Genomic DNA, 72,089 nt, shown 5'->3' with positions numbered 1-72,089 from the left:
TATCACCGCCTCTTCAATTTTCTGTATTCATCTTTTCTAGTTGCGGAAATTTGGTGATTCATATTTGGGGGTTCATCATGGATAATTCCAGAATTCATAAACAAAATTAAAAAAAAAAAAAAAAAAGGATGAATTATTCGGAAAATTTTACACTTTATTGATTAAAATTACGATTTATAAGGAGGGTACTTTGGCTGCCTTACATTCCCCCAAATTTTATCACCGAAATTCCATATTGTATTTGTGACTCATATTCACTCATATATTTCGCATATTGAAGAGATCTCGTAGCTGCTGCTTGCATGTTCCAATTGTTAATGAATTGGGAAAAGAATCCGACGAGAGCAGTAAGCAAGGTGAGATCTTTTTGTACATTATCCCGTAATGAAAAGTTTGTGATCAATCAAAGCTTATAACAAACGCTACAAAGATAGAGATGTAATAAATTTGTACCAAGTCCACCAAATTGGAAACTAATCTACTAAAAGCTCAACAATTTCCATTTTGGGTGATCCATACTGATTTTGACCTTTTTCCCTGTTTGAAACCTTGATGTGAAAGTTACCCATTTACTTGTTATCTTGTGAATTATTGATGATATTGGCTTTTACGTTTTATCTATGTTGTGATTGGTGAATTGTCTTTTAGACATTTGACCTGTAGTCATGCACTCTAATAAAGTTTAACCACTCAACTTTCATATCTGTTCCATCGTTGTGAAATTTTGTATATCTTTTTTTCTGTTTTTACAAATCTTTGTATATCTTGTTGATGTTGCTCACTAATTGAAACAGTTTCACTAAATACTAATCAGCTTCAGTTTGTTCCTAACTTCCTATGTTGCGAAAATACAATTAGTTTTGTGATTTTTTTTTATAGGGGACAACAGTGAAGACTTAGGAGTCAAAGTGGCATTGTCTATGCTAAGGTTTTACAAAAGTGAGTCTCCAATTCACTCCAAATACAGTCCAACATGATCTGTCATGTTAGTATTAGTAACATGTTTTGTGGTTATCTGAAACAAACAAACAGGGGAAATTTCACCATTAATGCCAAAGAGCTGTCGATATGTTCCAACTTGTAGTGAGTATTCCATGATTGCTTACAAGAAGTATGGTGTTGCTAAAGGCTCCATCTTGACAGCCTGGCGCCTCTGTCGCTGCAATCCCCTAGGTATTTATCTTTTTGTTTTGTATCTATTTCTGGATGATTTATCAAATGCATACTTTTTCTTATCATTATTGTATTTTTTTTTTTTAAAAAAATTAGGTGGATCAGGATTTGATCCTCCAAGATGGTTTGATGAGCCAAGCCCACCAGAACAATGAAATACACTATGTGGTGGTAAAATCAAAGAAAGGCCTCTGTTTATAAAAGTAAATTTGCAGCGAATAGTGATGTCATGGTGGACAATTGCGAAATGTGGCTAGTTTTGTTCTTTTCTCATTATATATGTATTGGCTAGTTTTGTTCTTTTCTCATTATATATGTATTGGATAGTTTGTTAATTACTTGTATGTTTATAGGTTAATGATGAATACATATTTTACTTCATTTTGATACCCTTCGTATATATTTTTTGGTTTAAACAATTATGTTTTTATACTAAAGTGAAAATGGTTACCATAACACACAAAGTGTAATAGTTTATTTACTTAATGAGCAGCCTTGGTATGAAAATCAAAGTATGTTGCTATTATGCAACATACATTATTCTTTTATGAAGAATGGCATTTATTGAAAATTTGGTAAAGGGCGAGGGATATGTTGGATATGGGCACTACTCACTTAAATGGGGGAAAGAAGTTTATTGACTAAACTAATGTCGACACTTAAGTCAAGAAATCAATTTAAAGTTAGAATCCTTAACAAAGTTCAAATACTTGAACAGTTGTGGGATTGGAATTAAAGAAGTTGGCATTTGGGCTAGAAATGGAATCAAGGTAAATAGAGGAAATAAGTGCCTCTATGTGATAAAGGGTGGCATGGTCCACTATGTAGCCTGGAATATGCTATCAGTGATTTTAACATTACAGGACAAAATAAAATCAGAGAGAGTGTCTCGCATCCAAAATTAAGAGAGACTACTTTCTGTATCAAATTTATGAAAGGATATGACAGAAGTTTATCAATGTAATTGGTAGAAAAAATAGTTTAATAGTATTTGGTAGAAAAGACACTTGAATAACCAAAAAGCTACCAAACAAGTTGGAGTTTCAAAAACTTAAAGTTGGTTATTCAACATCCGAAATAAAGGTTTGGATATTTTTATCTAAACTATTGAATAAAATCCAATCTACTAGACTACTACTATAAACTACTCCTTAATTCCACATATGTTCATGACGGGGCTTGAACAAACCTTCAACCTCAAGGAAGAAAACATTATTCTATTTATTTAAATCAAATATAATGTTAATGTATCTCATATTGGTTTGATAAGGCCATATCTATCTCTATATATATTGGAGTTTTCCCTCTCTCCATAAGAACTCTTTTGAATAGTTAATAAAGGATTTCATATATATCTTACATGGTATCAAAGTTGACGTTTGCAACTAATATGGCTTGACATGTTGATGTGTGATTTACTATATATAAAATAATAAGATTTTAAATTTATAAAATGATTTTATCACAACAGTTACATACACTACCCATTATATTTAATCAATGTAATATTATAACTGAGGTAAGACCAGGTATCGAACAATATGGAATATGATATGATTTGCAATAAAAAAATTAAAAACTAGATTAAAACAACATATTTAAAATGCTCTCGCTTAGATTTCTAATTCCTCCTCTGGATTATGGTTGATTGTCCTACAGTACAATAGATTAAGTTTGTTGTTTACAGATTCCTATCATAATTAGTTATCTCGGTCCGATTAATTAATCCTAATAATTATTAACACAATGGTCATGTAGTTAACTATCTAAACAATTAGTGTTAAGTTAGAGACTTGTTTAATTAATTAATATCAATGATCATGATTATTAATTAATGATCATCTAATGCAATCTTACACATTAAAATTCATTAATTATCACCTAACCATAGAATTTTGCCTATCATAAAGTAGTTAAGATACAAGCGCATATATATATATATATATATATATATATATATATATATATATATATATATATATATATATATATATATATATATATAATATTTAAATCGGTCATTTAGATTATATAAAATCAACAATAGTTAAATAAAAAAATAAGAACTTTTGTTAGATAAAAGGGGATGAATAGATTGTTTGGATTCTCCAAAAGTCGTGAATCACTATCAAATTCAAGTATTTCGATGGTACAGATCAAACATTCAATTGGATGAAATTCAGAGATACGAAAACAGTGAATGTATGTGAAATGTTCTTCAAAAGATGTACCACAAAAATGATCAAAACGACTATATGATTTCTGTCTGAAAACTGTCACTAGACAACTACAAACTGTCATAAAAAACTACCAAACCTATCATTAAACGGATATCAGGGAAAAAGGGTTAACTTTCTAAAAATAAGATTTTTGATGCATTTTTTTTTATATAGAAACATAGTCCAAATAAAAGATTTCCCCCAACTAGGGGCTCTGCCCCTTGGACCCCGCGAGGGGCTGCCGCCCCTGGACCCCCGTTCGTTTAGGGGCTTCGTCCCTAAATAACAGTGTACTTTGAATTTTGAAAAACTTGAATAGGTGTGCACTCTTACACCATCCTAACTTGTTCAATACTTCAATATTCAACAAGATCATTTTTGATCAACAAATTTAATCATATTACACTTAATTAATATTGATAAAATCACCAACAACTTTAACACATAAAGATCTTCAAAATAAGCATAAAGAATAAATTAAACAACATGTAAATCGAATCTATTAATCAAACCATAATCTCAAGAGGTTTATCTACATCTAAGCAAAGGTAAAAGAGAATTAGTCCCTAATCATGACTAAAAGGCATAAAGAAATCAATATGAAAGTGCTAAACTTGATATTAAAGCAAACTAAATTGACGTTCCTAATGATTCAAACTCTTGATCTTCAAACGTTTGCTTCAACATTGTTCTTCAGCTTCCAAAAGGGTTGTGGTCTTCAAAAATCGTCTTAAACTTGTTCCACAAGTTGGTATATCTTCTAGGACTGAAGATATGCTCTATTTATAGAATTTGTTTCTAGTAGAACACATCATGTAAGGTAATGGGGCGTGTTGCGTAATATGAGGTTTTCGTGTTTGTATCGACTTTTATAGAGGCACTGGCTATTTGTAGGTGAGGTCGAAGGTTCAATTCTTGCAAGCTCCATTTTCCTTGTATTAAATCAGTTTTATACTTTTATAGATATTATATATAATTACTCATAAACACATACATGAAAACGTTGGTGGTAAAGTGGGGGTAACAAACTAATTGATTTTCTCATCAACATAAGATGGTGACCTAGAAGCCACATCAGCTACACGTCCTAGTCAACCCCACATAGGCGGATGATCTACTTAGAAGGTAAAGGGGCAAATATTAAAATCTTCCTAAATATTAGACATCAGTGCACCAAAAATCATCACATACACAAAACCACAAACCCGACAAATTTTATCAAACTTAAGAACTTTTATGTCAATATCATTATTTTATTTTTATGGGAAAACCTCAGAAAAACCCAATGTATATTCATCAAATGCTTAAAAAAATCACTATATTATTTTTTTAGTGCACTAAAACCCTTACATTTTCTGAAGTTCTTATTTAAGGTTTTATGATCTTAGAAAAACTTAATCTATTTTCATAAAAGAATTAAAAAACTATTATAATATTTTTTAATGCATTTAAACCTTCATTTTTTTTTGAAATTTTTTAATCTAATGAATTGTAACAAAGCAAACATTGAGAATCGATTACATAACATTTTCGGTTATTTAAGATTTACCAAGCTCAATGTCTTAAATGATACATTTAAAAAAATATAAAGGTTTTAACTCACAAAAAAATAACATAATTATTTTTTTAAGACTTTGATGAAAATATATTGGATTTTCTGTAACATTATTTTTTAACTTACAAAAAAATATAAAGGTTTTAACTTACAAAAAAATAACATAAGGTTTATCTTTACAAAATTAATATTTTTAAGGAATTTTTTGTTTATCGCGTGAATAGTTGAATATTCTTATATTCCTGTGACATTATTCCTAAATGAAACAAAGTTTTGGTTGATTGTAAATGCTCGGATTAACCAAATTTAATATCAGATGTTCTGATTCACTTGGAAGTTTAGAATGAAAGATTTGTTTTCTTCTTGTTGGACATTGCTGCTCCTGCTGCTGCTGCATGGAAGAAGAAGTGCCTAAATCTGCGGTATTTGATTCTCTTTCTCTTGGTTTTGCGTTCGAGTGAGTTCGTCTCTTTCTTCGACCACACCGCTTTTATGTGATTGTGCGCCGATTTTCTCATTTTCCCCTATTTCTGTTAATCTAAAGATTGGTACTCGACATGATGCAACTCTGATTAGTATTCCGTTTCCGATTCGTCTGAATTGAGGGTCTTTTTCCGTAACATTTCAGATTAGGAGTTCATATAGGGTTTTTTTTTTTTTGATTAATTACAAAAAGGCGTTTACGAATTGCTACTTTGATTATTGGTATTTGGAGTTTGATTTGTGAGATTAGTAAGATAGTGAGGCGATCCGTGTATGGGGACTCAAACAATGGGATCGAACGGTGGAACACAAAAACCTGTGTTCGATGGATTGTCAAGGCAAGGATCTCTGTATAACCTAACTTTAGATGAGGTTCAGCAGCAATTAGGCGATTTAGGGAAACCTTTCAGTAGTATGAACCTTGATGAGTTTCTGAAGAATGTTTGGAGTGCTGAAGCTAATCAAGGAATCAACAATGGCTCCTCCCCTGATTACTCCGAACTCACCCAACTTGCTTCTGCTTCATCTTTGCCTAGACAATTGAGCCTTACATTCACCAAGGATTTAACCAAGAAGACGGTCGATGAGGTCTGGCAAGATATCCAACAAGATCAGAATAAAAAGAAGACAAATGGTAGTGATAGCAACATTGACAATACTAGTAGTTGTAAGAGACAAGCTACTCTTGGTGAGATGACACTCGAGGACTTTTTAGTCAAGGCAGGGATCGTGTCTGAATCTTCTTCTCCTGGTAAGAAAAACCATGAGCAGAATCTTGATCCACCAGAAGCACAGTGGATGAACTACCAAATCGCTCAGATTCCACAGCAACATGTTGTTATGTCAAGCCATTATCAAGTACCACAACCCCTCCCTCTGAATGTAATAGACACTGGTTATCTGGAGACACGTATGACAATGTCTCCCACCCCTTTGATGGGGAGTGTATCTGAGTTTGGAAGGAAACGAGTTGCTTCTGGAGAAGTGATAGAGAAGACTGTGGAAAGGAGGCAAAAGAGAATGATTAAGAATAGGGAATCTGCTGCACGTTCTCGCGCAAGAAAACAGGTATAATACTAAACTCCTGTCTTCTTTTCTCATTTTACCTCTTGTAATTATGTGATGAGAAAATGCTGTATTGTTTAACAGGCTTACACACATGAGCTGGAGAACAAAATCTCACGATTGGAAGAGGAAAATGAACGACTCAGGAGGCAGAAGGTATGTATATCTGTTTCTCATAGTCCTTTCTCTCTTTTTCATGTTATCCAGTCTCTTCCTTACAGGAAATGTCTTGATGGGAATGTTACTTGTATGTAGTGATAAGATCTGGAAATTATTTGTGTATTTCTTAGTTAATGACCTCAATTTATATACATAGTGGGTTTAGTGTTTTCATCATCTAACCCAAGTAATCTACTCCAATATGGGATTACTACATCTCATACACTCGATGTGTGTAGTTAAGAGCTTACTTCATAATTTGTTTTCATTTCTATGGGTTTAGAACTCATAATTCTCACATTCACATGCATTGAAGTTTCTCTCCACATTTAGCTCAATCACTCAAATTCCCCCAATTTGCAAACCCTGATACAACTACATACAAATCTATGACTATGATTAACTAATCGGAGAACACGATTTAAAGAACTAGCAGCACTAGTACTCTACTTTTTCCAATTAAGGCATTGTACTTTCAAATATAACAAAATCATCTCAATACGTTTACTCAAAATGACTTAAAAGTACAACTTATTACTTATCATTACCACAAGAGTTTATGAAATAATAAGTTCTCAAAAGTTTGGGGTATTATGAAATGGCAGATAAGAAGTGTAGAGAGTAGGATGCCATGTGATGCAATCTTGTAATAGTTGATATAATTAAAGTGACACTGGTTAAATGCTTGCTTATTTATGCAACAATGTTTCACTATTTACCAATTTACGCAACTGACACAAATTTTGCAACTACATTTCAATTGGTTAAACTTGTTACTTGTAAAATGTTGCATTTTTTTTTGGTCCTATGAGGAAACATGGTTGCATATTTCATCTGGAAAACAGTTTTGTTGCATAAATTGGCAAAAGGGTGAAATGTCATGATGTTTTATAAGGTATAAAGCTTATTGTATGTGTATGTGCATGTGCATATTTGCAGGAGGTGGAGACGGTTTTGCCATGTGTACCACCTCCCCAACAACCCAAGTATCAACTCCGAAGAACAACCTCAGCTCCTTTCTAACAATTAATCATCTTCCTTTTCCTTTATCTGAAGACATGTTGGTGGGGTCATGTAGGGGTAGCCTTTTACCTTTTTCTTTTTTAAATTTGTTGCTTAGGTCTTGTGTACATTTATTAAATGTTTGTTCTTACTTAGTTTTGTTGATGCTTCTCTCATTTACAACAATATTTGAATATGAATGTGAACTCTTCAAATAATGATAATGAGCTTACTTTAACATCCACATAAAATTAGTTGTATTCAATATCTTTGCTCACATATGACAAACACTTGGAAAACAGAAAACAATCATACTCCAAATTTACATCCCTTTTTTTGTTTTATAGTTGATGAACAGTTTGGGTCTCATGTGTGATTATTTGTTCATCACATTTCTCACGTTCACTAATGCAATCTTCTTTCATATCAAAAAGAAAAGGAGACGGGTGAAGATCCAAGTCTAGACTCCCTTCCTTTCGTTTTGAGTCACTTTCAAACTCATCATACTGCAAATTCTGTAGAATTTCAGGAAGTGAAATCCCACTCGATTCTGAAAACTTATTCCCCATTTCAATGTCAATCTTTTCCTTTGATGTTTGTATAAGATCCGAACTTGTCTCCTCAATCACCATATTTTCATCTTCATGCACAATCGCCCTAAAATCATTCAATGAAGGAGGAATCTTCGATAGAAAAACTTGTAAAAGATTCCTTGTTGTTCCTTCATGATACGGATTCTCCTTCTTATCATATCTATACCGGAAATTCTCATATGTTGTCTGCATCAAAATCAAAGTTCCATAAGTGTCAAAAAAAAAAAAAAAATCCTCAACTTCGAAGTTTTTAAAGATAAGAATGAAGATCACCTGGTTTGAGCAAATAAGATAAAAATGGAAAACAGAAAGCCCACCAACAAACCACATGGTGATGAAGCAGTAAACGATGAGGACATCAGACAAAATATCCTTTGACATGGCCTTCAAAACGTTGCCTTTTTGGACGAGGTGGACCCATGAAAAGGCAAACACGTATACACACAAGATTGTTGAGGTTGATATAAACATGTAGAAGAATCGATAGTTTCTCTGCAATGAAATGATAAAGGAAACCCAAACCCAAATCCATTATTTATTTATTTTTCGAAAATCAGAATCAAAATTAAGAAAAATCAACTTACTAGTCCGATGCATTGACCAACCCATGGACAATGATGATCAAATTTCTGAACACAGTTGTTGCAGATGGAGCAATGTGAGGCACGTGGAGGACGATATAGCATACACGTGTCACAGTATTTGACTTTAACCGAATGACCATTCACCACAACTTCTTTAGTTTTGGGTAATCTCAAATGAGGAGTTCTGTCATTCAGCCACTCCATCGAAGGGGTGTTCATATCAAAGGCTTCATCACATTCCGGTGGGGTTGAGTTTCGTGGGATTATTCCCGGATCTTTACTCGAAGTCAATAAAAGAAACAATATATCCTAAAAGATATACAAATTTAATTTATCATCAGATTTGTTACAAGTCCTTCCTTCTTTCTTTCTGTATTAACCAAGTCAAACAGCTTACCAGAAAAGTGAGAATGGCTGCTACAAGCAGAATGATGTACCAGTATCCAACGTCTTTTCCATCTTTCTTGTTGACGTTAATGGTGTGGTAGACTTTGAAACAGAAGGCTACAGCAGGGCCTGCAACTAGGAGTATGGTCAAAATCAAGGAAGCCACATCTGGACCAAAGATCAATCGTCCCCCACAAAAGAATCTCTGAAACGGAAACACCCCAATTCAATTCATCGATCATCATCACGAAAATTAAACCTAGCTAAAACTTTAACAAACTCTAGTACGAATGAATAGATGAAGAAGATTAACAACTTACATTGCTTCCTCTCCAGACCTGATATAGTCTTTTTGGCTTTTCATTCCTTTCTGCTATCGACATCGGAGCTGTGATCTGGATTAGAGTATACAAAAGCTTCGGAACTCCTTGCTTCCTCTTCCGATCAACTCAAAACCCATGTCATGTGGAGAACATTCAACAATTCGAATGAATTTTATCGCTTTGATAGTTATATATTCAATCAATTCTTGGAGTTGTGTGATTGGGAAGTGAAAAGCCTTTCAGAAATTAGCTGCTTCGCCTTGTCTGTGTTTGTGTTGATTTTACAGCTATAGGAAGCAACAGCTGCTTCATATCCCTTTCTCTTTCTCTCTGTCTCTGGCGAACAAAGCTAATTCGGCGGATGTTCCAACTTTGTAGCGACATTCCCGCGGTAGCCTTTTCAGGCTTTCTTTATCTTTTGTTCTGCCTAATTTACTCCCCAGATTATAGATCAAACTGCAACTTTAGTCCTTCAACAATATAATTTAATCACATTATAGTTTTCAACCTTATTCATCATCATCAAAGATCAAACTTAACTTTATGAATTTTGTATATTTCTTTCATTTTCCTTCTTGTATTTTGTAAACATACATGCAACTTGTCAATGCCTTATAGTAAGTTTGTTTATATATAAAACTTTCTATCAAGTACTACAATAACTTGTTTTATGTGTGTTAGATTATTTCTTAGAGTGTTTCCTTTATTTATCAATTATCCTTGTTTTGAAAATTTGAGTTTTGAAAGTGTTTTCAAACTGGTATTAACGAAGAAAACAAGTGATTGCCTATGTTAATTTGTGTTTCAGATATCTTCTTTAATCAATATATAAGGTATTATCTTATAAATCATATCAAATGTGTTGAAAAATTGTTAAGTTCTGAGAGTTGAATGGCATTTTGGTATAAATCAAAAGTCCACATGTGACCATATAACAAGAAAAAAGCTTTTATGTACAGAGGCAAGTCGAAGACTAAGGACGTCAATTGCAAAAATTGATTTACAGTTGTAGAAAAAGAAAGGAACATGCATTATGTGCAAATTGAGGTAGTGTCCACAGAATCAGGTCCACACATACGCATATAATTTGGTTGATACTTGCAAAAAATAAAGAATTTGCATATGGGCTATCATGAAATTTTGTCGATCAATATCCATAGATTTAGAATGTCCACGTAATGAATTTTTCAATCAAAACATTGAGTTCATGTAATGGTTGTGTACATGTTTTGAAGATTCATAGATATCGTGATTGAGTATTCTCCTTTTCTTTTTAATTAGTTGGAAAAAAAAATTAATTTTTATATGAACAAGGTGATTTATAGGCAGCTATAATGAAATAATTAATGTTGTAGATTAAAGCTGCAAGTTGATAAATAATCCAAGGACTAAACTTGTACCTTGCTCTTTTATATATTTATTTTAAGAAATAGTATATTCATTGTCTTTTTAATTCCACATTGCGAGAAAAAAAGCATCCGATCGTGAGGGCACAAAGTGTACCAACCAAGTTTAAAGTATCCCCTAAAATCAAGACCTTCGTTAAAAAAATAATCCAATATTATCTATTACCTTTTTCTTTTCTATAAAACAGAATTATGTTAAAAAAAAAATTATAAACTTTATTAATTTACTAATAAGTCATTATTACTGGATGTTGGTTACACCCATTATGAAAAACAGTTTTTTATATCATTTTTGGGCTTACATTATGACTGAAAAGTTGGAATCATTATTATAACAATAGTTTGGATCTTAGTTAAGGTATGGTAAATTTGGTGAAAGGGAATGGTAAATTTGGTGACTGATATACCTAAAAACAGTAAATTAAATAAAATATATATTTTTGAAATCCATAAGTTTCAACCTTAAGATGAGTTATTAAAAAACAATTTAATATATGACTTCAATTAACAACGAGAAAAAGAAACGTATATTCTCAATCATTAATTAAGATAGATATATTTGAAATAATTATAAAACCATAGCTAGGGTCTTGTTTATGTTACGGCCTTATATTTATAACAAATACATGAGCAATAATGTACATTATGTTCCTGAAATAATAATAAAAAAAGTACAAGATTGCGATAAGTTTGAAGGCATACATGCCACAAGTTGAATATTTTATAACACTAAATGATTCTGTCGATTACGATTTACGAGCTAAGATGTATTTTACTATTTTACACAAAAGGATGTCTTTTTATAATTCAGTTTCATTAATATGTATGGGTATTTAAATATTAATAAAGGCAATTCTGTCACCAACAACCAAATAAATAATGGGTTGTTCCATGTATAAACGTGCTGCCACAACATTAATTCAACCCCTTTGAATGATCCAAATGCAGACTGTATTTTTGTAATTTTGTCCAAACCGCCTTTTTCACACTGTATTTTATTTTAAGAACAAATATTTGTTTACAATGAAAACCATATATAAGTGTTTAATAAAGGATTAAATGCACACCAGTGTCAAGCGTGGCAATATTTAGGTGCAAAGATGTTTAAGGCCATGAGATATGGTTCTTTTTTCACGCGTAAAAATCATATGTGGAGCCTATGTGGAGGAGATGTTCACTAATGAACACCGCCCCCATTAAGAGTAATGGTGGTGTGGATTGAAGCCAATTATGAGTTCTCACACCCAATCAAAACTGTTTCTTTCTATTTCTCTCTCTCTCTCTCTCTCTCTCTCTCTCTCTCTTGTTCACTAGTGAACACCAACCCCATGAATAATAAATGAGTTGTGAAGATGTATAGATGATGATGTGGAATGACTTTCACGTATGTTGATACCCCATAGCCTAAGTTTAGGAACAAAAAAGTAAATATTTTAAGTTTACTGATTGAAATGTGGTTGCATAATTTGTGAAAAAAGAAAACATTTTCACATAAATTGATAAAAAAAAAAAGTAAAGTAAAGTAAATTGCAAAATTGGTCAATGTGTTTTTACCAAAAAGTACAGTTTTGAACCATTTTTTTCACACACAGATCGTCCAAAATCGAAACTGTCGTGCAGAATTGGTCCCTCCATTTAACAACCTTCCAAAACTCACGTTAACTCTCTCCATGTGTGACACATGCGATGGGCATTTTTGCCATTTCATATTCTTTACTTCCATTACTGCCAATAGGTTTCCTTTTGCATAATTAATCTCTAAATATCAGTTGTCCCCTCGTTACCCTCATTAAAGAGTTTGACCCGCTAACTCTGTAAAACCCTAATCGACTATAATCACTTCATCGTCTTTGTTGTACACGATCTTCAAAATGTGGCAATTCAAACCTCACAAGCATAGAGTAGACACGAAATCGTTATATAATAAGTAGATGATCACATAGAATTTCTTGATGATCAAGAGAATTTGCTAGATTTCATGAGTAAAGGAGATTTTCTTACGGATCAAAATGTATCAGATCATGAGGATATTATACAGAATAAGGGAAAATGACTTACAAGCCCAACGAAGTTTCCAAACCGTTCAAAAAACCACAATCATGTTTTGTCTGTTCAAAAGATTAAGTTCGTTGGGTTTTTTTGAACAGACAAAACATGATTAAGTTTTTTTGAACGGTTTGGAAACTTCGTTCGTCTAACGAGTCATTTTCCCAATATGGTAATAAGTCATGTCATATGTTTCTCTTATTTGACGTCCATAGAATTGAACCAAAGTGTAACTTGGTTGGGTTTTTTTAAACAAAAGGTCAAGTTCGTTGGGTTTTCTTGAACAAACAAAACATGGATGAGGTTTTTTGAATGGTTTGGAAACTTCGTCGGGCTCGTAAGTCATTTTCCCTACAGAATAATTGCATACATGACCAAGATTTAATGGATGAAGAAGAGATAGAGATTCCTAAACAAGAAAGAGAAATCCTTGCATAAGAACTTGTGATGGAACAACAAGAGTACAATGATCAATAAAAGAGTGGCCAAGAAGAAAGAGAGAATAATGATGGTATTTAGAGTAGTGATGGTAGTGATGTTAGAGAAAACAGTGACTATTGGGAAGATGAGGACGACTATAGCAATGTACTTTCAAAGTACAATGCTATAATACAATTTTTTTAAACTCAAATTGCTATTTATGTGGGTAATGATACATATTATTACATTTTAATGCATGAAGGATGTTATAATACAGTAGGATGTTATACTAAAAGTAAGTCGCTTGTTATTTTAATTATGAAATGAAAGATACTACCTTTAAAATGGCTAAATTTAGAACCACTATGAATGTTAAACCATTCCACTTGTAGCTATCGGATATGTTGGGATAATGTAACATCCCAAATTTTGAGGCCAAAAAATTTCATTTTTAGAATTTAACATGTAATAAAGTGTAACATCCCAAAATTACAGGCCAAAAATTTCGTTTTGATTATGTTATTACATAAAACCATCAGTATAAAAACATTGATAATAACATCTCATGTCAAAACCCAAGTGTCAGTAATCCAAAACATAGTATCATAAAACCATATCAAAACGTAATCCCCAAGGATCTCATGTGCGGAAAACATAGTGTGATGCGCTGTGATCGAGCCGACTCCTTTCCCTTGAAAATGAAGTACCTGAAACCAAAACTGAAAACCGTAAGCACAAAGCTTAGTGAGTTCCCCCATCATTCCTCATACCATACAATCATATAATGAACAGCTAGGAGATACGGGCCTCGCCCACACTCATGGAGATACGGGCCTCGCCCACGCTCCACTAGCTGGGAGATACGGGCCCCGCCTACACTCCACTATCACTGAGATACGGGCCTCGCCCACACTCAGCTACTAATCCATAACATACAAATATATTCAATCATATAATGAACAGCTAGGAGATACGAGCCTCGCCCACACTCATGGAGATACGGGCCTCGCCCACACTCCGCTAGCTGGGAGATACGGGCCTCGCCCACACTCCACTATCTTTGAGATACGTGGCTCGTCCACACTCAGCTACTATCACATATATCATACCACAAACATACTATCAGACATACCTGGGGTGTCCGAACTACCCTTCGGTCCCAACAACCGAACTTGGGGACTATTCCCCTCCTACTACCACTATCACATATAACATATCATGCTTGCATATAAACATATCATCACATACTGTCAGACATATCTGGGGTGTCTGACCTACCCTTCAGTCCTAACAACCGAACTCTATTACTATTACGTATAACATATCATGCCAGCATATAAGATATCAGGTAGTAGCAAACCTAGATGATATCACAAAGACAATCATCTAACATACAACTCCTACTAGTGGGCCGGCAGTGTGGCCGTAGACCCACCGCTACTGGAAGGTAACTCACCTCACATTGCTGAAGTCCCGAAGACACAATCCCACACTTGCTGAAGTCCTGCAGACTCAACCCCAGCTGCTGGCTGACAGATTCCCGAACTGTCGACACCAAAATATCACCCAATTAATAATTGGGTCTTACTACATAACCATAAGTACATTCTTTGGGTAATTACTACATTACCCCTAGCTTGGCTTATTCAATCCCAAGGCCCAATCTATAGGCCCAAAGTCAATTAGGAATCAAAGCCCAACACATGGCCTAATTTTCCAAATTGGGCCTAGGCCTATACATGGTTTCATTCTAAGGCCCAACATCATATAATCATTAAGGCCCAAACTATGGCCCATCTATGGCCCAATTTTCCAAATTTGGCCTAAACCCGTTACATGGGCCTTACCCTAGGCCCATTAAATTATTCTAGTTCAATTGCTTGCTCTTGGATGGTCCATCATTATCTCAATCATTTAGGCCCAATATAAAGGCCTAACGATAAACCCAAGTGAAGTTAGGGTTTCACATAAAATGCCGATTAGGGTTAAGTTTCCTACTTAACCCATTAAGGACTTAATCCATTAAGTCCCTTATTGCTTAGATTAGTCTTTGCCAATGATTATTATTTAATATTTCAAACTATTAAATAATTCTCGTGTGTGTGCCCCGATTAGTTCTCATAATTAGGGTTTTGTGCCCTTAAGGTTTTCCAAACCCAACACTAGCCCATTAGCCCATTGGTTGGGCTTTTAGGTCACTATGGGCCTTATTGGGCCCATTAGGGTCTCTTTGGGTTAACTAGGGTCCATTAGACCCATTAGGGTTTCCTTAAGCCCATCAATCAAATGTGTGGGCTTTTATGTCCATTAAGCTTCTTTGGGCCCATTAAGGTCTATTAGGCCCATTAGGGTTTATGTCCCTTGTCCAAACACCACAAACGAGTCACCATACAACGAGGCACACCACCACCTGACACCGCGGCCGGTGGTGGTGATGGATTTTCTTCACTATTCAGATTTGTTACAATTACAATACCCAACCGATTAACACACGCACACCCTAATCTAATTACAAAACATATACACACAAAAGTACACACACCCGCGGTGGTTCACAACGGCATGAGGCGGCAGCCACCATGGTGACCATGACGGTTTCTCCTTTAGCTTTTCCGATCAGCAAACAAACACACACGCTCCAGGAACACAACACCAAACACATACTCCTACACGGTTCTGACTTCCACATATGATCCAACCATCAATCAAGCAGCGTCCGGCGGCGGTAGCGTACTCACGAGTCGCGGCAGCAGCCACCATGGTCGGCTGCCATGGTGATTCTTCACAGTTACACTCGACCAAAATCCCCACCAGCACCATAGGGCCTTTAACAGCAGCTCCCGAAAACCAACACAAAAAGAATCCCGGAGACGAGGAAGGCGCGCAACCTCCGACAGGAAACCCCAACAGCGACGTCGTGGGATCAATGGCGAAGGAGCAACGACAGTAGGCTCGTCCACACTACGACGGTAACAAAACAGCATCAACGACGGAAGAATGGTGGCAGCGGACTCCGACCGGAGGAGGGGTAGCGATGGCCTTGCTGGGCTTAGTTGGTCGGAGAGACAAGGGAGAAAACCGGCGGTGGGAGGCATAAGGGGGAAAAGGGTGACGGATGCACCTCTTCCTTAGGGTTAAGGTTTGCTTAAACCTTTATACCCGATCCTTACAAACTTGCGGCCATAATGGCACAAATGGTCCCTACCTCCATATAACAATTCGAAATAGACCCCAAATTTACCCTTTAAACCCTCAGCATTAAATCCTTTACAATTCAGGTCCGATTTTTACTAAAACAATCCTCCTCTACAAACTCTTTTCAAATGAAGTCCCAATAATTACCAAGTAATCCCTGCCCTCATAATTCTTTACGGAACCCATCCGAAACTTACACTCTTAACCCTCAACTTCTAAAATATTTACAAGTTGCTCCTCGAAATCACACCTTGCTAAATAATTATTGATTTTAAGGCAATAATACAATCATTGATTAATTGATTTATTTATTAAATAAATGGGTGTTACATAAAGCGTGTTACTAAAACATCGTCAAGTTACATTAATTACAAAACATAAGATCGTGTCTCAAAACGATATCATCGGAAACAAGAAAATCAGAATACGATCCCAGAAAATCCAGTGCGGAAATCATATGTGTGATGCGCCGCTAAGCCGCCGGCTCTTTCCCCTTTGATGAAGAGGTACATGAAACCACAATTAAAACTGTAAGCACGAAGCTTAGTGAGTTCCCCCATCATACCACATACCATACAATGCCATCGGTATCTTTCAACCGGTAATCATCATCGATATCTTTCAACCGATAATCATCATCGGTATCTTACAACCTGTATTCATCATCAGTGTCTTTCAACCGGTAGTCATCATCGGTATCTTTCAACCGGTAACTGGGGTCTATTCCACCCCCTACTACTACTAGCATACAACAACAAGGTATAAGCATACAATCAGGCATATCCGAGTACTGACCTACTCTTCGGTCCTAAATACCACTTTCAGGGGAAAACTATCCCTATCATACACATAACATATCATACATATATATCTCATAACCAAACACGTATCCATACCAAAATAATTATCACAAAGACAATCATCTTCTAAAATACTCCTACTTGGTGAGCCGACATTGTGGCCTTAGACCCACCCTTACTGGAAGGTAACTCACCTCAAAAGGCTGACTGCTGAAAAGCTGATCTGCAAATGTCTGACAGCTGCTCCGGTGATCCCCCGGCTATATTCCCATAAAACACTTAATCAAACATCGATACTAATCCCAGGTTAAAATGACTATTTTACCCCTGACTGATTCCAAACCAAATTCAATTCAAAGTCAACTTCCAAATGACCCAACTCGCCGAGTTAGATTGCCAACTCGTCGAGTCCATATCTAGTCGATTGACCTTACTCCCGTCTCTACTCGTCGAGTTAGGCATTGACTCAACGAGTTCTCTTCCTAACTGAATACACAATGGTCATTCATCCAACTCGCCGAGTTGTATGAACAACTCATCGAGTTAATCTTCATCCGATGAACATATTTTGTCCTTGACTCGCCGAGTTGATGAACAACTCGCCGAGTTCTATGAAGATTGCCTTGGACCCGCCGAGTCAGGGCATTGACTCGCCGAGTCCCTCCATTGATGAGTCTGCCTTCCGACTCACCGATTCCACCTATGGCTCACTGCTCTACTCGCCTACTCGAAAAGGGGAAAAATTGGGGACTCGCGACTCGACTCGCCGAGTTCGAAGAACAACTTGTCGAGTCGCATTCATGCAATCTCTCTACGCTCAATTCTGCTTGAATCTAGTGCATCCATTCATAGATCTGGGTTCCTAGGACTCGGTTAACACGGAAAGTGTCCAACTTTACGTGTATATAATCATCCATGGGGATTCTAAGGCGCAAAACACACAAAAAGGGGTAGATCTAGGGCTTTCATGCAATATGGCCCCATAAAGGTATTATATCTAGGCTTCTGGAACTCGAACATAGCCAAATCTAGCAGCTATTCAGCCCATTATGATCCTTACAACATAACAAGCTTGTAAATGGATCAAAGATAGCTTAATGGTGTTCTAATGGGGATTTGAGCATAAAAACAGAATAGATCCGAATTGTACCTCAATGAACTCTGGATTAAGTCCTAGATTCTTGCTCTTCACCTTCTCTTTTGGTCTCTCCTTCCTTCTCTTCTTCAAACTTCAAGGAATAAGCACAAGAAAACTTCAAATCACAAGGAGAGGGTTAGGGTTCGGTATATGATGCTCTGAGGGTGAAGGAGGCTAACTTGGGGCGCATAAAGGGGGTTTAAATAGGGTGCAAACCCCTGAAATTAGGGTTTCTTCTAGACTGATGGACTCGCCAAGTCACCAACTTAAACGTGCTTAAAATCCCGTCCCTACTCGGCGAATCTAGCCTACGACTCGCCGAGTCCAAGGATAAAAAGGTAAAACACTCAGATAAATCATACATACCAGGAACCAGGTGCTACAAATCTCCCCCGCTTATTTTAGACTTCATCCTCGAAGTCTGTTGCTCGATCCTGAAACAGCTCGGGGTAATGCTCCATCATTTCCTTCACTGGCTCCCAGGTCCACTTCGAACCCTCCCGGTGCTGCCATTTCACCTTCACAAGTTCCACCCTCTTGTTCCTCAGATCCCTCGACTTCCGGTTGAGGATTGCCACTGGTCGCTCGATGTAATTCAGGTTGCCATCGACCTGAATATCCTCCAGGGGTACCACCGTTGAGTCGTCCACCAGACACTTTCGCAACTGAGAAACATGGAAAGTGTTGTGTATCTGACTAAGTTCGCTGGCATATCCAGCCTATACACCACCTTGCCCACCCGGGCCAAAACCCTGAAAGGTCCAATGTATCTGGGGCCCAACTTGCCCCGTTTCCTGAATCGGATGACGCCCTTCCATGGTGACACCTTCAGGAGAACCATATCCCCGACCTGGAATTCCAGGTCTGATCGGCGCTTGTCGGCGTAACTCTTCTGCCGACTCTGAGCAGTCTGAAGCCTGCTCCAAACCTGTTGAATCCTCTCGGTTGTCTTGAGCACCACTTCGGTGCTCCCCATGACCCTTTGTCCTACCTCACCCTAACATATCGGTGTCCTGCACTTCCTTCCATATAACATCTCAAAAGGAGGACGGTCAATACTCGCGTGGTAGCTGTTGTTGTATGAGAACTCCGCCAAAGGAAGATAGGTATCCCAACTACCACTGAAGTCTAGCATGCATGCCCGCAACATATCCTCCAGAGTCTGGATGGTCCTCTCACTCTGACCATCTCTGCGGGTGAAAAGCAGTGCTAAAATGCAGACGAGTACCCAGCTCGTCATGAAACTTCTTCCAGAACTTGGAAGTAAACCGTACATCTCTGTCCGAAATCACCGAAACTGGCACTCCATGTCGCGCCACCACCTCCCTGATATAGATATCGGCCAATTTCTCGGCCGAGATGCTCTCCTGAATCGGGATAAAGTGGGCGCTCTTGGTCAATCGATCGACGATGACCCATATCGAATCCACTCCTCGCGCGGTCCTGGGAAGCTTGGTGATAAAATCCATCATGATGTATTCCCATTTCCACAACGGAATCTCCAAAGGCTGCATCTTGCCGTGGGACCTCTGGTGCTCGGCCTTGACCTTCCTGCAGGTCAAGCACCGTTCCACGTACCAAGCTATATCCCGCTTAATGCAGGGCCACCAATAGTCCAAACGAAGATCCCTATACATCTTCGTCGCCCCGATATGAATGGAGAACCGGGATTTGTGCGCCTCCTCCATCAGAACATGGCGCACGCCTCCATGATAAGGGACCCACACCCTACGGTGAAGAGTCAACAACCCTCGGCTATTATAGTCAAAGGAGGAAACCTGCCCCACAATCCGCTCACTCTTTCGATGTTCCTCCTTCATAGCCTCCTGCTGGGCCTCCCAAATCCGCTCCAAAAGCGGAGTCGCCACTGTCATCCTCAAGCAAATATCTCGGATCGGCGCTGCCTTGCGGCTAAGTACGTCAGCTACCACATTGGCTTTCCCCGGATGGTAGAGGATTTCACAATCATAATCCTTTACCACGTCAAGCCACCGACGTTGCCTCGTGTTCAGATTTGGCTGGTCCATGAGATACCTCAGACTCTTGTGGTCTGTGTAAATGGTACAACGAACCCTATAGAGGTAATGATGCCAAATATTAAGGGCAAACACAACAGCCCCAACTCCAAATCATGCGTCGGGTAGTTTGCCTTGTGAGGCTTCAACTGCCTCGAAGCGTAAGCAATAACGTGCCCTCTCTGCATCAACGTTGCGCCCAAACCCGAGATGGATGCATCACAGTACACAAAAAATTCCTCCATACCCTCTGGCAGGGCTAAGATTGGTGCCTCGCACAATCTCTGTCTCAACGTCTCGAATGTGGCCTGCTGCTCGGGCCCCTAACGAAAAACCACAGCTTTCCATGTCAGCCTGGTCAGAGGTACGACTATCTTGGAGAAGTCCTGAATAAATCCCCGATAGTAGCCCGCCAATCCTAGGAAGCTCCGAATCTCGGATGGAGACCTCGGGACCTCCCATCTCATCACGGCCTCCACCTTGGCCGAATCCACTGATATCCCGTCCTGGTTGACAAGGTGCCCCAGAAACTGCACCTCGTGCAACCAGAACTCACACTTGGAGAACTTAGTATATAAGTTCTCCCTCCTCAAAGTACTCAGAACCTCACACAAGTGCTCCTCATGCTGCTCTCGTATCTTGGAATAAACCAAGATATCGTCAATGAAAACAATCACGGACTGATCCAACATCGGCCGACACACGCGATTCATGAGATCCATGAACGCAGCAGGAGCATTGGTGAGCCTGAAAAGCATCACCACAAACTCGTAATGACCATAGCGTGTACAAAAAGCAGTCTTCTGCACATCATCCTCTCCGACCCTCATCTGATGATACCCTGATCGCAAATCAATCTTGGAGAACCAAGATGTTCCCTGAAGCTGGTCGAAGAGGTCATCGATCCTCAGGAGTGGGTAACGGTTCTTCAACGTTACCTTGTTCAGCTCCCGGTAGTCAATATACATCCGATGCGACCCACCCTTCTTCTTTACAAATAGAATTGGGGCTCCCCAGGGTGAACTGCTCGGTCTAATGAATCCCTTGTCTAACAGCTCCTGCAGCTATGTAGACAACTCATGCATCTCAGGAGGAGCCAAACGATACGACGCCTTGGCTATCGGAGCCGCGCCAGGGACCAGGTCGATCCTAAACTCCACCTGCCTCTCTGGAGGTATCCCAGGCAACTCCTCGGGGAATACATCCATAAACTCCCGCACCACGGGTACATCGCCCACTGTCACCTTACCCGCCTCCCGGGTGTCCATAACATACGCGATATACCCTACGCAACCCTGCTGAAGGTAGCGCCTGGCTCTCGCTGCTGAACATACAGCTGGTCCTCGTTGTGGCCTCTTGCCCTGAACTACCAACTCTCCCCCACTTGGGGTCCTGATCCGTACCAATTGATGTGCACAATCTATCACTGCCCCATTGGGGCTCAACCAATCCATTCCTATAATAATCTTGTTCCCCCGCAATGGTATGGGAACTAGGTCTACCAGGTAACGTTCCTCGAATAGCCTCAAAACACAATCTCGATAGACCTCCGATGCTCGCATTGATCGGTCGTCTGCAATCTCGACCTCTAGAGGGCAGTCCAACATGCCTGAAGACTCAGGAAACTTCTTGCTAAGCGCAAGAGAGACAAATGATCGGGTAGCACCCGAATCAAACAATACCTGAACTGGGATACCATTCACATTGAACGATCCTAAACACATATACAAAGGGCACATATCAATATCATAACATCATACAAATAAATCAGAGGGAAAGAATCATATCCGTCACCACATCAGGTGCAACGCGTGCCTCCTCGGCTGTCAGCTGAAAAACTCAGCTCCGAACCACTGGAGCCTCCGACTTGACCTTCCGGCCATCCATAACCCGTGTTGTCGCTGACGTTGGCGCCACTGTCGACGCTGCTGGTACTGGTGCTGTCAACCTGGGATAATTGGCCTTTTTATGGCCCCTCTAATTGCAATGGAAGCAAATCAGGTCTGATGTCTGAATCGCAGAAGCAGTGGCAGTACAATCTCTGCCAAAATGCCCAACCTTGCCGCACTTATAGTAGCCTGAACCCGGCCCAGTGAAACAACTCCCTCATGTGCCTGACCGTATTTCCCATAACGGTCCCGCCCCGTCTGACCTTTTGGTCTACCATCAGGTCCCTTGGGTTTCTTCCCCGAAGCCCCCATCGTCTGCCCCTTAGCGGCCTTCCTCTTCCGTATGTGCTCCAAATCAATCTCTCTCTCTAGCCCTAGCAATCATGGACTCTAGGGTAGGGCAAGCAGAAAAACTAACATGCTCCCGAATATCAGCCCGAAGCATGTCATGGTATCGGGTCCTCCTCATATCCTCATCCCCTGCATACTGGGGTACCAACAAGGCCCTCTCCCGGAACTTGGCGGTGATCTCCGTCACAGTCTCCGTAGTCTGTTTCATATCCAAAAACTCTCTGGCCAGCTGCTGAAGCTCCACAGCTGGTGCAAACTCAGCCCTAAATCGGGTCACGAAATCTGACCATGTCATAGCCTCAATGGTTGGGGCTCCCAACGTATCGCCAATCAACTCCCACCAATCCCTGGCTCTATCCCTCAAACAACCTGCAGCGAAACGGACCTTCGACCCTTTCGGGCAGAAGCTCGTCAACTGCGCAGACTCGATGTATGCGATCCATCTCCTAGCAGCAATAGGGTCCTTCACCCCATGAAAATCCGGTGCACCACTCCAACATAAGTCCTTAAAGGACAGCGTACGGGTACCCACCTGGCTAGACGCCAGATCACTCCTGAATGCCCGGAGGCGATCCTCCATCAGCTCGATAATCTCTTCCTTGATCGACCCGAAAATGACCGGGTCGCCTCAAGGATACCTCTTGTAATCTTAGACGCGATGAACTCGCGCAACCCATCATCAACATGCTCGGGTCCCGGTCCCGAACCCAATCCCGAACCAGGTCCTGATCCCACTACTCCATGACATGTGACCACCATTCTGAAAAATAATAATGCAATTGTCAGGGTCATATATACCCCCGAAGGGTCTCACACACTTTCCAAGTTTCCTGGTTCCATCTCAACCCTCCTTGAATCGAGTACGGATCCTCTGCTTTCAGTAGTACGGGCCCATACTACCTTCCACATCTATCCGTACTTTCTCCAAGGATTGTCTCGACTTCACCAGGTCCCTTTCACCGATGCTCTTTCCACTAATGACATCCTAGGATTCCCTAGGGCACTCTCAGACCTATTCCCCGTCATCAGCTGCATTAGGAGTCCTTATCACGTCCCCTAACTAGCTTGCAGATACCGTTACATATCCGTTCACTAGTTAGTCGAAATTGGCCAGAACCCCTATAGCACAAAGAAAGCAGCATTCGTGCGTTGAGTAACCAAACCAGGTATAACCTGCACAGGCCATCCTACTGACTAAACAGTCTTAACATACAACTCATACAACAGGCATATAAGGCATCATTCTTAGATCCTTAGCCCTAGCTAGCATGCAATTCTCAAAATCATATATCAGGCACACAAGGCATCCTCCTAGATCCTTAGTCCTATTCTAGCATGCAATTTTCTGAATCAAAACCATACAACATAACATAACAAGTATGGGTATCTTGGGGAAAACTTACTTGAGCCCGGCCGGTCGCACGCATCACACACTTCGTCTTTCTTAAAACTTCCCATTTTAGATTTTAGAAAACCATTTTCCTAAAAAATCTTTTAGTCCCTCGGTTTGAGTCAAGACACCCCCAAGAGTGTGTCCGAATCCCTCAAACCAGGGCTCTGATACCAACTTGACATCCCAAATTTCGAGGCCAAAAAATTTCATTTATAGAATTTAGCATGTAATAAAACGTGTTACTAAAACATCATGAAGTTACATTAATTATAAAACATAAGATCATGTCTCAAAACGATATCATCAGAAACAAGAAAATCAGAATACGATCCCAGAAAATCAAGTGCGGAAATCATGTGTGCGATGCGCCGCTACGCCGCCGACTCTTTCCCTTTTGACGAAGAGGTACCTGAAACCACAATTAAAACTGTAAGCACAAAGCTTAGTGAGTTCCCCCATCATACCACATGCCATACAATGCCATCGATATCTTTCAACCGGTAATCATCATCGGTATCTTTCAACCGATAATCATCATCGGTATCTTACAACCGGTATTCATCATCGGTGTCTTTCAATCGGTAATCATCATCGGTATCTTTCAACCGGTAACTGGGGTCTATTCCACCCCCTACTACTACTAGCATATAACAACAAGGTATAAGCATACAATCAGGCATATCCGAGTACTGACCTACTCTTCGGTCCTAAAGACCACTGTCAGGGGAAAACTATCCCTATCATACACATAACATATCATACATATATATCTCATAACCAAACACGTATCCATACCAAAATAATTATCACAAAGACAATCATCTTCTAAAATACTCCTACTTGGTGGGCCGACATTGTGGCCTTAGACCCACCCTTACTGGAAGGTAACTCGCCTCAAAAGGCCGACTGCTGAAAAGCTGATCCACAAATGTCTGACAGCTGCTCCGGTGATCCCCCGACTATATTCCCATAAAACACTTAATCAAACATCGATACTAATCCCAGGTTAAAATGACTATTTTACCCCTGACCGATTCCAAACCAAATTCAAGTCAAAGTCAACTTCCAGGTGACCCGACTCGCCGAGTTGGATTGCTAACTCGTCGAGTCCATATCCAGTCGATTGACCTTACTCCCGTCTCTACTCGTCGAGTTAGGCATTGACTCGACGAGTTCTCTTCCTAATTGAATACACAATGGTCCTTCATCCAACTCGCCGAGTTGTATGAGCAACTCGTCGAGTTAATCTTCATCTGATGAACACATTCTGTCCTTGACTCGCCGAGTTCTATGAAGATTGCCTTGGACCCGCCGAGTCAGGGCATTGACTCGCCGAGTCCCTCCATTGATGACTCTGGCTTCCGACTCATTTAGTCCGCTTATGGCTCACTGCTCTACTCGCCTACTCGAAAAGGGGAAAAATCGGGGACTCGCGACTCGACTCGCCGAGTTCGAAGAACAACTCGCCGAGTCGCATTCATGCAATTTATCTACACTCAATTCTGCTTGAATCCAGTGCATTCCATTCATAGATCTGGGTTCCTAGGACTCGGTTAACACGTAAAGTTTCCAACTTTACGTGTATATAATCATCTATGGGGATTCTAAGGCGCAAAACACACAAAAAGGGGTAGATCTAGGGCTTTCATGCAATATGGCCCCATAAAGGTATTAGATCTAGGCTTCTGGAACTCGAACATAGCCTGATCTAGCAGCTATTCAGCCCATTATGATCCCTATACCACTAACAAGCTTGTAAATGGATCAAAGATAGCTTAATGGTGTTCTAATGGGGATATGAGCATAAAAACAGAATAGATCCGAATTGTACCTCAATGAACTCTGGATTAAGTCCTAGATTCTTGCTCTTCACCTTCTCTTTTGGTCTTTCCTTCCTTCTCTTCTTCAAACTTCAAGGAACAAGCATAAGAAAACTTCAAATCACATGGAGAGGGTTAGGGTTCGGTATATGATGCTTTGAGGGTGAAGGAGGCTAACTTAGGGCGCATAAAGGGGGTTTAAATAGGGTGCAAATCCCTGAAATTAGGGTTTCTTCCAGACTGATGGACACACCGAGTCCAGAATATGGACTCGCCGGGTCGCCAACTTAAACGTGCTCAAAATCCCGTCCCTACTCGGCGAGTCTAGCTTACAACTCGCCGAGTCCAAGGCTAAAAAGGTAAAATACACAGATAAATCATACATACCAGGAACCAAGTGCTATAGATAAACTAATCCCCCTCAAGGTCAAATATTTTGTTTGGAGGGCTACGTTAGAGAAAATTCCAGTTTACGAGGCACTCTCTCACAGGGGTATATTGGTCCAATCCTCAACCTATTTACTTTGTGGGAATCATAACGAATCAGTAAATCACTTAATTGTGGAATTTGACTTCTCCAAAATAGTATTACATCGGATCAGTAGATGGTGTGGATTACAAAACTTGCAAGTTAACACGGTAAGGGACCTCTTAGATTATGTTGCATCATGGGGTAACTGCCCAAGAAAAAAAAACAAACACTTACGTCGATCATTTATACCACACTATGGAATATTTGGCTTGCAAGAAACGATAAATTCTTAAAAAAACAAGGCGGTCTCCGCTACAAAAATGGCATATATTATCATCTCACAAACTTTTGAATGGAACAAATACAGGGGAAAGAATTGTAGAAGTTGGGTGGAATGGAGCTGCAATCCATTTTGAACTATATTTCAGTTTTTATTTTGTTGTTTTTTTTATTTCTCTGTTTTACTACTTGTTCCACCAAAGTTAGCTCCTTGCTTATGTTTTGGTCTATTATTAATACATATTTGCCTTCTTCAAAAAAAAAAAAAAACTATGTACTCTTGAAAAGGGTTTGTACAACTTGAATGTCAATATTAATGAAATGCATGTACACATTTCACCTAGAAAAAAAATATATAGTAAACCAAACCTTTATCGATAATTGATGAACATGCATCGATGCGGGAAGCAACTTCTAGTTTAATAAGAAATTTTAAAGTTATGAAAAAAATACTTATTAGTTATACTATTGGGCCAAAGCCCATGTCATCACTAAAATGGGCGAATGGGGCATCAAATTTGGCCTATCTATTAATAGTTGTATTTATTTATTTATTTTTATTTTTTGTATTTTGGTTATTGGTCCAAGTAAATGAGTAGGCTGTCAATTGGGTATTTGGGTTTTGCAAATCAATAAGCTAATACTTTGCATTTGAGTTTTTGTAATTGTTAATAGGGTTACAATATTCGATGTTAAAGTATTTCTTTCTTTTTTTTTTTTAAATTATTATTTTTAAATCAATTTTACCGCATTGGCTCTTTGTTTTTTTTTAATAGGATTAGAGTATTTAATTGTGTTGTTTGCTGGAGTTTAGAAGGATTATTTGCAAATCCTTTTACTAATACCAGTCCAACCTCATATTTCTTTTCTATTTGTTAAATTTTTGCTTCATATTTGTAAGTTTTAGTTTGTATGTATATCGATTTTTTACCGAAAAAAATACTGCTATTTTGTTTTATAAATCGAAAAATAAATAATTAAATAAATAAACTTAATGACTTTTTCTCAATTATTCTGACTATATAAATCTACATATGCATTAAGGTTTTCTTTTCCCAATTTACACGACTCCGGTATCCTCAGAAGGGACGTTCCGAAGACACGCTACTCATATATTCTCTCTTCACCTTAAAGATTAAAGAAGCAGATAGAAATATCGATCGATCAAGAATGGCTGAAAGTGCTTCTTCTGCCAAGAGATGGCTTCCTCTCGAAGCAAACCCCGATGTTATGAACCAGGTTCTTTCTCTATATGTATTATGTTTTCAATCGTCCCTTGTTTTTTGTTTCTGCTGAATCTATTAACTCGCCAATAGTTACCAACAGGCATTACTTTTGACGATTTAGTAATTTTGTTATTGAGCAAATCTGTAGCAGATGCTTAGAGAAATTAGGGTTCACTTTGGTTGATATCTTCTGTAAAGACTCATGCATGAACTAAACTAATTTGATCTACCATTGTAAGGTCCCACGCTTTGTACCTAATTCAAATGTATCTTAAGGAATTAATCAGTTCACATAAACGAAAAGCCTTGAATTCCTACATTAAGAGCTTGACTTACTCGGGAGATTCTTTGTAGATAGGCCAAGATAGAGTTTTTTTAAGCTAGGGATATAGAAAAAAGGCATACAGTAATGGTGAAAATTCAAGTAACTAAGTTGTAGGAATATTTTAATCATGACTTTGAAAAGTGATCCTTGAGATGTGTTATGATATTAGTTTAGATCAAAATCTGCAAATTTGTATCGGTTTCTATAGATCACCCATGTGTTTGATTTTTTGATTATGGTTTTTGTATCTGGATAGTTTCTTTGGCGCCTTGGTGTTCCTCCTGGTGAGGCTGAATGCAATGATGTATATGGATTGGATGAAGAACTGTTGGAAATGGTCCCAAAGCCAGTTCTTGCTGTGTTGTTTCTTTACCCTATTACACCAGAGGTTTGTTATCTTGTTATCCCAAACTGGGACTTTTTTTTTCTTCTATGGAATTGTATGTATATGTTTGATTAAATGAATGTTTTCATCTTACTTATGTTTCAGAGCGAAAAAGAAAGATTAGAGCAGAACAGTATTAAACAGGTGATATTTACCATCAACAGTATTTAACTTTAGCTAGTGAATGTATAAAACAACATACTCACTAGTCACTTCATTAACCATATCTTTAAGGATTCGTTTTCTTGTATTTGTGGGTGTAGGATCCTTATGATGGGGTTTACTTTATGAGACAAACAGTAGGAAATGCATGTGGAACCATTGGACTTCTTCATGCTATAGGCAATATCACCTCAGAGATAAAACTTGGTACTTCTCTTTTTATGATTTCTCACAATTCCATTTGGTTTAACTTTTATTTACCTTTAAACTGGTTCAAGAAAGTGGTCAGATTATATTAAACTGTTTTTTTTTTCTCAGACGAGGGCTCATTCTTGGACAAGTTTTATAAATCTACTGCAAGCATGGATCCAATGGAGGTATTATGCTTTTTAAAATATATTTTTGATGGTTTAAATATTGTGTTTTTTGTATGACATGGATTTGATATACGTATGCAGCGTGCTCGATACCTTGAGAAAGATACAGAAATGGAAGTTGCACATTCAGAAGCAGTAGCTGCTGGTGAGACTGAGGTGAGTTAAATGTTTTCTTTAAACTAATTTATTGAAATGATTCAAAGATATATATATAAAATGTGTAATTTGTAAACATGTACATTTACTCAAAATTCACATTTCTTTGTGTAGGCTTCTGACAATGTGAATGATCATTTTATCTGTTTTGCATGCGTTAATGGTAAGCAATCAAGTCAACCTCAGACTTTAATAACATAAGACATTTATTTCACTTTTTTTTTGGCAAATAATATTTTATAGGAAAATTGTATGAGCTTGATGGAAGGAGAAGTGCACCAGTTTCACATGGACCTTCTTCACCAAATACTGTATTGCAGGTAAACTTTTGATAGCTATATATGGACCACTGCACCATTTTCACATGTTTTCAGAATAAAGAATTTGTTTATATGTTTTGCAGGATGCTGCTAAAGTGATAAAAAGAATGATTGCAAAAAATCCTGACTCCATGAACTTTAGTGTGATTGCTATCTCAAAGAAAGTCGGTGGCTACTGAAAACATGATTTATGTTTTGTTTGTTTTTTTAGCTTAGAACTTGAGTGACCTTTGGTTTTATACAAATCATAAACTTAGAAAGGATCATATCATAGATGCAAGATTTAATTATCTATTTAGTGTTTATACTTGATATTGATATGATCCAAAGCATGGCACCCCTTTTATGTTTCATTATCCGTCTTATCTTTAAAAATTATAACCTTTCTCAAACTCATGTGTTCTTCTAATTAGTCTTGAAGGATTTAAGAGAATTCTATGAAATTTGAAGTTTTTATGCTTTCTTACCTTTTGTGTGTGGATTGGTTTGTTCCATATGAGTTTCTCTGTTAAATTAAATTCCTAATTACTTTTATATTCTTCTCATAAAAAGGGTGTAAGAACTAAAGATAATTTGGTGAATTCTAGAAGCCACTCTGCCAAATGAATAAATTCCAGATTTCACAAAAAGGATGCCAACCCCTTATTCTCTCCGCTATCTATAGACCAAAAACCCTAATAGAATTTAAAGAGAAAATACCAATAATGCCCTTCCATTAAAAGATGCTGCTTGTAATTACTTTGTTACCCTTTCTAGAATAGTAGGTTCCTTGTAGCATAAAACTCGTGGATCAACAAATTTAACGTTTGAGCAACTTTGTCTAAGTGGTTGTTTGGGAGGCGGATGAACGATATTTTCATCAAACTATTTATCTTTCATAGAGCACTCATGAGTGATAACTTTGGAGTGGCTGAATTATAATTTCAATTGATCTTTGAGTAATTACTGTATAATTTTAGAATTATGCAATTATAATTAAAAAAATGTGTGTATTTTGGTGATAATTTAAGCATCAAATTTCTGTACTAGATTTCTCATTTGAATATAATTTCCAGATTCCCTTTTTGTCTTAGTTATATATTTCATCATGCATCAGTTCTTATAAACAATAAAATATCCCTAATATTTGTTTTAAACCAAAAAAAAGGTTATAACACTAATATCCTAAAGTGATACATAGTAATAATAACAATAAAGTAAAAGGTTTATACAGTAGAATTTCAAAATAAAAAATGTTAGTAGATAAAAAATAGATATCTGGATTCTATGTTTTAATTAATTTATAGTTGATATTAAATTAATAAATATTTTATTAAAAACAAAAATATATTTTTTCATAAAAAAAAAAAAAAAAGCTTGATAGTATTTAATTACTATAATTTACTTGAGATAAAATTTTGATTACCAAAAAGAGTTTTAATTCCTAAAAGGGGTTGTTTAGCACTATCCACAAACATTTTACCATCTTTTAAGGTTGTACTTTAAAAAAAAAATTAACAGCTTTATTGAGTAGTTATCTTGGTTTACTTCGGTTTTTTAACAACTTAATTAACAATCTATGTTGCAACACTCGTTGGAGTAATTTCCATAAATGAGAATCTTTATTTACATAAATTTTCAATTCTTGTATGAAAAGTGTCATTCACATGACTTAAGAGTTTGAATAGGTGTATAATCCTTATTGGTTTGGACATGGTTTTGCTTATCTTCATTCTTTTGGTTGATATGTTGCTTATATATTTACCTTTGAATTTCGTGATTGCATGCCTTCATGTAGAAGATCACCATGACGAATTTTAAACTAACTTAAAAAAGTTTTAAATTCTTTATGCTGAATTGTAGATAAAACCATCTAACTTGAACTTATAAGACTTTGAAATGAAAAGGGGCTCTTGAGTTGGCAATGTATAACTTGACTTTCTTGCAACGACCCATTCCATGGCATGGACTTACGATTATTATGCATTAGATGATTTATGAAATTGCAAGTCCATATCAAGTTATATAATGTATTCTATACTTGAAACATAATCTATAGTTGAAGGAATCACATTACGATTGATTTGTGACTATTTGTGACTAAATTGATAGTGATGTTGAAGGTGTGCGATACAGTTTTGGTGATTATAGATATGTTGACTAAGAGTGCTACTTCTTGGTGATGTGAATGATTTTGTGGAGAAATTTGCTAAAGTGTATGTGGATGGATTGATTTCAAGGCATGGAGTGTAATTATCTATAATATTCGATTGTGATAGTTGTTTTACATCAATATATTGGGAGTCGGAGAGCTTTTAAAAAGAATAAGGCCAAGAATAAACTTAAGCACACAATATCATCTCCAAACTAATAGTCAAAATGAATGGAACATTTAAACCTTAAAGATATATTGTGGCCGGAAGGTAAAAACTTTGGAGGAAATTGTGATTCACATCTATCATTAATGGAGTTTGCCTACAACAACAATTATGATCCAAGTATTGATGTGGTATCATTTGCAACTTTATATGGTAAAAACGCTTAGGAAATCAACATTTAGGTAAAAGGCGTGAAGAATTTGTGTCATATCATTTCTTTTCTAGGTTTGAGGTTACAAATTGTCTTATGTAAAAAAATGTAAGTTGGTGCTAATCTTATTATAATATAATATATGTGATATCTACTTTTTTAAAACGGTTAATACATTGTTATTTAAAGCAATTCATAACGATTAATACGTCTTACGCTAAAAACTATAACACTTAATTATTAAAAAAATGTTATCAAAAGTAAAGTACCAATATTTTGTTCAAAAAATGTTATGATGACCCTCACATAGTTTGTTTAATATGTAAATTAATGGTTTAATGTCATAATGAATAACAAACTATGTAAACTAGTCAAAAAGGACCCACGACCACTTCAAACACCATGCACCACCACCTGTCACCGTTTACCACCACTACCACCACACATCGTCGTTCACTACCACCAAAATCGAACCTAATAAAGTAATTATCCTCTTTAATCATTTAGTGTTTATTTGCCTTCTTCAGAGCAACACTTCGTTATCTTATTCATTTGTATCTCAATACTTCTTTAACAAAAATCTTCAACGTTGTCGAACGAAACGCAGAATCTTTAACACAAATCTTCAACACCGTTGAGAGAGCTGAAGAAATGTTCAACAAAAATCCTGTTGAGGGATACGAAGAATTTAATTATTAAAATATTTGGTGATAGATTTTATCCATGTACAATGGCAACATTGATGGAAGACAAAGAACTTGAGCGAAACAAACAGATTACGTCCCCCTCATGTTAAAAAAATTATTTACTAGGTCTCTCTCTCTCTCTCTCTCTCTCTCTCTCTCTCTCTCTCTCTCTCTCTCTCTCTCTCTCTTTTGATATCCTTTTTCCAGTTTTTGAATCCAAGGGTATTTTATTGAGATTCCCATAGTTTATCATCATCAACATAATCAAAAATTGTTTCTTATGTTTAATTTTAAACCATCTTCATTCAAGTAGTTGAAGAAGCCGATGAGCCATGTCCATAGGGCGAGTCCATGTGTGCCTTAGGTGGTAGGTCACTTGATCTATCTAATTTTTTTTTTAATAAAATGTGACATATCTTAGGTGTTGTTTGTTTTTTCGAACCGAAAATTCATGAAGTCTGCGGACCACCTCTGCAATCCTCTGTAGCAGAAGAGGTCGAACAAACGGATGCAGCCTATAATAAGAAGCATGTTTGTTTTTTAACATCTGCAGACTGCTGCAGTAAACTGAAATTTAAATAAACTAATTTTATAAACTGAAAATAGTTCTCAACACCGAAATTTAATAATTTTAGTTTTAAAACATTGAAATAATAATAAAAAGAACATGTAAAAAAACAAAAATATAAAACTTTTTTTTTAAAAACTTAAAAAAATGTAAAAGAAGCTAATAGTTTTATTCTAGAAAAAAACTATTTTTAAAAAACATTAAAAAAGAAAATAATAAAAAAAATTACACACGTTAAAAAAGATGCAACTGAAATTGAAAAATTATTAATAAAACGGTAAAAAAAATTAAAAAAATCATGTTTAAAAAAATCGTGGAAATTATAAAAATAAATTGTGTCACATCCGTAAATAAAAATTTAAGAAAATAAAATTTAAAAAAAAAAAAATTAAAAAAGTTATACAAAAATTCTTAAAAAACACTTAGAAAAAATGAAAGCTGAAGAGGTTAGAAGAGTCAAGTCAAGTGTTGCGTCACGCAACACACGCGCAGAGCTTTTGTAGTTTGAAGTCTTCCAAAAAACAAAGTGCTGCGAGAGCGAAAGTGCTGCGCGTGTGCTGCGCCGCGCAGCAATAAGTGGTTTGAAGAGGTTTTTATAGAAAAACAAACAGCACCTTAATGTTTTTGGTAACTAGTCTTTTTAAAGTGAAACTATTTTAGGGGTTGTTTGATAGTTAATGATTGGGTTATAGCTAAGTGGATTAGAAATACTGACTGAATTTACATCTGATTGAAACCATATTGTTTGATTATAGATTTGATTGGCTGTGCTGAATGATCAAAATGATCATTTTATCTTTTTGTTATGTTTGCAACATAACATGAATCTATTTAGTTATAACAATGTTGTTTAATACAAAAACAATTCTCACAACTGCTGAGGTAAAAAAAAAATCAAAGTATTTTTTTTTCAAAGCTCTTTGGTTGTTGAATCAAATCATAAGCACCTACAATAATTGCCATGTCATATAAAATAGTATAATATGTGCCAAAATCATACATTGCTATTGGATCACTAGTAAAAAGTAAAGTACTTTGCTATTAAAACACTTCATCTTATCTCCTACAATGGTATTAGAAATTACCATGATAACCAATAGTTTGTTTTAGTGTTGTGGATGCCCTTCCAACATACTCAACTTTAGAATATGATTTGCACCTGATCTAAAAAAACATAAGATCCTAAAACTGATGATTGCAAAAGAAAATCAAGCAATAGAAAAACATATCTAATGACAAAATCTGCCACTTTTACTTTTCCACTGATTTGATAAATGTAGAGCATAAGTTGATTTCATAAATGTTGAGCAAAATTCAAATTTCATACATATATGATACCAACATGGCATAAATTATGATTCAACAGATTCATACATATATAGTGCATAAATCAGTTTTCAACTAATTTCATATATATATATATATATATATATATATATATATATATATATATATATATATATATATATATATATATATATATATATATATATATATATATAAATTCACCTCGACAAGAGGGAGGAGCAAAATTTAGATTTCATCCATTAACACCAACATCAATTTGTCAACTGATTCAGGGAAAAAAAAAAGAAAAAGAAGATGAAAATGCTTGGCTGTTTGGATGGAGGTCGATGCTCTGCTTCTGGCGGCGACGATGGCGATGGAGAGGCAGGAGGGAGGAACGACGCCTTCAAAGTGGACAAGAGGAACAGAGTGGAACAACAAGGGTTTTTTTTTTTCAGGGCAAAGACTTTTTTTTTGGGTCACCCACATTTCAAAGTAGGGACTGAGTCATGAGATATAGTGCATGTTGAGTCAACCAACATGGGGCCTTATCAAATAAGCTGACCGAATCAACCAAAAAATGTTGACCGAAGTCAGCTATGTATTAAACACACCTTTAATGTTTTTGAGAACTAATATTTTTTATTTTTATTTTTTCATTTTTTTAGTTTTAATTAAATAATAATAAATCATATAGTTTTACGTTCTAGACTAATATGCCCATCCAAGTTAAAAAAATACGATTTTTTGATCCGAAGTAATTTTTAGTTTTGATGGTGGTGAACAAGGTGGTTTTGAACATTTAACATTTTAAATAGTGGGTTGCTTATTTATTAAATTAAGAACCATGTGTAAGACTCATGTATTATATGGGTTAATTAAAAAAAAAATAAATATAAATCTCTAAATATTTAAGAACTTTGGATATATAAAAAAAAGTAAGATAATGACTTATTAAAATTAATTTTTTTATCTTTTAAATTTAAATAAATAAACAAAATAAAGTAATGAGTTTTAATTTGAAATTTTTTAATGAAATTGATATTCATTTATTATTACATTAATTATAATTATTACATTAAAGTATTACGTGGGATTTATTAAAATAGAAAAACCAATAAAATAACATATAAAAAAATTAATTCAAAATAATCACAAAATCACATTTGACAAATTTAATAAAGGTTTTAGTGAAAAAAAAAAAATTTGTTGTCTATTAGTGTAGATTTATAGAAGTTTTTTTTAACAAAAAGAATATCAATAACTTGGCATGTCTAGTCACCACTCACCAAACACTCCAACCATACAGCAGGTTGGAAAAGAATGGGAGGAGACGTGGAAAAGAAAGAGGAAATAAAGAGGAAAGAGCAGAGATTCTGAAACACGATAGAAAAGATTCTCTAACACGGGTCAACGTCAATTCGCTTCCTTGTTCAATGCAGTTCTGCCATTGATCCCCCGAGATTACCATATATCACTAATCATTGACATCGGTTTCAGCAAGAGCCAAGAGTCAAAAATCACATACACACACTCCAGAAAGAAATCCCCAAAAATGGCGGGAATCGTGCGGCTGCTCATATCTGATATAGTCATGTCGTTCATGTGGGTGTGGTCAAGCGTCATAATCAAGCTATTTGTCCACAAGGTTTTGGGGTTTGGCCATCATGGCTTCCCTGTTGAAGTGTTTAGGTCTTCGCTTTCCATTCTCAACATGTTCTTCTTTGCTTATCTTGCTAAGCTCACCAATGGCGGAGCCTATAATCCCCTCACTGTCTTGTCCTCCGCCATCTCTGGAAATTTCGCAACCTTCCTCTTCACTGTTGGTTCAAGAATCCCCTTTCAGGTTACCTATTATATTCTCTTCTCAAAATCTTTGACTGGTTTAGATATGAACTGCGATTGGGATTGCATCAATCAAGTCCGTTGACCAATTGATTATCATAACAATTCTTGTTCTGTATGTTTTCTGATTTGGGTTGCATTGCACTTTGGAAGATCATCAATCCCTAATTTTGTTTTATCTAGCCAGATACAAATTAGGGTTTGGTTTTAACCATAAATTTTCCCTAAACATCAACTATTTATCACCTATATCCTTAGTAATTATCCCCTATCACAAAGGGTGAGTTGTATATGAAAAAGTTTTTCTAAAAAAAATGTTGGTACTTTCTTTGGCAACAAACTCTTTAAAATATGATTGGTTCCATGAAGTCATTTCTTTTTTCATATTTTATATGTGACTATATTTCTTTAGACAGGTCTATTAAACATAACTAGTTTTATGAGGTCGTTTTTAAGAACAAACATGTTTAAAATAAATCTTCTTTTTTTATGACAACAATCTGTTTTAAAATGTTACCAGTTTGATGAAAAGTAAATTGGTAGATTTTTTCTAATCTTAATAGAAAGAAATGAAAGTAGGATGCTATTATAAACTAATGGTGGTTGTGACTTTAGGTGTTGGGCGCGATAAGTGGGGTGAGGCTTATCCTCAGTATCTTTCCGGAAATAGGGCGTGGGCCCCGACTGAATGTTAGTCTATTTGAAGGTGCATTGACCGAAGGGTTGTCGACATTCACAATTGTCCTCATTTCACATGGAGTTTCTACCAAATTACCCGGAAGTTTCTTGAGGAAAACATGGATCAGTAGTGTCTCAAAACTTGCTCTTCATATACTCGGATCAGATCTAACTGGTGGTGCTATGAATCCAGCTTCTGTAAGTACTTCCATTATTTCTCAATTATATATTATTTTAGGGTTGAATGCTTGTTTATTCAATGGCGTTTCACTTTTTTTTTCTTCCCAATTTTGTTTAAACGGTTGAAATTAGTAAAAAAGTGTAAGGGTATTTTTGAGATTTATAACTTGATGGATTGGATTGGATTGGATGGTTTTTCAGGTAATGGGGTGGGCTTATGCGCGTGGTGATCATATAACAAAAGAGCATTTAGTTGTTTACTGGGTTGCCCCTATGGTAGCAACCCTATTAGCAGCATGGACCTTTAGGTATCTTGTACGCCCCTCAAACTCAAAACAAGACAAACAGAAGAAGACTGATTAAAATTGATTTGCATTTGGATTTTGAAGTCGATTGTGTTTGTGTTTTCAGAAGCAGCACATCACATCTTGCTTGTAAATTAATTATTCTTCTGGGTAACTACTTTAGACCATGTATTATGAGCTTTTTGGTGAAACATGTCTTTTCTTTTTAGCACAACTATCTAAATGTAGACCTGTTGTATATAATGATTCAACTCATTTTTCAATCTTGTTTCATTAACATGAATTCTGTTATATTCAATTGCAAATCCGGTTTTGTCATTTGTGTGTTAAAAAGCAAAATAGTTTATTGCTTAGTAGCTTTATAGTTTATTAGCTTATAAGTTCATAAGTAAGTGTGAGGTAACTTATGAAAAAATGGCTTATCAAACTTTTTTTTAGTTTATAGCTGTGTGGAACCCCTAATAAGCTAATAAACTTAGCCAAACACCCCCTAGATAGTAACAAAGTTTTATAGTAGTTCTATTCAAGTCACTCGGACTTTCTTTAAAATAATTACACTCTTCCAATTTTGTTTGTTTGTTCTTTTTTTGAGAGTTCAGGGACAATCTCAGTAAATCACAATTTTACAACCAAATTTAGGGGAGTTTGGGATTTGCTTATTTAAAATAGCTTTTTTTATAAGTGATATTTGGTGTTACAACAGAGTCATCTAGTAATAATAATATAAAGTTTATATGAATAACATCCAGATACCATATTTTGCAACTCTTCTACTACTTATACATATTTACATCGAAAAGATATTTATAAACATGTAAATTAGATATTTGTAAAAACTGATAAGATATTCACAAACATGTATTTTTCAACAAACCAAAAGGAGTCAATCAGTAACTCTATACTACATTATTAACACTATTAAAAAAGAAAATACTCTAAAAAGCAAAAGAATGTTATGAGAGGGAGATGAACGAGGGTAGGATGTTGTTCAAGATTTAAAAAAAGAAAAAAACAATGATATATATGAGATAATTTGAAAAATAAATTATGTTTTTTTTTTCATCGTTGTATCGTGAGTTTCTAGAACATAAATGAGCATTGGTAAACATCGTAAGAATTCTTGAGAAGAATATAGAACAATAACCAAGATGTGAAGAAAAAAAAAAGAAGTAATTTTATATAAACAACCCCAAACACCCTTTTAATAATTAATACAAACAATATCAATAACAATTGATAAACAACCCATTACTGAAATCCAAACCATTGCTGAACATGGAAAAACATGGACTAATATAACAAGGTACTTTCAATGCTGTCTAAATACAACGCATTTTATCACTGCTATAACTGGATCGATTTTTTTTAAATATAATGTTTGATAAGAAAAAAAAAACTGAAAGTACAATGCTATAATTACAGACTTTTCAAAGTAGATTGCCTTAACAAGAAAAGAATTGAGGTACAAGGTTGTAACAAAAAGAAATAAGAAGAGGAAGATTGTATAATACACGAAATAAATAGAAATACATAGCCGTTTCTTGCATTTAGCCCATTACAAAAAACAACATGAAACATCAAGCAGAGGAAAGATGAATCAATTATATGAAACATCCAAATGAAGGATTATAAAAATAGGCACCTTTCAGTCCCTCTTCTCACCAAAAAAACAATTTCTTTCACGAGCCAATTCTTCATAGTTCAAACAACACAATATTAACAACAAAACTTCCATCATCAAAATTTTGTTAAAATTCAAGGCTAACACAAAGTAGAAATAAAAACATCACCTAATCATATCATAATAAGCAACATAAAACATCCAAAAAAGGATTAAACTTTGGTACCCTTTTAATCCCTTTTATCACCAATATATCCTTCTTTTCTCCCTTCAAATCCAGGCCTCATCAATTTCTTTTCCCTCTTGGCAATCTTCCTAGCTTTCTTCTGGTTAGCCCTCTCTTCAATATTCCCTCTCCTCTTTGACTGTTTCTCCTTAGTCAACTTCTCCTGTGTCTCAACTCTCTCCTTCCATTTCCCTGCACTCTTCTCACGCCTCTTCTTATCCTTCTGTAAACTCTTCTTCAAAAGCTTTGGATCATCATGAACCTTCACTCCCATCGCCTTTTCAGTTGCAGCCTTCCATGAATGCTTTGTAGCCACCACAACATCTTCCTTCTTTGCTTCTTTCAACTTCTTTGCCTTTTCCAACTCCTGTACTTTTGAACCCTTCTTCACCTTCTTCTTCTTACTCCCATCTTCATCTCCTAATTTCACTTTCCCAAATTCAAAATCACCCTCAAACTTATCCTTATCCTTTTCCTTATCACCACTACCACTACCCCTACCCCCATTATCATGATCTTCCCTCTTTCGTTTCTTGTCTGTAAAATCACCCCTTTCCCTCCGTTCATTCATCATCATTGTTCTTTTCCCTTCGCCTCGATTCGCTTTAAGCATTTCAAGCTTAGAATGCAATCTCTGGCGTAGCTCTTCATAGGTAACAGACTTGTTACTTGTTTCACCATCGAAATTTGTAATGGGCTTCACTTTAATTTCGATTTCTTCTTCTTCATCATCATCATCATCATCAGAATCATCAGAATCCTTGTTACTGTTTTCATTCTTGCTGATGCTTTTTTTGAGGAGGTCTAGTGTTGTGGTTTGTGATTTCTCAGGGTCAAGGCGATCACGGCGGGATTTCTTGATGTTTTCTCGTGTTTGTTGTTTGAGAGAGGCTTTTTTGCCTTTGCTCAGGCCTTGGAACCAGGGTTTTGAATCTTCTTCAACGGGAAGGTAGAATTTTGCAGGGATTAATTCAACTAGCTTGTCAAAGAAAAGAGCATGATCATGGATTAGGGTTTTGAGGTCATCTGTAGATAGTGCCCCCTTTTGCAGCTTCTTCTTCATTACAAAGAAAAAAAAACGATATTGGATGTTGTTTGTTTTCTTCGGGTGCTGATAGCCGAAACCTGAAAACCGTATCTAATCGTTAAAAGGATGTATGCTTGTAAACGCAGACAACTTTCAAAAACAACAACATCATGGGCAGCTAATAGCTTGGTGAAAAGAAAATTGATGAAGACGAACCTGGTCGAACGTCGTAGCTGTGGCGGCGTAGGCGATGGAGAGAATCAGCACAAATGGAGGGGTTGTTGCGTCTTGTATTAGGTTTAAGCCGTATATTGGTCAGTTTCTTAAGTGAAAGCCCGATGGACCAAGTTCAAACCTATTTCGGTTTCATAAACCTTCTAAATTTTCTATATGTTAAATAATAATGAGATTGTTTTTAATTAAATTACTAGTGTATTATATGAATTAATTTGAAAAAATAGTTGAATATAAATGTTAAAATATTTAAGAACTTTGAACTTATAGAAAAATAAGAAAAATAATGAATTATTATAATGTAAATATCTTTTATCTTTTAAATTAAAAAAATAATTTAAATAAATAAAAGAAACTAATGAGTTTTAATTTTAGGAATTTTGAAATTAAAAAATAAGTTGATTAATGAAATTGTTATCAATTTATTACTATATTTATTGCAATTATTACATTAAAATATTATAAGAAATTTAATAAAATAAAAAAACTCATAAAATGACATATAGAAAAAAAATTAATTTAAAATAACCATAAAATGACATTTGGCAAATTCAATGAGAGTGTGACAAGTGGTAAAAAAAAACTTTCATTTACTATAGTAGATTATCGTTAAATAATAAAAATAAGCATATAAAAACCATTTGTTATATTAAAAGGAAAGAATATCATCTTTAAAGAAATTAAAATTCTCAAGAATCAAGATAACTTAAATTTGTGTCAGAGTTATTATAATCAACAATCGGAGTTTTGAAGAACCATTTATTTAGTCATAATAGTTCAAATTGTGTTAAATAAGATCCAAAATATGAGTTTGCAACTTAGGTTGTGTTTGGCGCACCACAACTAGCTGATAAGCTAACTTATTTTTTGAGTTTTTTTATATTGTCGTGTTTGGTAAGCCAAAAAGTAGCTTATAAGCTAGCTTTTTGAAAAGCTATTTAGACTAACTTGATGTAATTTTATATATTTCAGCTAGTTTTACTAAACATTATTTTTTATCAGCTTTTTATTTAGCTGTCAGCTATCAGCTAGTTTTTCAGCTAACAGCTAGCTTTTCAGCTAGTACGTCAAACATAGACCATTTTAGACCAATGATTGTAGGTTTTTCCTGTCAACCCCCACATAGAATATGGATGTGTTCAATTATGGAGCAAGACCGAAATTGAAATAACAGAAAATGAACTTTTCCTATGACTAAAGACCGAACCGATGTAAGGGAGCTGGTTCCGGTTTGGTTTGAGTATGGTACGAGTTAATCGGATATGGAACCGCCGAGCCGATTATGACCAAAACTTGTTGGATCTTTGCATTGGAACATAAAATAACGAAAAACAATGGTTGTTTGGTATAGAAAATGTGTAAAAATATTGTTTGTTACTTGTATTTTAAATGGAATATCATTAGCCAAATGTGAAATAGTTTGCAAATGAAATTAAGCAACAAATTAAAAAACATACAATTAACTAATTAAATTATTACAATGTCAATTGCCCATTACTCTTCATTGCAGGTGATTAAATACCCGATTATGTGATCGATACAAAGGTTTCTTGGAGCCAATTGTCGCTTAAAGAAAAAAAAATGAATGTTTCTTGGTCCCTAACATGGGCTTATGGGTTTTCTATTAGCAATAGTCGACATATTGCAAGAAGTAAAAAAACCATTTAAAATCATGATTATGGATTTAAGACTCGAAATACCCGGTACTCATACCTAAAAACCTTTACATACAATGATCTTATATTCTTAGAGTAAATTACACGAATGGTCCCTATGGTTTGGGGTAATTTGCGAGCTTGGTCCCTAACTTATTTTTTTGAGTAAATTACTGAAAGACAAAACTGCAGAAATAGTCCCTGTGGTTTGCTCAAAATTGCCACTTTGGTCCAAAAAAGTTTTGACTAGCACCATAGGTCCAAAGTTTTCATTTTGTTGCGAGTTTGGTCCAGTTTTCTATAAACCTTTTCATAATGACTATTTTGCCCTTATACTTTTCTTTTTCAGTTTTTTTATTATTTAAATATTTATTTTGATTAAAAGAAAAAATAAAAAAGAAAATTTTCATTTTCTATATTATTTTTATAATTTTTTTTATAACAAAATAAAAAAATAAAAATAAAATCTCTCTCTCTCTCTCTCTCTCTCTCTCTCTCTCTCTCTTTCTTTCCCAACACCACACACTACCCTTATACCTCCCTCACTGGATCGAAAACCACTCCACCAACATACCTCAGAACTTCTTCACTCCCTTCCATCCTTTTTCTCGTCCATTTTCTTAAAAGATACACAAAGGAAAACATGGCAGCCACCACTCGTCACCCCACTGCGTGTACCACCATTTCACAACCCATTATCCCTCCTTCTTCCGGTGACACAACAACCCCCAAGCAACCCTCCAACCTGCTGCCTTACCTCTTCCCTCTTCCCCTCCGACAATCACTGCCGACATAAGCAAAAAGGAAGCAGTCGATAAACTGTCGGGCAGCCTCCTGCCACTGTAGAGCTGCTCTTGGTCACCACCATCGACCACCTCTGTTATGCTTCTGCTGCTACTACGGAAGAATGACAATGAGAGGTTGAAGTTGCTGACAATATTAGGTTTAGGAGGAGAGGTACGTTACTCATGTCATCTGAATTTCGAGTTGCAGGTATGCTATCACTGTTGCTCCAATTGAGGGTTTTCGAGCCCTAATCACACCTAAATCAAAATTGTCGGGGCAAGCTTCAATATCTAGTAAAATCACACCGCAAAGAGAGGGTAATTCGAACCTTAGATGCATGAAGCAGGAAATGACGAGGGAGCTGTTTGCGAATCGATACAGGAGGCAAAGCGGAAGATGCTCGACTACCTTTCTTCTCCGGTGAATAAAGAAACATAGTTGCTTGTGATCGGGACTGTTTCAGCGGAGATCGACCTGATCAGAGGGTGTTTGGGTTCGCCATTCGACACACGAGGGAGAGGCTGGATAGCTTGATCGGAGGCAGCAGCCTCCGGTCTCTGTTTTGGGTTTCTCGACGCGTGAAAGAAAAACGAGAGAGAGAGAGAGAGAGAGAGAGAAAGAAAGAGAGAAAGATAGAGAAAGAGATTCTTTTTTATTTTTCTTTTAATAAGAAAAAACATTTAAAAAAATAAAAAAATAGAAAAAGAAAATAACAAGGGTAAATCCGTCATTTTAAATATTTTTAAATCAAATTGGACCAAACTCGCAACAAAATGAAAACTTTGGACCTGTGGTGCTAGTCAAAACTTTTTTGGACCAAAGTGGCAATTTTGAGCAAACCACAGGGACCATTTATGCGGTTTTGTCTTACTAAAATCGTCCCTATGGTTTGGTCAAAATTGCATGTTTGGTCCCTAAATTCTTTTTTGTACTCGGATCATCCTTGTGGTGTGATTTTGATGCGTTTTCCGTCCCTTACATACATAAAATCAGGGACCAAACGTGCAATATTGACCAAACCATATGGACGAAAAACGCAACAAAACTAAACCACAGGGACGATTCGAGTGTAAAAAAAAGTTAGGGACCAAACATGCAATTTTGACCAAACCATAGGGACGATTTTAGTAATTTACTCTATTTTTTTAACTCGGAAGGTCTATACTGTTTGTTTTTGTTACGCGTTTGGTCCTTACTGTTTGTTTTTGTTACGTATTTGGTCTCTACCTTACCTAAAAAGACTATTATTTAAATAGGAAAAAAAATGGTTGGGTAAGTAAGGTAAAGTGAGGGGGGTACGATTGGGGTGTGTTTATTTAAATAAATTAAAAAAATCAATGACAAAATAGATTTTTTAAGTAAGACAGGAACCAAGCGCGTAACAAAAACAAATAGTAGGATCTTCCGAGTTAAAAAAAACTTAGGGATCAAACGCGTAAATTACCTTAAACCATAAGGACCATTCGTGTAATTTACTCATATTCTTACTATATGAACACTTTGGGTAATGGTTTTATTAGGATAGAAAAACTTTTAGTTTTTTGCACTGTAAATTGACAATTATTACCTGATTATGTTGACACTTTTGTAATAGTTTTCAAACATGCACATATTAGGACACTATTATTCAAAATCCATCATATCAAACTTGGAAAAACTTAGATATATGATATATCATTATTATCTTTCTATCATGGAGAAAACATGACATACAAATAATAACATTCAAACCTAGACTACAAAGAAATATATTGTATTGATATCATTCATATTATTAATACATTTAATGTCATACAAAAGGCACTTCCATGACTAAAGTGCTTATGGCAAACATAGCCATAAATACAGCGAAATAGCCCAAATGTATAAAATATGTACAGTTTTCCATACAAAATATGTTGGTTGGGGTTTTGGACCAATGAAATTACTTCTAAAACACAACAATAAAACTTAATCAATACATATAAAACGCAGCAATAAACTTACATCTAAAATACAACAATAACTCAAATGTATAAAATATGTACATTTTTAGTGTCATATCTTTCAAAACCAAGTCATGTGTTTTAAACTATTTTTCATACATAATATGCGTATGCCATATACACTTTGCCCCACTTTAACTACTATAAGTTAGTTTGGGTTTCAAACCACTAAGATTGCATCTAAAATACAACAATAAACTTAAATAATACATATAAATTGAATTCTATTAGATCCATTAGTGAATTCATGAAGTTAGGTTTTCAAGCCACCCTTAAAGCTTCATGAATACATTTTTTTTTATCATATAGATAAACTTTCGTCATTTAAATTAGTGTTATAAACTTATAATTCAAAACTAAACTTGATAGAATCATGAGTTTCATCATAGAATTCGTATTTGGAAAACAATGAAGCGTAAATAACAAAGAGGTGGAAAATGATTACCTTTAAAGTTTTACGTTGAAGAATTTGACTTAATACTACACTAGAATTTTAATTTGTTTTAGATTATACTAATTGCTCCAAAAATCGATTTCAAATCCATAACCTAATGTCACGATCGAGATTCTAGAATTTTCTGGAGCACTAGAGGAAACGCTATAACCTACAAGAATGACTTGGCAGACCACAAAACATCCTAAACTTCTCTAGGACATCGGAAAATGATCTACTACTTTTCATAAAGTCTTGAAAATACATGTAGCTGGGTAGAAAGATGTAGAGTAATCTTGAATGTGACATGTATGTATTAATCTCTGGAAACTTCCTGAGAGGAGGTGTAAGGAGACTATAAATAAGGAAGAAGCTCATTTTCTCCAAACCATCGGAACTTGCTTTGTAATCTCTCGATTTTTTTAATATAAATACTCTTTAGTTTGTAGTAACTATAAAGCTTTAGTATCTTGCTTTCCAAGTCATTAGTACATCCAAGGAAGTGTAGTAAGTCTGACTTAGTCGAAGATAAGCTAAGTGTCATATGGTGATTGAGTTGTGATGTAACACATGGTATCAGAGTCACGTTTGAACAAGTAATAGACTATAACCATGGAAGGAGCAAGTGAAGTAGCCAACATCCCCCTCTCGTAGAGGAGAACATATGAAAGACCAAGAAGAGAGAATAATTAGTAGATGCCTTGGCAATATTAAAAAACAAGCTTACACTGATAGAGATTAACGTCGGTGAGATCCTTGAGTGGAAGGATATCTTCGTTCAGTTTGTCGATGATATAAGCGATACGATTGATGGAATGAAGGAGTTTATCGGTTTCATCAAAGAAGATGTCCTTGCATTGATCAACACCTTGCGGAATGAGATAAAATTTTGTTAAAATTCAAGGCTAACAGAAAGTACATGTAAAAAACATAACACGTAATCATAATAAGCAACATAAAGCATTCAAAAAATGGATAAACTTTGGTACCCTTTTCACCAATATATCCTTCTTTTCGGCCATTAAATCCATACCTCATTAATTTCTTCTCCCTCTTGGAAAGCTTCCTAGCTTTCTTCTGGCTGTCCCTCTCTTAATATTCCTTATCGTCTTTGACTGTTTCTCCCCCCTCAACTTTTTCTGTGTTTCAACTCTATCCTTCCATTTCCCTGAAATCTTCTCATGCCTCTTCTTATCCTTCTGTAAACTCTTATTCAAAAGCTTTGGATCATCATGAACCTTCACCCCCATAGTCTTTTCAGTTTCAGCCTTCCATGAATGCTTTGTAGCCACCACAACATATTAATTCGTTTCTTTCTTCAACTCCTTTACTTTTGAACCCTTCTTAACATTCTTCTTGCTCCCATCTTCATTTTCTAATTTCACTTTCTCAAATTCAAAATCACCCTCAAACTTATCCTTATCCTTATCATCACCACCATCACCACTACCACTACCGCTATCACTACCACCATTATCATGATCTTCCCTCTTTCATTTATTCTCTGTAAAATCACCCCTTTCCCTCATTTCATTCATGATCATTGCTCTTTTCCCTTCGCCTGTAACGCCCCAAATTTCAACCCCTAAAATTTTCAATTTAAAATTTAAGTGTTTATTCAATTCACAACTAGGGGTGTGCAAAAAAACCGCAAAACCGAGCCGAACCGGCCGATCCAAAACCGAAAAAACCGAAACCGAAAAAAGCCGCAACCGAAAAAAGCCGAAACCGGAAAAACCGGATATCAACGGGTCGGTTTTTGTTTGGATGCTTAGGTACCCGCGGATAACCGAACCGAACCGCTTTATATATATATATATATATATATATATATATATATATATATATATATATATATATAATATTATTTATTTCCATTTAAGTGTTAGCCATATTTAAACAAAACTCATGATTGGCGATTCTAATTTTATATTTCTACATTCTGTTTTCTTGTATTTTTATTTTTATATTTATTATACCAATTATAATGTATGTTATTCGCACTTCATTATGTTTTTATAACTCTTGGACTTACTATGTTTTAGAAAGAAATCGTTGGAATGGAGTGTGTAATTTTTATTGTATTTGATTTTTTATATTTAGCGGGTACCTGTGAACCGAACCGTGGTTACCCGCCTTTATACGGTTCGGTTCGGTTCGGGTTTTTTGCCAATGCAGTTCGGTTTCGGTTAGTGCATATGAGGTACCCGCCCCGTGGTGACGGTTCACGATTTTATTACTATCCGAACCGAACCGCCCCGTTAACACCCCTATTCACAACTACAAAATCTTAAAACAGTTATCAGAATATCATAAAAAGTTATCATGTGCATAAGTCCCTCATTGATGTGATGCATCGATCTGTGCCATGTAAACAACTATGGGTTATCAGCAACCCTACGGACTAGGGATGTGCAAAAAACCGCAAAACCGAGCCGATCCGACCAATCTAAAACCATAAAAACCGAAACCAAAACCAAAAAAAACGAAACCGAAAAAACCGGGTATTTATGGGTCAGTTTTGGTTTTGATATTTAGATATTCGTGGATACCCGAACCAAATCCTCATATATATATATATATATATATATATATATATATATATATATATATATATATATATATATATATATATATATATATGGGAGCGTTAAATCGAGAACATTTGTTACCGCGAGAACATTTGAGAACAAAAATAACCTTTTAATTTGACAATGTGGTAATTTTGTAATTAATTCAAAAACTAGATGCAAAGCAAATAAAAATTTAAAAACTTGGGGGCAATATTGTAAATGCAAAACGAAACTGAATCTTTCGTCACATAACTACTTGTTCCCCCTCATTTCGTTCCCCATAACTTCTCTTTCTACTTTTTTGGAAAGAATCCCCTCGAGAGAACCCTAAATCTTCGTCGATAATCATCAAAATTGAACAACAAAAGCTTGATAAAATCAAAAATGTCGTCAACGATTGATTTCCCAAGAACAAATGCTTCATATGAAGGTAAACATCGACACATTCCTTGATTTTGTTTTGAACTTACAACAATCGGAAAATGAACTTTACACTAGTATTGGAGATATTGTTATCTGTTTTTAAAATATAAACAATTACTTAAAGATTTTAGTTGATAACACTTGATTTTAAATGTTATCGAGTATTTTATGTAGGTTTTTTGAATTTTATACTCTATTTCTCATTTACGAGTGTTATCTATTGATTATGACGATATCTATTGATCATTTGTGATTATCTACTAACTATTGACCTAATAAAGTTGAATAATAATGGATTTTGTCTATTATCTAGGGGTTTTTTTATTGTTATGCTCTGTTTTTTATTAATGATTGTTTATTTTGTTTATCTATCGATTACGACGATAATAATCTTGCTTTATACATGTAGAAAAACCAAAAACATATGAAAAAACATACAAAAGAAAAAAAATGTGATAAAAAAGATACAAGTAATATTATGTTCTAAATCACATATAATTAATATTGTGTTATATTAACATATTTGATGATCTTTAATCACATATGATTTTTTGATGTTTACTCATATATGATTTTTTGATAATATATGTATTAGTAACATATGATATAAATCATATGTGATTTACATTCAATTATGATCAACGAATTTTTATTTATAATGATTGTGCTCAATCTTGAATTCATTTGATTGAATTTATATGTCATTTACACCTTTTATACTCATAATAGTTTTAATAATATATGATTAAAATCAAATATGATTAGAAAAGCAAGTTTTATTCATTAATCACATGTTATTATTGTCATAAAAAAGCATATTATGGTTTAATCACATATGATTATCATCTTACATATATATCAAAAACATATTAAATCGCATGTGATTACAATCTATTATGAACAATCTTACATGGAAATGATTGTGTTCAATCATATATGATTTGCTGATGAGTTTGAACTTATAATGCATTTATACATATAACAAAGATTGAATCACATGGGATCACAATCTATAAATATAATTTATTATTTATTGGTCATGACTTGGAATAATTATATATGTTATTCTTATAATACATTTATTTTTACATCTCAGAAACCAATGAAGAGACTAGTACTTAAAAATTTACAAAAGCAACAGCCAGACGACCAAATCAAAATGGTAACTCTCAAATCATTCAATAATCAGTTGTGATTCATATATTTTATGTGTATAATCAAATATGATTTTCTAATTATATCTATATTTTTTTAGAATAAAACAAGGAAAAGCCTACAAAAAAAAAAAAAAAAAAAAAAAAAAAAAAAAAAACTACCGAAAGAAAAACAACACGAAAAATCAACAACAAAGATACTTGTAAAATGAATATTTCAATCATAAATGATTATAAAAAGAAAAAAAACACTTTGTTATTAATCACATGTGATTAGTACCTCTTATGTAACAAAACAAGTTCAATCAAATTTGATTATTATCTGTTATGAACACTATATGTACACAAAAGATATTTAATCACATGTGATTAAAATTATTAATAACATTTGATTTACATATATTAATAACAATATGTTCAATCACATGTGATTTACATGTATTAATAACAATATGTTCAATCACATGTGATTAAATCTATATTCATAATAATTTATTCTTTTTTTATAATTTGTCTCTCTAAAGGAAAAGGAAAAAGAGCAAATGAAGAAGACACAACAGAATGAAGGTCTAAGTTAAAATACGACAAAGGTATAGTTTAATCACATATGATTATAATATGTATTTAAAATTACATAATTATTAATCATTACTTCATTATTAAAACTTGTTGGTCAATTATAAATGTCTTAATATATTATTATTATTTTCATAACAGTTGTCGTACTACCTGGAAAAAAAATCGAGTCAAGCAAGAGAAAAGTCATAGCTTCAAAAACAAAAGATCAACTTGTTGATGAAAATGAAGAAGATTCAAATTTTGAAACAAAAGAGATAAAGAGAATAAATAAGAAGACAGTAAAGAAACATTTTTATACAACTAGAAACAAGTATAACTTTTTGATTAACAACTTTATGCAAAAAAATAATTTTATTAAATCATATGTGATATAATAATAACTTTAATAAATCACATGTGATTAATATTTTTTTTATACGAAAAAATTAATCATATCTAATTATACAAAAAAGATAATCTATTAAATCATATATGATCTAAAAATCAATCACTTTTGATTCTTAAATAATTTTATTAAATCATATATGATTCAAAAATCAATCACCATGTGATTAATATCTTTTATATACAAAAAAATTAATCACAAGTGATTATACAAAAATTTATCAAATCACCTATGATTCAAAAACCAATCACTTGTGATTATTCAAAACATATTTCATGTCTTTTTCAGTTAACACACATGTGATTAAATTATCAAACATGTATAATAACTTCATTAATTCTTATTATAACATATGAATTAAATTCATTAATTGATATATTTGATGATAGGTGTACACTTGGAGCTTTGTTATCAGTTATACAAGGCTTCAATGAAGTACAAAAAAATTGTGTGAGACAGATGGGTTTTGGGGGGATATTAAAAATGAAGATGACAGAGGTTCCATCATCCGTGGACATTAAGAAGCTTTGTTCTTAAGTATTTTAACTCAGAGACAAAAAGATAGTTCTTCAAACAGGAGTGATTTATGTCACCAAAGAATCGCTGAAAGAAATTCTTGGATTTCCTTTGGGAAGAAAACAGTTTTGAAAACTTCCATTCATAACAAAAGAAGATAAATGTTACGAAGAATGGACACACCAATTTGGAGACAAGAAGATGATTCGACTTCAAGATATAAAGATGAAGATTGTTTCCACCAACAAGGCATATATGAATTAAACATTTAAGATGTTAGTAAATATTAAATAATGATAAGTTTTTATATAATTGTTGCTATTAAATTTACCTCCTCATTCAATTCTTCCTCGACAAACTCATCGTTAAAATCCCCTATTCCAAAATCGCCAACCTCATCCTTTTCAAAAGTTTCTCTCGTATTTATCTTCTCTGAAGTCCAATGGCAGATCACCGGACATGTTCTTTCAACCTTAACTACATCATATTTGATCATGTATAGATAAAGCAACTGCAAATATACATGTATATATATATATATATATATATATATATATATATATATATATATCACATATGATTTAGTAATTTATTATATATCATGTGTGATTTAAAAAATATACTTTTAAATCACATGTGATTATATATATATATATATATATATATATATATATATATATATATATATATATATATTCATTTATTATGTAGGCTTATGAGGAAATGGTTATGATTACGTATAGGAAGTTAGATATGCTGATTGAAAATGGAAAAAATAAATTCCTAGAAAATGTAACCTCGAATCATTTGAAAATTAGTTATGATGTAATTTTTGAAGATGTGTAACATCCTAAAATATGGTCCCAAAAATTTAATTTTTAAAATAGATAAAATTGTATTTTCAAATATCATCCATACATCTCATCATGGTATTGTGTCTGCCAGTAACTTCCACCAACTTAACACTCTGATCTTTAGTTGTCTGACTGCAAAGACGGTCTTTTGCTTATCGCTATAGTTGCAGCTCTCAAATACCATCTCCATCTCGGAGATCCAGTCCATGATCTCCACTGGTTTTGGGCTTCCAGAGAGACTCGGTGGTTTGCACCTAAAAAATTCTTATACATCCACCCATCCTTGTCATTTCCCTTCTCCGGGTCATTCCTCCTTGCCCCTTGGGTTCCAACTTGACTCACAGTGCGACTATAATTTCCTTCCTCCAATTATTCAACGATCAACTCAGGTTACACAATGGGCACTGTAGGTTCGTCCCTATTTTCGTGCAATATCTGCCTCATCTCTTCTCTTTGCTCAGCCAGCATAGCCCGAATCATGGCTTGTACTCCAGCCATTGTGATTGGCTCAGGAGTGGCTACTACAACAGGTATTTGCTCAATCACTGGTGGTTGAGGCGGTTGATTTCTATTTCCATTCGTGTTTCCACTTCGGGTTCTTGCCATCTTGATCTATACACCAAATCATACGTTTGGTGCTAAATGACGAGAATTAAGATATGAAAGATTTTATTTACGATCAACGTGTAAATCTCCCTATTACTCTGAAAAGTTACATGTCAGTTCTAATACCTTAATTAAACGTTTAGAAATCTGAACACATAAAGTTTCTTGATCTGGTCGGCAACAGACCATAGATCCAATCAAACGATAACATAAAACATCACAAATCATTTAACACATAAAAGCATTTTAGGCATCTTCCCTAATTAAGCTAGTGCTTGTGTCTATTCAAGTGTACTACCTAAATTTACTAGACACACTCCTCACAATCATCGCTTAGCATTCTAAGTTTAAGTCTAGAAATAAATCCTTATTCCTAGTTCGCTTAAACTAATGCTCTGATACCAACTATGACATCCCCATTTTCACGGTCAGAAAAAACTGATTTTGTTTATGCTTTATAAAAATCAGAGTACCTCTTTTAATAAAAATGTTGCGGAATTTGTTCCCAGAAAAATATGATAAATACGTTGTCAAAGCATTTATGAAGAAATGTATTTTTATCCATTTTAAAACATTTGGGATGTCATCGTTAATACAGAAACATAAGCATAAACAAAACTTACATTCATTTACACTAGTGATCAAATGATGAATATAAAGTAACTAAATGTTTTTATAATTCCCGATCTTAGTTACTTTAGGAAAATGTGAATAAGGTGTTAACCCATGAAATTACGCTTTGCACTCTACTTAAGTCGGTTAGTGGAGCGCGTGTGGTTCACCGGCACACTAGCTGGACTTAAAAAGGTAGGCAAAGGGTAACTTAATGTTTATCATAGTATCGATGGAGCGCGTGTGGTTAATCGGCACATCGATTGAGGGGTAAACATTAAGGGTACCAAGTAATTTGCATGGTTACTTCACACCTTGTTTTGTGATCCTCGGCATCCCAGTCACAAAACTTGAAGGGCACACTCGAGATTGAAACATGTCATTGAACGTTCAATGAATCTCAAAAGATATAGGAGTTTCAAATCCAATTAAAACCTAATAATTTATTTCGTTTTTCATGGTGGAAATTGGTGAATCGTCATTCACCTACCTTCAAATATTTTATATCTTGGATTACGACATCCCTCTTCCAAGTTATAAAATATTGTGTTGGGTCCTAGCCTTAATATTTCATATTGGGTGTTATATTAAGGACTTAAAATCAACTAATTTGAATATCTCCCATTGTAGATGTTTGGTTTAGACAACTGTGATCTTCCCAAATCTCATGGAAATCATACTTCTTTACCTCCACCTCCTCCATTTATTCTCCTTGACCCACAAGCTCGAAGACTTGAGAAATTCAAGGTCATTCAAGTCCTACTAGCAATAAACATAAAGATGGAAGACCTGTGTGCACTCATGTCTTAGGAATGAAGTCACACTTTGACAGGTTGAGAATGTTGGGTGTCACTGTTCCAAGGAAGTTGGCTATTTATTGGGTTCTTTAGTCACTTCCCTAGTCTTATAGTGAGTTCATTAAGAACTACTATGTGACAGATCACGACATGACCCTAATAGATCTATCTTATTTGTTTGTTGTTGCTGAGTCATAAATAATGTGGCGCAATGGTCAAGAAAATATGGGTGGAAGGTTTATTTCTCAAACTTCCATGGACATTGACAATGGTAACATTGGAAGTCCATAAAAGCTTTTTCTTCCCAATGGAAAAGGATCGGCCTTAGTCAACCCGGTTGACCAAAAGGTAAAGGGAAAAGCTAAGTCTATGATAGTCCCGTGTACCATTCCCAAAGAGTCTGTATGTTTTCATTGTCAAGAGAAGAGGCACTGGTCACGAAACTGCCCTAACTACCTGAAAGATCTAAGAGAGAAGGAAAAATCAAAAGGATTTGACTCTGCTTCAGGTAAGTCTGCTATCTAACTTTGTTAAGTTCCTTACTGATGATTCTTAATATAAATTGTGACTCGACTACATTTTGGTGTTTGGCAGGATCAAGCAAAGGGAAGGGAACTTAAAGAACGTGTATGTTGAATCTGATCACGAAGATGGATCTCAATCGTATGGTTCGAAGATCGGATTCTTGAGCTACTACTTAGAGAGTCATGATAGATTGCTAGGAAATATGTGATAGCATAGTTTTCATTTAAAGCTGCATTGTAAGGAAAAAAAAAAGTTTTTCCTCATTTTATAAATAAATAAAAATTTGATTTTATTTTAGTTTGTATCTCGTTGCGATGGTTTTTACGGAAAATTGGTGTTTATATGGTTCTAGCGATAATGGAAATGTGAATTTGATTCTTTCATTTGTGGTAGTGTCTAAATTTATCAAATAAGGAAATATTCTCATCACCCAAGGTTTTAATTGGACCGAAACTTGGAATCATGCAAGTTGTATAGTATGATGAATGAGAACTTCCAACTTTGGAAAATTAAGACTAATTCCTTGTTCACATGTATATGTGAGTCAAGTGAAGGACTAAGGGATCGAGTACAAATTCTTGTGTACTGGTCAAGTCCACCACAAAAGATTGATAAGATTATTCGTCTTGATCTACTAAGGTTTAGTAAATATGGTTATACTTACAAGCTTAAGTATAATTCTGAAACATTGGAAAAGTTTCGATGTATGGCAGAACGAATGAGAAGAAGCAAATTAGGCAAAAAGATAAAAGTTTCTCAAATCTAAAAAGATGGGAGAGTACTTTAGTATCATGTTTTGTGATCATCTTAATGATTAAGAAATCATATCACAATTGGTCCTTTAAGGACATCTTAGTGCATTCCTATGACTAAGAAGAAGAGTCAAGAATTGCTGAAATGGTTGAATCAAGAAGATGAGTCATACTTCTTTCCAAAACAAGTCTTAGAGTCATACTCCAAGACTATAAGTTGAGTGATATATCTTAAATGTAAGAGTAAAAGTGTCCTACTCTTGTACATTTGAAATTGGTAAGTTGTGATGGTTTGGATAAAACAAAGACCAACTAAGGCTAATTGTGTGAAGTGTTTGTCTTGATAAAGAATCCGCACTATCTCTTGAATATTTGGTAAGTGAGTCTTATATGTCAAGAGGACAGTGGGAGTCTTAAAGATCGTGGAAAAGCTTCCAAATCTAATCAAGAAGAAAAACCTACAGGTTATCACTAGCACACGACTTGAGGTGTATAACCTGTGACATTTTTGTGCCCATTCCAGTTAAAGTTGGCTTTGCATATGAGTTCTAAGAGTTCTCAATTGGTTGCATAACAACTTGGAAGCAATGGCAAACCCTCGATCTGCTAGGTGGCAAGAAGTTAAGATTGCACAAGTTCAATCCATAAGAGTTTGGATTTGTCACTAACCTTGCCTTGTGATTATGGTTTTGACAAATTCACATGGATAGGAACACATACACCAGAAAATCTAAGTGTCATAAGGTTTCTCTCCGATCCATGAGAATTATGGCGAGGAAACGCTTTCACTAAGTAGATTTTAACTAGACAGAAATTGTGATATTTGCATTCTCAAAGTCGTTAGTGGAGCGTGTGTGGTTAACCGACACACTAACATGGACTTGTGAGAAATGGCAAAGGTCTAAACACTTGAGACTATGATTACGACATCCCTTTTCATAGTTCTGAAATTGTTTAGACACACATATGTGTTGTCTAAGGAAAGGTGTATGATTTTGATAAAGTTTTATCAAAGCATCTCGTATCAGAAATATGAACTTTGGTAAGAAGGTTAATAAAATATTGATTTCTAGAAGTCCAACAGATTTCTGAGTACATGTCAAAGCTAGTGGGAGCATAAGCTTCATGCTAATAATCATCATGCAAGTGGAAGCATGATAATTATAATAAATGTTGCAAGTTAGCAATGTTAATTATAGAAAACAAAAGGTTTCAATTGGGAAAAAGTTGTTTTACTATAATTAAGGTAGAGGAAATTATACTTCACATCAATTCTAAAAGCTTAGATTGAGGTTTTAATCATATTTAGTCAAGGATATATATATATATATATATATATATATATATATATATATATATATATGAATTTTATGTTGGAATGACTCAGCATAAGGAAATTCAATATATGGGTCCATTATTTGCGTTCTAAAATTCGATTATAATTACGGCACCCCTTTTCATAATCTGAATTATGAGAACTTGGCAAATAGAAAAAGAAATATTACAGCAAGAGACTGGTCTAGTATCATGTCTTTATGAATCGTGTCCCATATGCTTCGGAAATAGGATGGATTGCATGAGCTATAATATTCATCTGTTCTAAATTTTTCCAAATGCCCAGAGCATTAAGAGGGAATTTTTTTTCCAAATGCCTAGAGCATTAAAAGGGAAAAAGTACTAGAACTAGATATGACTAATTTGATTAAGCAATTGTTGAGGACAATCTAAGGTTTACCAAAGATTGGTTGCTCAGGGACAGTTGGAAGTATAATGTTAATTTTGGAAGGACCATATTGACATATTCTGAAAAGAGGCAACTCTTGTTCAGGAGTAATAGTCAAAGGGGGAATTTGGAAATGTTCCCATAGGTGGAAGTTATTAATTAAATCTGTGTAAGATTAGGAAACTTAATGCAAGAAGAATGTTCAGAGCAATGAACTTTGAATATGAGACTTTGTTTCCATAGAGTTGGTCTCTGTTGGAATACTCTGTAATGTTTGTTGACAAGTCTTTGTGACTTTGTGCATAATCATTACAAGAGGACCAATGCATGTAAGTTTAGAATCTAACAAATTTAGGTAAATGGCAGGAATTTGGAATTCTTGCATTTGCGGTAAGGATTTGGGATTGTGAAATGAGTATCATTGGAATTATGTTCAATCGATATATTTCACAAAATAAAGATCATAGACAAACTTAGTGTGCATACTTGGTGTATGGCATAACTAATGTTTGAAAAAAAAAACATAGTGTGCATACTTGGTGTATGACATGACTAGTATTTAGAAAAAACCATAGTGTACATGCTTGGAGCCTGGGACAACTATTGTTTTAATTCAAGTAAAGTTGATAGTTTGAAACAGTATACAATGAATGATGGGTAATCAATATGGTGATAAATAAAAAATGTTTTATTTAAATTCATAAGTTTTGAGACCATATTAGATTCGATTATTCTTGTGTTTCACTTTGCATGTTTTGACTTCCAGAATAACTAAGTCGCACTTTCTGAATGACTAAGTTATTCAAACCATCCACAGTCGGTCATATGTTGGAAGTAGATATGAATCAAGACTGTCATGGGTTGGCTTGTAGAGGTCTAAGATGTTGGACAAAGTGGTGCTACAACACTCATGAGTGCTCATAAGTTTTGAGTATTGGATTTAACCCACGCTCACTGATATCACTTCATGGAATTTATCTCGAGTGATTGTGAGTTGGTAATATCATATAAGTCTTCAAACCTAGAGATATGACTTGTTGCCTATGAGTTGGTTATACATTGATTGTACGTAAACGCATTGGTAACTTGATGTTATAAAACGTGCCTTTGTGTATGATTCAAAAAGTAATAGAATAAGCATATGAGTCGAAGTTTATCTATTCCTTCTTGGATTAGAAGTGATATATGGGCCCCTCGATGATTTTTGTGTTGACCCATGTACCGAGCCCGGTCAGAACTAAGTTGATGTGTTTAAATAAGTTTTATGTCAAACAAATCGGAAATCGAGAAACAAACTGTTGGACATTAAGTAAGACATTGTCCATGTATTTGTCTGGCTGGAATCTAGAATAGAGGATTATATGATCACTTATCCTAAATGGCGTATCATCATCATCTTAGTTCCGCGAGACCTTGAAAGAGCTACGATTGTTGATCGGTTCTTGAATCTATTCTTGCAGATATAGTTATTAGACTTATCCAAGTGGGAGATTGTTGGATTAGGTGTCTAAGTTCATAACTATTATGGGATGTACTTGAACCGGTTAGCATGGTCCATTTGGGTTGCATGACATCATGCATTTGGATAGACCAAAATAAGAGAAATAACACTTAAGGTTTATTAATATATTATAAGTTCTAATATATTAATAATATTATTTAATTAGTATTGATAAGGAATTAATTTGGAATTAATTAAGTGATCAAATGAAGACTGATTAAATATATGGGTTGATTGTGTAAATCACCCATACTTGTATAGGGGCTAATGCTCCATGGATTATCAAGTTAGGCTAAAACCCATAGGATGCTCCATGGATGTTCCATGGTGTCTTTAAACCCATGGATCATGGAAATGAAGAGCCATGTCAAGTTAGGGTTTACATGGTGTAACCCTACTTATGACACACTATAAAAGGAATATGTTGTAGACCAAAATTGGCACTAGTGTAAGAACAAGAGATCATAGCCGATTTTAGAAGTGTTACATTTCTCTCAAGGTTATTCCAAGTGTATTTGGTGTTGTGTGAGACATTTGAGGCATCACACTTGAGGTGCTAGGCTCACAAGGTTCTCAAGGAATCCAAGCAACTAAAGGTATGTATTTCTTACTATCTTTTATGTTTAAAAGTTCCCCATGTATGCTAGATAGGTTAAGAACCTTGGAAAATCAATTTTGCATGTATCATAGTAAAACATAGATCCAAGGTTTATAGGGTTGCATGTACACCTTAGGAGTGTTAGAATGCTCAAAACCCAATAGCTAGATGATGGGGCCATCGCTTGGGTTATCATTTGGCTCATCGTTTTGACTCATCGCTTCGCACCATATTTTATCACTCATATATCATCTCTCATCATTCATCTCATCTTTCATCACTGGTCATTTATCTTATCTTTCATCGCTCATCAATTATCTTACCTCTAATCTACCCATGTTTTACCCAACACATTTTGTAGATATAAAATACATATACAATTTAGATCATTTAAAACATGTATAAAACGTTTCATCCAGCATAGACAACAAGTATTCAGATAGTATACACACATAACAGATAATTTATATAAAATACTTCATATCTATATGTAAGATAAAAGTAACCATGCACTCACCTGATAAGGTGGTGACTTTGTACTCGGACAACACTTCGTTTAATTAAAACAAATTTCCTTTGACGAAACCTAGTATTATTACCACTAGAGTTTAGTCTAACGTTCACCGAGACTAATTAATAGTCTAGCTATTATTACTACTATATAAGCGTTAAACAATACTCTTCACCCACTATGTACAGACAGGGGCCAGACATGAAACACCGGAGGGCAGGATCATTTTGGCATATATCACTTCTGAATCCAACAACCCAAGCGACCCTTCAAACTTGATTCCCCGTACCACGAGTGGTTTAAAAGATATTATAACAACACTTATATAACTCATAATAATAGCTCAAATAATTATTATAAGGTCATAATAACATTACTATATTTAAAATATCGTAGGCATATCTTACCTACGAGGGGGTTTGGCTAGAAGCCGAACTCTGCAGGGGCAGAACTTCCGAGCCGAAAGCTATTCTTCTCGGAGCCGTCGAGCGCTCCGGGGCTTTCTTCTAGCGCTAGGGGAGTTCCTTAGGGCTTGGGGGGAGGTTTAGAGAGAGTGTACAAAGATGAAAGAATGGGTAAGGTGTGAAGAAATGATGGTGGATGGGGTTGTATTTATAGGGTGAAATATGGTTGAACTTTGTAACGCCCGTAGATCAGGGCTAGTCAATTTATAGACGATAAGCATCAAAAATGACTTCTTGATGGAAGATTATTTATAAGGATTAAGCTTAACCAAGTTTTAGTATATGTCACAAGGTTTCTATGCATATAAAGAACGCCAAAATCCGAGTTATAACGAAGAAGTTATGACCTGTCAAAGTTTTGCGACAGAACCGACACGACCTAGCGCGACCCAGCGCGACGTAAATAGTGAATTTAAGGTTGATAGATATATATCCTTAGTGATATAAATGAGAATTGAAGATCTCATCTATAGTAGTGCGATGACGGAAAGACGGACGAAAACGGACGTCAGACGAAGGAGTTATGAGTTTATAACGGAGTTTTCCTGTCCCGGCCTACTAAAAATAATATATAAGTAATATAATTATAATATATTAAAAATAAAGTCAAAATTAGCCAATGGAGTCTAAACTATAGTTGTATAGCATAATCTCACCTTCGCGGCGATATAAAGAATGTCGAAAACGGAGTTCGTATGCGAAAGTTATGAATTTCTGAAGTTCGGGGCGCGAAACCCCAAAACTGTTAGAGACCACGACGTGGCAAGCAGTTCCACGACGTGGCAAGTCTCCTGACACCTCCGGGAGTCCCCCATATGCAACTTGCAACGACGTATGCAGTGACGACCAAGCCCACGACGTGGAAAAAGGGTCCCACGACGTGGCAAGGGCCAAATTTGCCCTATAAATAGATTTGAAGGGTCAGCCGACTATGGTTGCTCCATCCCTTCTCTCGCACTCCCGACACACCCTCTAAGCCCTATTTTAACCCCTCGAAGCCCCGATATCAACCCCGAGACCCGAAGCGAGTCCCGAAGCCCCGAAGATCCCGAGAAGAAAAGAGTTTCCGAGCCGAAGCTCTGCCCGCGAGAAACCCGGTGTGTGAAGATATCCCGGTTTCACTGAAGAATACTACTCTTAGAGCTGTAGTGCTGTCCGATCATCTTCTGATCAAGTGAGTGTATAGTCACTTTCATCTTACACATAGATATGAAGTATTTTATAAAATATGTGCTATGTGTGTATATATATATATATATATATATATATATATATATATATATATATTGTTGTTTATATGTGTGAGTGTGTAGTTACTTTCTTCTAACACATAAATATAAAGTATTAGCTATGAAATACGTGATATGTGTTATATATTATTTGTCTATTTGAGATGGACTTGGAATTGATGTTTTTATACGGGTGTTAAATGATTTAAATTGTGCTTGTATTTGTATCTACAAAAATGTTGGGTAGAACATGGGTAGAGGGAATAGTTGGTGACGTTGCGACTTCGTGCCTATTAAGTAAAGCTTTGGTGACGATGCGACTTCGTGCCTGTTTGATAAACCTTGGTGACGATGCGACTTCGTGCCTGTTTGATAAACCTTGGTGACTATGGAGTTAGCGCCTATTTTTAAGTAAACCTTGGTGACTATGGAGTTAGCGCCTATTGTTAAGTAAACCTTGGTGACTATGGAGTTAGCGCTTATTGTTAAGTAAACCTTGGTGACTATGGAGTTAGCGCCTATTGTTGAGTAAACCTTGGTGACTAGGGAGTTAGCGCCTATTGTTGAGTGAACCTTGGTGACTATGGAGTTAGAGCGTGATAACTATGGATTTAGTACCTGATAGATAAACTTTGACAACAATGGATTTCGTGCCAATTCCTTAGGTAAATCCTTAGGAATGAATGAATGAAGGATAGTGGATTCTTAGGGTAAACCCTTGAGAAAATAAAGTAGATATGGGGATGGGTATTTGGGATGATTGTTTGATAACTGAATATAATAAATGTATTATTGTGGGTTAAAAACCCTATATGCTCACCAGGCTCCCAAGCCTGACCCACTCAGTTTTCTTTGCATTACAGGTAATGACACAAGAGTATAAGTCGGTGGACTTGACGAGAGGTTTTGGATTATAGATCAGTAGTTATAAATAACTGTTGTACGGTCTATTTTATACTGTTTATGCTTTTGGTCTATATCGGAACATGACATCCCGAGGTTTTATTATTTAATGAAAATACGTTCTCTTTGAGAAACGTTTTGATAAATTTTATCATATTTTATTTTGGGAACAAATTCCACAACCGTTTTCTTTAAACGATCACTCTGATTTATAAAACAAAACGTAAACAAATCGGTCTTTTCTGGCCGTGAAATTGGAGATGTCACAAATGCCACATGTCACCATCTGGTGGCAAGTCTTGGGGAGAAAGCAATGGCCAAGATTGTGCCACATTACCCATTTTTGCACAACAGACTTCCGACTTCTAAAATCCGTAATTTTCTTATACGAGCTCTGTATTTGACGTTCTTTATATCCACGCATAGGTATTGACAAGATCTACAACACTCATTTTGACTCCGTCGGCTAATTCTCAACTGATCTTAAATTTAACAGTAGGAGGAGATTATACTGTTAAATGACCGTGTAAAATTCATAATTTCTTCATACAGACTCCGTTTTTGTCTGTCTTTTTATCGTTGAGATCCTATTAATGAGATATTAAATTCTCATTTAGGTTGCATTGGCCAAAAACCGCTCGATCTAAAATTCGAGTTTCGGGTCGTACACTACTATGCGAAATCTTAGAAAAATAATAACTTCTTCATACGAAGTCAGATTTGGGTATTCTTTTTATGCACGCTCTCGGTTTAACATATACTACGACTTTTGTTTAGATTGCTAAGGCTAGAAAGTATTCTATCGTAAATTCACTATTTACATCACACAATGTCGTGCTGGTTTTGTCGCGAAACTTCGATGGGCCATAACTTCTTCGTTATAGCTCGGATTTCGATGTTCTTTATATGTACGAAACCCTTATGACATAGTCTACAACTTGGTTAAGATTAATCCTTCTAAATAATCTTTCATCAAAAACTCATTTTTGATGCTCATTGTCTCTAAATTGACTAGCCCGGATCTACGGACGTTACACAAGTCACTGTGGGGGGAGTTAACATTACTTCCTAGTCCATTCCTATATGTGGTGAAAAAATTTTGGCTAAACATATGGTTTTTAATGATTCTTGGAATCACCTATGTGAGAAAGAAATGAGGTCGCTTCGAAGGCAATTACGGGGGCACAATTGCTAAAGCTTTTGTAGAACCAGGATAATGTTCATGACCAAAACGAACACGCCTATGAGGATATGAATTTGTCAGGGAGAGTCATGTGAGAATTATATTGTCGTCTACACAAATGACAACCCAGTTCAAAGACATTGAGATTTACTGACTGTTAGGAGATTAAGTGTAATTATTAAAGGAGGGTTCAAAGGGTAATACCTACCCATCCTATGCAGGATTCAGCTGTTGAAAATTTCGTTTTGAAATTTGATGTGCAGAGATCGATCTCCATTCATGTGGGGGATTGTTGGAAAAATTTAGTATAAATATTTATATTTTTACTAACTTTGTACATATATAAATGTATACATATATAGTATATATAATTAACTCTAAATGAGTTTGTGTTCTCCTCCATGATAACTTCGAAACGATATATTATATGTACAAAATGGAGTATATGTGAATGAGATATCAATACTCAAAGACGGACATTTGAGAATAAAGTTAGCAAAAGAGAAGAATGTGGGAATTAGTCTCATATTTGTAGAAAGACCAAACTCAACTAGGTTTATAAGCTTGAATGCATGAAAGGCTTACAAGCTTGTGTCTATGGTTTACTTCAATAGCTACCAATACACGGCGCGGGGGGGGGGGGGGGGTGCAAATCTTGGATGTCGTTGACCAAAATCACCGGCCTTGTGCATGGGCGCGACCTACATACACGAATGCAGCTCCGAAAACTCGGGCTTGTGCAACCTTCATTTTTGCTAAACTTGTCAATTTTGGTCCCTAGTTTGAATTTTGTAACTAATGCATTAATTACGTATTAAATGACATTTATTGTCATTTAATGCCTCAATCAATTCTGTATCATGAATTGATTTGTTGTCCTTACATGTTCAACTCTAAAAGGAGACTTCCACTGTCTTATTTGACACACAAATGTAAATACTCTTCTTCCTCCTCCTTCTCTGTTAACCTGCTTCCGGCGATTCTTTCTGGCAAGTGGATATATCCGACAATACACACTGTTAAGGTTGTTGTACCCTGGGAACAGACGATGAATCTGTTTAAAGGAATTGAGTCCAACTCGAGCCTCAACCACTACGTTTACTATTAACCTTTTTTTTTCTTACATGAATATTTCAAGAAGAAAACTAAGTCCTTTATCTAACAGTCTATCTAACAGCTTTAAGCATTTCAAGCTTCGAATGCAATATTTGGCGTAGCTCTTCATAGGTAACATACTTGTTACTTATTTTACCATCAAAATTTGTAATAGGCTTCACTTTAATTACGATTTCTTCTTCTTCTCCACAATCTTCTTCATCATCAAAATCCTTGTTACTTGTTTCATTCTTACTAATGCTCTTTTTGAGGAGGTTTAGGGTTGTGGTTTGTGATTTCTCGGGGTTGAGGCGATCACGATGGATTTTCTTGATGTTATATCGTGTTTGTTATTTGAGAGAGGTTTTTTTGCCTTTGCTCAAGCCTTGGAACCAATGTCTTGAATCTTCTTCAATTGGATGGTAGAACTTTGCGGGGACTAATTCGACTAGCTTGTCGAAGAAAAGAGCATGATCGTGGATTAAGGCTTTCAGGTCAGTTGTGGCAAGTGCCCCTTTTTGCATCTTCTTCTTCATTACAAGGAATTAATAATGAAACTAAATGATTTTGGTTTGTTTTATTCAGGTGTTGATAGATGATACATGAAAAGCGTATCTGTTAAGATTAATACTTAGATGACGAATGCGGAATATCAAGAACAATCATGAATCAATCACCATAATATGCAAGTAATCTGATAAAGGTTTTGTGTATATTGATGTGGATCTGAACGTACAAAGTAAACCTTAATCAGGAAAAAGCTTGCATCAAAAGCTAACCTAATGATTATTTATAGGGAACATAAAATATTTCCCAAAACTATTAAACCCTAAAAAGGCTTCACTAAATAACCAAAAAATGTTAAATCGGTTTCAATATCACAAATACGCAACAATCTCCCCTTAGATGTTGAAACTGGTGAAGATCACGATTTTCGATCTTCTTGACATTTCTCCCCCTAAATTGTGAGACTCATTGGTACATGGGGTCTTCAAAGTGAGAGAAAATATCATCTTCCAAATACGAACTCCCCATTGAATAATCGTCACCCCTCTTGAATCTTCAACAAATAAGATGGAGAGAATCCGAAAAGTTAAGAAGAATCACCAATAATCTTCGCTATCTCATAGAGTAAGTCTGCGTATAACCTGCTCTGTCATAAGAAGCGAGTTTGCCAAAATAGATCTTCAAAACCCGTCAGATTTGATGAAATAAATTCTTTTAGAATAATTGTAATTCTCAAAAATTAAAACCGGGAAAATAATTAAAATTATTATGTATTTTTTGGTTTAATTTTAAATGTTAGACAAAAAGAATAGAATAAGAAGTAACTATTTATAAGGGTTTGAAAAGAATAAGACCAAAGAAAAGGATAAAAAATGAAAATATTTTGGAAAGAAGGGGTAAAATGGTAAAAAACCCAAAAATTATAAAGAAATTTGGAGCTAGGGTAGAAATAGTTAAATTTTGAAAGTATAGGGACCGTAGTTGAAATTTTAACCCATCATCGTTTGATATGATGAACATACGTTTTGAATTAAAAAAGTCAAAATTGAATCGGTTTCTGATTTCAAGAAACTGCGAATCTGTTTTTCAAACTCCGAATGCCTTAGAGGTTCCAATTAGTAATCTATAACTAGGAGGTGAACCCAAGCTTCGCCCGTGGTCAGTTTTTTTCTTATTAAAACATTGTAATTTCAAAAACCCAATTATAACATTCTAATTTTGACATTTAAAATTAACGTTGGCAGATTGATGTTACTGTTTATAGCTAATGTAGTAAGTTGGGTTTCATCCTCAAAGTAAGCTCATGTTCATCTTCATTATCAACTTCATCACCTCAAAATGTCAGTAAAGTTGATCGTGATCCCATTATTAGTTGTCTGATTTCATTCAATTATAATGTAATACGATATAAAAGAGTAAAAATTTCAATACACATTTATAGATACAATGAAAGTAGAATGTTATAATATACAAAAACAGCAACAGTAGTCTGACATTTATTGCATTTTAACTCTATACATTATTTGTTAACAAATTTAGCTATTATCCGAAATTCATGACAGTTTGAAATGCCAATTCAATAATCACTAAAAAGTGGCAGATGTCAAATGTTATTTCCTTGAGGCATTATGATAAAACCACACAACATAATAGGTGGTAATTGTCCAAACAACAACATCAAGAAATGAAACGGGAATTTTGATGACCCATGAAGGTAGAGCATACGACCAAAATATTATCACAAATGTGTAGCCCCATAAATACTCATTTTCTTTTGATCCCCTACCAGGGTATAATGGTACTTTTACATTTACAACCATAATAGAAAAAAGTTCTCCTGAAGAAGATTCTAGAACATTGAGCTCAAATCAAGCAATGTGATGACATTTTGTTTGTGATAAGAGTACATCAACACCAAATGGGTAATATGTTGCATAATTAGGATCATGTTCTTTTTTTTATCCATGTAAAACTTTTAATAACATATTTATAATTACCAATAAAAAGCAGCTATATGTTTACATAGAATAAACAGATAATTACCTCAAATAATTCTCCCGTCAGTACTCTGAAAGTTTTGGGTTCAACATTTGACCATGAATCAAGCAATTTGTTGTCTTATAGACAAAAGGATACTTATGAACATATATTCAATGTTTTTGTGTATGTTTTCATAAAGTTGGATAAAAAAAATACATACATATACTGGTGTTGGGGGCGTTGGGGTGTCCGACTTTCCATTTAAATGGAAGTTTGTGTGTGGAGTTTTTACGAACAGTTGGTGGGATTGATCTTAAAGATATTTTTTTTTAACAGAGGGGACAGTATGAGCAAGATAAGGGAGAGAGTTGGTGGGAATTACTCTACGGTCCAAAAGAACAACTTCCCTTCCAAAAATTTCAACAATAGAAGAAGATATTTAATCAAGGTATATTTTCTTTCCTTTACAGGATTTGTATACTATGTAATTGGTCCTGAATTCAAACAAAGTTGTGTCAGGTCATTAAAAGAATTAACTTGCCTTGAAAGCAAATGAATCAAAGATGGAAACCTAACATAAATACAAACTTAACAATTGTATGTCTTCAGAGATTTTCAGATGCTTCATGACGTACATACAATAAGAAAACATAATCAGCAAACTGAATAGCAAGAACATAACGAAATCATGAACCGAAACCTACGAATACGTTAAATCATTAATGGTAATCTCAATAAAGTTGAAAAGATTGACTGAAACGTAGGAACTTACCACAAATTGTTGTGTTGGTTGAGAAAATAAAATTTGTTCGATTTAGGAACAATTTCAAACAACAAAACCTCCTACATGGAGATGATCTTTTAAGGTCTCGGGAGTCAATCATTTGATAATTGGAAGGTGAAACTGTGAACTGTTGAAGAATACTTTGAAATCGTTCTTCTTGGTATTTTAACGTAAACCTAAAGTTGTTGAATGACATGATTCACGAAATTTGATTGGCCGATTTTGATAGAGAGATCAAAATCTTTCTTCCAATTATCAACCACGCCTTATACGTGAACTTTCAAAATTCAAAATCATGAAACAAAATTGAGGTTAGAGGCTGAGAAAAAGTGGGTGAAACACCGACATGGTTGCAAACACCAGTTGCATACTCCGATCGGATATGCCTTCTGAGTTGCCATGCCAAAATACGACTTCGAATCCGAATTTTATTCATGAAGAAATTCATCAATGCCTCAATCTTGATAAAGAACAATCAAAATCGGAACCCATCAGCGAAATCACAAATCAAATACATCATCGCCTCAATCCTGATAAAGAACAATCAAAATCGGAACCCGGAAAACGAAGCAATAAAAAACATGAAATACAATATAGGGAAGAAGGAGTAGAGACGAAAGCAGTGGAAGACAGAAAAAAAATAACCCACATAAAGTCGCAAAAGAAATTCGGTCGAGAAAAGTAGGAGAATCGGAACATAATAGATGAGATGTAATTGGATGGGGAGGTGGTTGAAGATAAGGAAGAATTTAGGGAAAACACGTATCATTGCAACGTGGCACTGGAGGGACCAAAAATTGGCAATAAACATAAAGTAATAGGGCAAAATTGTAAACCAAGAAAGATACGTGGCAAATTTCTAAATGACTCAAAATTAAAGGGCAGAATTGTGAACCAAGAAAGATACGTGGCAAATTTTGAATGACTCAAAATTAAAGGGCAAAATCGTGAATCAAGAAAGATATGTGGTAAATGTCTGAATGACTCAAAATTCACTGTTCCTAAACGTGAGGGGATTTAATATATGTATATAATTTATTCTTATGTTGGTATTACTGTTCCGAAATGAGCAATTCAATTCCAAAGATGAATTATGAATCTCCGATTTCCGATTTCGTTGTTACGATTGACAATCTCCGATTCTGAAATAAATTGATTTCTAGTTTCCGTTTCCGAAATCGAATTCGGTTTTGATGCTCCAACTGATTCCGATTACAATATTCCGAATGCGATTTCCGATTTCAATTTTGAGGCTTGAAACTCTGATTCCGAACGGCTTTGAACTTCCAATTCCGATTCATTCCGAGTCCGAATCGTTCAGAATGCTCGGATGATAAACAATAGAATTCGATTTCGTTGCTCCGATTACCTCAATTCCGAAAGCTATATTTTGAGATCGGAGATCATTAATGGAAGGAAAGTGAAGGGAGAGAAAGTATGTTGGAGTCATATCTTCCTTCCAAATTTTCTTCTAAATTGGGCGGATTTGGGAAGAAAAATTTTAAGTTTTATTTTATTTTCCTCCTAACTCGGGAACACAAAAACTTAAAATTTTCATTTCACTTCTTTTCATTTCCTTCGAACTCGGAAACATGGTATAATGAATATTTTACTTTCCCTCCCTTTCTTTCGGTCAAAATTTTCCTTCCCTTTCAAGGCGTAAACGATACACCAATTCCAAAAGTAACCCTTAAAGTTTTAAGGAAATGGCAGATTTCACCCGTAATTACGAAACTAACTTCTTTGTGTCAATAATTTTGAATCTGACCCCAGTAAAAACAAAAATTCTAAATCTAGCCCCTGTTAAAAGTACATTTGACAGCTTGCATCCACTGTTCACTACAACATGTAAGAATTTCACCCCCTTTTTTTTTTTTTTTGCAGAAAATGTCCTTTTTTCAGCCCATCTTTTCATCTTTTTGTCATTTCCAACCATTAAATTTCAATAAAAATTGATTTCTTCGACAACAATTCACCATTTTTACTAGAATTTTCGTCAGCTTTTGTCCCTAACCTTTGGTACCCATTTATGATTCAAGATTGACGAAGACTTTTTGCACGCCCACTTCTTTGACGACAAGCGATCATCTTCTGAAAACAATATCCACATTTTAGTTGGAAAACAGAAATTTCCAAAAACTTCATTAAACCAACAAATACTCTTTTCTCTTTTCTCCAACTTCTAACATCTTTATCTGAAGAAATAAGAATTGAAGTTTCTTTGAACATACTTGACTTCAACTTTTTGAACTTTTTCACAAGCTTGAGGAACTTGTACCTTGGGCACCCAAACCTTCTTCATTTTACTCTTTTTCTTCTTCTTCTTCCTTTTCAGATTTTAAGACTTCAAATATGGATTTCGAATCTGAACATGTTCATTACATTTTAGAATCTAAACATTACAAGCCTTTGGTACACAAACTTTTGGAGTTTGGTAAATCTGAACATCTTGAATTATTGGCTTTCTGTAAGGAACAATTCCTTCAAAAACATCATCAGAATAAGAAAAATCTTCTGGTTGAGTTCTAATAAAGCAAAATACCTTTGTTTTCACTATTTCAGAAGACTTGGTTTGCGATTCACTATTTGAAACACCAAATCCGGAGTTAATGACTTATGAATCACAAGACTTTGTATGAACATTTGACTCCCCCTCAACAAAAGCATCCATAGTTACCTTTTCTTCAAAAACATGAATAACATTATGAACTTCACCAAGAACGCCAAGAACATCAAGAACATCTTCCTTTTTCTTTTCATCTCCAAAATCTGTTGTTTATTTTCTCGATCTAAGTGTCTATCGATAAAACAAATTGCTCTACTATTTTCTCATTCTGTTGTAATTCACCCATATCAACACATGTGTATTTAAATATTTTCTCATCAACAAAAAGATTATAGAACTCAGTAGCATCCTTCAATGTAGATTGACCAAGAATATGCCACACAGTCACATTGTTAACAACATGTATTTAACCTTTGATCCAAGTTCTAAAATGGAGTCAAACAATAAAGAATCCAATATTAGATCTTTAACAAGAAACTGAACTTGGAGAGAGAGAGAGAAAGTGGATCTGATAAGATTTCTAAAGAGGGAGAGAACGGATCTGATATGGTTTCTAGAGAGAGAAAACATATATGAGACGATTTTTAGAGAGATAAAGTACATATGAACACAAATATGAGAATAAACACGAAAATTTTCTTCTATTTCTCTTCCAAAACATGAATCAGGAACAAATTAAGTAAAATAACATATCTGAGATGGGTGTTGCAAAAAAAAAAAACGAGATTTTTCACTTTTTCTTTTCAGAACACTTACAAAACTTGACGAACAAGGTGAGATTCACAAAAAAATTTCGCCAAATATGATTAATTCTTGTAGTAATCGTTGAGATCTACAAGAACCCGCTCTGATACCACTTGTTGAGGATAATACTTAGATGACGAATGTGGAATATCAAAAACAGTCATGAATCAATCACCATAATATGCAAGTAATCTGATAAATGTTTTGTGTATATTGATATGGATCTGAACGTACAAAGAAAACCCTAATAAGGAAAAAGATTGCATCAAAACTAACCTAATGATTATTTATAGGGAACATAAAACATTCACCAAAAATATAAAACCCTAAAAAGGCTTCTCTAAATAACCAAAAATGCCAAATCAATTTTAATATATCTCAAATACTCAACAATATCTAATCGTTAAAATGAAGTAAGCATTTGAAGAACCATTAAGATCCATGAAATATAAAAGTGCATAAAAGTCGAAATATATGTATCTATAATGCCAAACTATCCAATTTAACTAGCAACAACAACTACAATCATCACTAACAAACCATTAAATTGTGTAAAATAGGTTGTTTGTACTTCTATTTAAATGTAAGGGCTGTTTCGCTCTTCCAAAAGTTTAGGACAATACATATCATCACTAACAACCCATTAATCCGCTACTTTTTTATTTTAATATCAGTAACCCATTTCATTTTTTTGGACCTCGAGTATAAGTGTGTCTTTACGTGCATTAATTACACAAGGCCGTTATGAATCCCTATTTTGGTCTTCCTGATAGGTGCATTTTA

At 35.1% G+C, this 72,089-nt stretch overlaps 6 protein-coding genes and 1 pseudogene across 6 annotated transcripts in view; 4 read left to right on the top strand and 3 right to left on the bottom strand.

Moving 5' to 3' along the window:
- The window catches only part of LOC111879446 (UPF0161 protein At3g09310), a 1,780-nt gene extending 226 nt beyond the window's left edge, over positions 1–1,554 (top strand). Inside the window, exons 2-5 of the mRNA XM_023875918.3 lie at positions 281–356; positions 880–939; positions 1,033–1,173; positions 1,270–1,554. Coding sequence (XP_023731686.1) covers positions 281–356; positions 880–939; positions 1,033–1,173; positions 1,270–1,328 — 336 coding nt within the window. The 3' untranslated portion in view covers positions 1,329–1,554. The remainder of the gene's footprint in view (positions 1–280; positions 357–879; positions 940–1,032; positions 1,174–1,269) is intronic.
- Positions 1,555–5,216: 3,662 nt separating this feature from the next.
- On the top strand, positions 5,217–7,874 carry LOC111879377 (ABSCISIC ACID-INSENSITIVE 5-like protein 2). Its single transcript, XM_023875818.3, has 3 exons — positions 5,217–6,498; positions 6,580–6,651; positions 7,594–7,874. The coding sequence occupies exons 1-3, from the start codon at positions 5,704–5,706 to the stop codon at positions 7,675–7,677; spliced, it is 951 nt and encodes a 316-aa protein (XP_023731586.1). The 5' UTR covers positions 5,217–5,703; the 3' UTR covers positions 7,678–7,874.
- Positions 7,875–7,885: 11 nt separating this feature from the next.
- LOC111879376 (probable protein S-acyltransferase 4) lies at positions 7,886–9,920 on the bottom strand. The gene is made up of 5 exons (XM_023875817.2): positions 9,541–9,920; positions 9,231–9,425; positions 8,834–9,142; positions 8,523–8,741; positions 7,886–8,435 (listed from the first exon to the last, which is right to left on the bottom strand). The coding sequence occupies exons 1-5, from the start codon at positions 9,601–9,603 to the stop codon at positions 7,998–8,000; spliced, it is 1,224 nt and encodes a 407-aa protein (XP_023731585.1). The 5' UTR covers positions 9,604–9,920; the 3' UTR covers positions 7,886–7,997.
- A 17,895-nt stretch (positions 9,921–27,815) lies between these two features.
- LOC111879441 (ubiquitin carboxyl-terminal hydrolase 3) lies at positions 27,816–30,071 on the top strand. The gene is made up of 9 exons (XM_023875906.3): positions 27,816–28,006; positions 28,575–28,706; positions 28,809–28,847; positions 28,967–29,072; positions 29,184–29,242; positions 29,324–29,398; positions 29,513–29,561; positions 29,642–29,718; positions 29,802–30,071. Exons 1-9 carry the CDS (start codon positions 27,938–27,940, stop codon positions 29,895–29,897), a joined length of 702 nt encoding a protein of 233 aa, XP_023731674.1. The 5' UTR covers positions 27,816–27,937; the 3' UTR covers positions 29,898–30,071.
- A 5,983-nt stretch (positions 30,072–36,054) lies between these two features.
- Positions 36,055–38,038, top strand: LOC111879413 (probable aquaporin SIP2-1). Its single transcript, XM_023875872.2, has 3 exons — positions 36,055–36,613; positions 37,228–37,488; positions 37,672–38,038. The coding sequence occupies exons 1-3, from the start codon at positions 36,323–36,325 to the stop codon at positions 37,831–37,833; spliced, it is 714 nt and encodes a 237-aa protein (XP_023731640.1). The 5' UTR covers positions 36,055–36,322; the 3' UTR covers positions 37,834–38,038.
- A 1,453-nt stretch (positions 38,039–39,491) lies between these two features.
- Positions 39,492–40,998, bottom strand: LOC111879380 (uncharacterized). The gene is made up of 2 exons (XM_023875822.2): positions 40,866–40,998; positions 39,492–40,747 (listed from the first exon to the last, which is right to left on the bottom strand). Exon 2 carries the CDS (start codon positions 40,683–40,685, stop codon positions 39,627–39,629), a length of 1,059 nt encoding a protein of 352 aa, XP_023731590.1. The 5' UTR covers positions 40,686–40,747; positions 40,866–40,998; the 3' UTR covers positions 39,492–39,626.
- Positions 40,999–46,452: 5,454 nt separating this feature from the next.
- LOC111879464 (uncharacterized) lies at positions 46,453–65,261 on the bottom strand (annotated as a pseudogene).
- Between the last annotated feature and the right edge of the window lie 6,828 nt (positions 65,262–72,089).

The sequence above is a fragment of the Lactuca sativa genome, chromosome 9, assembly GCF_002870075.4.
Source record: "Lactuca sativa cultivar Salinas chromosome 9, Lsat_Salinas_v11, whole genome shotgun sequence".
Taxonomy (NCBI): Eukaryota; Viridiplantae; Streptophyta; class Magnoliopsida; order Asterales; family Asteraceae; genus Lactuca; species Lactuca sativa.
Note: the sequence above shows the minus strand (reverse complement) of the source record. Positions and strands in the feature narration are given on the sequence as shown.

Bases quoted from the DNA above. Each gene is read 5' to 3' on its own strand.
- LOC111879377 (XM_023875818.3), top strand. From the start codon at position 5,704: ATGGGGACTCAAACAATGGGATCGAACGGTGGAACACAAAAACCTGTG. The intron at 6,499-6,579 runs GTATAATACTAA...ATTGTTTAACAG, and splicing joins GTTCTCGCGCAAGAAAACAG to GCTTACACACATGAGCTGGA. The intron at 6,652-7,593 runs GTATGTATATCT...GCATATTTGCAG, and splicing joins AACGACTCAGGAGGCAGAAG to GAGGTGGAGACGGTTTTGCC.
- LOC111879441 (XM_023875906.3), top strand. From the start codon at position 27,938: ATGGCTGAAAGTGCTTCTTCTGCCAAGAGATGGCTTCCTCTCGAAGCA. The intron at 28,848-28,966 runs GTGATATTTACC...TTGTGGGTGTAG, and splicing joins AGCAGAACAGTATTAAACAG to GATCCTTATGATGGGGTTTA. The intron at 29,562-29,641 runs GTAAGCAATCAA...AATATTTTATAG, and splicing joins CTGTTTTGCATGCGTTAATG to GAAAATTGTATGAGCTTGAT.
- LOC111879376 (XM_023875817.2), bottom strand. From the start codon at position 9,603: ATGTCGATAGCAGAAAGGAATGAAAAGCCAAAAAGACTATATCAGGTC. The intron at 9,426-9,540 runs GTAAGTTGTTAA...TTTCCGTTTCAG, and splicing joins AGGTCTGGAGAGGAAGCAAT to AGATTCTTTTGTGGGGGACG. The intron at 9,143-9,230 runs GTAAGCTGTTTG...TATATCTTTTAG, and splicing joins CAGCCATTCTCACTTTTCTG to GATATATTGTTTCTTTTATT.
- LOC111879380 (XM_023875822.2), bottom strand. From the start codon at position 40,685: ATGAAGAAGAAGCTGCAAAAGGGGGCACTATCTACAGATGACCTCAAA.
- LOC111879413 (XM_023875872.2), top strand. From the start codon at position 36,323: ATGGCGGGAATCGTGCGGCTGCTCATATCTGATATAGTCATGTCGTTC. The intron at 36,614-37,227 runs GTTACCTATTAT...TTGTGACTTTAG, and splicing joins GTTCAAGAATCCCCTTTCAG to GTGTTGGGCGCGATAAGTGG. The intron at 37,489-37,671 runs GTAAGTACTTCC...ATGGTTTTTCAG, and splicing joins GTGCTATGAATCCAGCTTCT to GTAATGGGGTGGGCTTATGC.